Below are 72,089 nucleotides of genomic sequence, written 5' to 3' on the forward strand. Positions count from 1 at the left end.
TATGGTTATGAGCAAAATCTATACTGTAGCCATATTGTAAAAGGACCTTTGGAGTCACTGTGGGAGCAATAAGTGGTTCAGCCAATCCAATGAGGTCAGGCTTATACTTCTGAATTATTTCTTCTAAGTAATTATTCGGGGAGGTTCTTCTCATGCCGCGAACGTTCTAGAAGAGAGCATTCATTTCTTCTGTGTTGAAGGTTTCCTTGCCCTTGTGGATGGAGAAGTGTGCTCCTGCAACATCCATTGTGGCTTATTGTTTTTCTTGGCTATCGTCTGCCATGGTTCATCACCATCATTCGATATGTCCTCCTCATTAGCCAAGTCTGCCCAATTAACTACTCTTGAGAGATAGTTGGTTTCGTTCACTACATTGATTCGATTGGCCGCACCTAAAGTGGAGAATGAGGACTCTGCTCTTGTTGTCGATAAGGAATAGGAGTCAGGAACTCTACTATTTGTGGCCTGAGCTCCAACAATCTCTTCATTTGTAGGGATGAAGCTAGACACAATGTTGTAAGAGGGCATATATGCCACTGAAGAAGGCCCATGTGCCACTGGTGAAGTGAAATTCTCGCCAACTGTAGCATTCAAGACCTATAAACCCACAGCCTCTTCATTAAAGGATCTGAAGTTAGGCACTATGTTAGGTGTAAGCTCATTTGAAACTAGAGAGATCGGAATCCCCGCTACTGGATAGATTAACGGTGTCGTTGCGTCTGTAACCATATCCACATTAATTGTATCAGTCGGATTTTTGGAATTCACTATTCGTGCAAGGGACTGATCCAAGGAAGCCTCAGGCTCAGTCGTTGCTGTACCAGCTACCTCGTATGGAGCTTGATGATTTAGATCGTGTTCCACTACTGAATTCACATGCATTACATCGGTCTTATTAGTCACCGAACTCACCACTGGATTCACAACTGTGTGCGCACCTACTGGAAAAGAAGTTGGGCTTGTGTTCTGTTCTGATCCTAGCTTTTGTGCCTGATCCACTTTCTTCCCTTTGGTATTCTCTTGTGATTTCTCTGCAATATTGTGATCATTGTCCTCATGGTCTGCCACATGATGTTCCTAATCCTCAATAGTGTGAATCTCATCCACTTCTATCCCTCCAAACCTATTCTGAATCTACACTTCTTTGGGCTTTTCAGTGTTTTTCGCCCTCCATATGGACTCCCCTTGTTTACTGGACTCCCCTGTGTTCCTTTTTCTTCCATGTCTTCTATATCTTTTTTCACCCATAGGTTCCAAGGGGGGAGTGGCATCCACTACAACCTCCTTGTCCTTGTTTCCCTTGTTTTTGTTAGGCTGCATATCATTTCTGAGCTTCTGGCATTCCCTTACTAAATGCCCCACAATTTTACAATGTGTGCACATTTTTAGAAGTTTTCCCACCTCCATTGTTTGCCGAAATTAATATTTTTTGTCCTGACATATATTTGATCAGGAATCGGTTTAGAGAGGTCCACATCCACTAAAATATTGGCATAGTATCCATACTCTCTGTTGAGAGTTTATTTTATCAATTTGCATAAGGTACCCCGCTCCCCAAACAATGGACATCAGTGCTCGATCAGGTTCCCAATATTCCTGGCCAAGACCAGGTAGTCTAATCCAAACCAAGCCATGAGATTGCCTTTGGCTGTCAGGATTGAAGTTTGTAGTCCATTGGCTAATTCTCATAGGCATTTTGTCAAAGTCTTATGATCCTTTTGCCCAAACTCTGTTGAGATCATCTGCATTTGGGAGGAAACCTTTACCAATCGGAGTGATGAGCCATTCACCTATTGGTTTCCAGAGTTGTGAGGCAATTGCTCTAACTCTATCTAGTGAAACTTTTTGTCAATCAATTCTTCCCACCAAACAGTGTTTGCAGTAAAGCAGACCATTTTCACAAACTTAGTCTGGAATAGTGATTGCTAGATATTCTCCCATTTTTTCTGAAATGGGAAGTTCCTGAAATTCCACTTGTTGCCAAAGTTGTTGTTTTGTTGCCTCCACATATGAAACTCTCACAGTGCCTGTTTGTGGAGCTTCAGCACAATTCTCGTTGAGAATGGATTGCTTGTTTTGTGGCTGTGTCTTGTTCATAGTTTTTTTTGGATTCTCGAACTCATAAAGGTCCATAATTGGAAACCCTTTCAGAACTCACATTGTGATTCAATGTGGGATTTTACCTGAAAAGATATGGAACCTGAGAATTGAGATGACAGAGAAGCAATGCCTAATGATCCAAGCTTTTTAGAACTCACACTGTAATCAGTGGAGGATTTTACTCAAAAATAGAGGAAGAAACTTCAACTTTCCAGAACTCACACTGTTTAACAATAGAGGATTTTACCTGAAAAGGAAGGAAGTATGAAGATTAAGATGATAAGTTTATTTCACCAAGCTTGTTTTTTAACTAAAAGCGGCAAAATGAGGGAGTAATGTATCATTTAAACAACTTATGTTATTTCACACCCAATCGCCCAGCATATGGTCCCCATGGTCATTTGAAGGCCTTCTCCTAATGCCTCCCATTTGGTCCTACATTTTTCTGATGCTCTCGATATAAAACGGTTTAGAGCTTCCACTATTCCTGATAGCTTTTGTATCTGTTTCTTTCTCTTTGGTTGGGCATGTCCAAGAGTGCTCGAATCTGATATGGGTTAGCTTCGATCCCTCATTAGGAGACCTAATGCCCTAGGAATTTTCCAGATGATGCTCCAAAGAGGCATTTCTCAGGGTTCAATTTCATTTGAGTTCGGCGTAGTCGGGAGAACGCCTGATCCAGGTGATCTAGATGATCTACTGCTTTCTTACTTTTGATAACCATGTCATCTATGTAGACTTCCATGGTGTCACCTAACATGTCCTGGAACATCTCTGTGACTAACCGTTGGTAGATTGCTCCAGCATTTTTCAGCCCGAACGGGAGGACGTTGTAACAGTAAATGCCTTGTTCTGTCAGTAAATGCCTTGTTCTGTTATGAATGAGGTTTTTTCTTGGTCTTCCTCTACCAATGGGATTTGGTTGTAGCCATTGTAGGCATCCATGAACGAGAGGAGTTTGTGGCCACAGGTCTGGTTGACAAGTCGGTCAATTCTTGGCAAGGGGAAACTATCTTTAGGAGTTTCTTGATTTAGATTGGTGAAGTCTACATAGAGGCAAACTCTGTTGTTCTTTTTTGGAACTGCTACAATGTTAACAATCCAGTCAAGGTATTCCACCTTCTTAATGAAGCCAACTATTTTTAGATTCTCGATCTCATCATTAACTGCTTTTTGGAACTTAAGAGATAGTTTTCTAGGTCGTTGGCAAACTGGTTGTGCATTTGGGTTGACATTTAATTTGTGACATACAATACTAGGATCAATTCCAGGGACATCGATGTATAACCAAGCAAAAATATCTTTATTCAAGGATAAAAAACTTACAAGTTGTGCATTGAGAGTTGGATCAAGGTTAGCTCCTACATAAACAAACTTAAGGTCTTCCTCAGTTCCTAAGTTGACCTTCTCCTTGAGTTTGGGCTGAGTAACCATACTAGTGTGTTAAGCAACCTCTGGGGTCTTGGTCTCTTATGATGTTTCCTTGTCCTGAGTCGGTTGGGAAACCTCTGGGGTCATAGTTTTTGAGGTGATTCCCTTGACTGAGCCCCCAGCATTCTCCTTTGCGAGGTCGTTACATGGGCCTTAGCGAAGGTTTTGATTTTAGCAATGAAGTTTTTTTCCAGCTTAGTTTTGGCAATCTCGCCCTTGTTTTTGAGTGAAGCCCCAGTGGGTTTGTCTACTGAGAAGATGTTATTACAGTTGTGAGCATCGAGTTGGTTGCTTCGAAGCTCCATCATGCCTTTGGGGCCAAGGAAGCGTAATACCTGATAGAGCGTCGATGACACTACTTGCATCTTGTGGATCCAACGTTGCCCCAAGATGGTAATGTAGGATGAGTTGACATCCAGGACGCTAAAACGCATGTTGATGCTGACTTTCTCTTCCCGCGACTCGACTGAGACAAGAAGAATGATGTCCCCAATCGGGTCAGCTCGAGATCTATTGAAGCCATAGAGGGGGGCTATTGGATCTATCATAACCGACTTAGGCAGGTTCATCTCCCTGAGGGTTTGGTAGAACAAGATGTCACACGAGCTGCCTGGATCTATCAGGACGTGTTTGACTGTCCAGTCACTAATTTTGACATGGACAACCAGGGCTTCGTTATGCGGGAGGCATACCATGTTGAGGTCGGCCTCAGTGAAGGTTATGTCTTCTGAGCTGCGGCTATTTATATGTGGGATGGGGGTTTCTTGTGAGGATAATTAGTAAACCTCTTGGAAAGCACCAACTAGTTTCCTTTTCTCCCTGGAGGACGTGAAAGAGTAGGCCCGGAAGGTGATCATGTTGATGGTTCGATTGTTGTCTCTATTGGAAAAGTGTTAGCGGCATTCATGTTGAGATCGCTCTATAGAACGGCCGTGAGCCTGAGAGCGACCTTGATGGTTGTCGATACGAGTTGGGCATCAACTCCGCTCTCTGTGAGCCATCAATTTATGGCGAAGGTCGCCATCAGCGATATTAGTGTCGTAGTGTTTGAGATGCCCAGCTTCAACGAGGTCCTGGAGATAATGCTTCAACCCCCAGCAATCGTTGGTCTTATAACACTTCGTTTTATGAAAAGCGCATTATGGTTTGCCTGGGGTGTCGTTTGGTGGATTCACCTCAGGTTTGAAGTAGGAAGCTTTCCTAATCTTTTCCAATATGTAACAGGGAGATCGAGTGAGCACAACGAACTCTCGCTTGGTGTGCATTCTGGTGCCAGACTTCTGTCCTTGCTGTCTGGGTCGCTTATTGGAAGATGGGGCAGCATCTATGATTGTCGTGACCTCTTTCTTTTTGCCTTCATGCTCCAGCCCTTCCTGCAGCTTGATGTAGTTGTCCACGCGGGTGTACAAATTTTCCAATTTTTTAGGACGCTCTTTCATTAGCGACCTGGATAACCAGGTGTGCTTCTGGATAGCGTTGATAAATGACAAGGTGGAGAAGGATTCTTTGAGGCCGCTTTCTATGGACAGTAACTCTGTCTTTAATCGTCCTAAGAAGGAGTGGATTGATTCGTCACTCTTCTGAGACAGTTGGAAGAGTGAATCGAGGTCGGCCATTTTGCATCGATTGTGAACGTACTGTCCAGCGAATTGGTTAGTAAGCTTTTCGAAACTTTCTATCGAATTTGGTTCTAGTGTATAGAACCAATTCAGTGCACCATCTTTTAGATTGGCGGGGAACAGGTAACATTACAGATGGTCCCACTCCTAAGTGCTATAAAGTGCGAGACTTTAGATGTAGTGAACTACGTGCTGACCGAGACACATGCTACCATCGTATAACGCTAACCTTAGCTGGATGAAGTCTTTAGGAGAGGGTTTACTGAGTACCTCAGTTGTGAACGGGGAAGCTCGGTACGTCTTTAACATCTTTTGGACGATTTGAGTGGTGTGGCATTTAATAGTAGTCTGATCAATTAGTTGGGGAGAGTTCGTTGATTTGCTGGTTCACTTCGTTGATACCGTCCTCAGCAGTGATACCGTTCAGGCTCTGGACTACAACCTGGTTTTTCAGCGTCAGGTTCTCCTATAGCAAGAGGTTGATACTGTTATTCATTGACCCCAGCTGACTGACCAGGTTCTTTGCTTGCTTCTGTAGGCTTTCCATGTTTCGTGGGCTTGTGGTGTTTAGATTTGAAAATTTGTTGTTTTCTCAAGAAATCGAGCCACAGATGGCGCCAATGTAAAGGTTCGATTTGGTGTGTGCTTTACAAGTCTTGAGTGTGGATGGGAATGTGGATTTGACTGAGTTCGCGATAGATGCGAGTTGCCTATGTATCAAGTTCTTGGGTGCAACTTGAATCAAGTCAAACGTAGTTCCTCTTCTCTTTATATAGGCAAGTTGCCCGCACTTCCTCCTATCCCACGTCAGGTCAAGTTCTGGACTTGAGGTTATTTAATGAGCCATGATGACGAGTAGTGGTAGAGTAATGGAGTGCGCATCTGGCGCTCCGGTCTTGATGGTGACAGCTGTTGGGATATTTGGCATTTACAAAGCCAATGAACATTTATTATTTATACATGATGATTAAATACACAAATCTTATTATTATGCACATGGGTGAACTATTATCATAAGATAAAACCATAAGTTCCATAGGTAATAGAATTAGAACAATCAAGCATATAAAGGGTCATGTACGGGAGATTTGATTGTATGTATTTACCTAGAATGTTCATAGTTAGGGGTGAAGTCGGACACTTCACTTATACGACTGTAATATACATAACTGATATATGATAGGATGATAATATCTCTATCATTTGAGTATGACTCTAAGTTTGTATATTGGTGTAGTCACATGACTGACACTAAGGGGATCAAAGTGAGAACACATTATAAATTCGCTATTAAGGTTAGTGTGCAAATCTCAATCTACCAATTAATCTCTAAACTTGAGGAATTGTGAGAATTCACTGTGTCTCAAATTTATTATTTTGAGACGTTAAAAAGTAATGTCTATTCATAGACTTGACTTGACGTTTTGGGTAATGAATGTAAGATGTCTTGAATCACGAATTCTAATAAAGGATCCACCACTCTACGGAGTTATGTATTAGGTAATTGTGTCATAACTAATTGAGCTCAAGCCCGGCCGGTATAAGAAATAGTTTCTTAATGCTCAATTAATGTTAAATGTCATATTGGATTATTTAGACATGGGTATGACCGTGAAAAACATATTCCCAATAGTCTAATTGTGAATACAAGTGAGGTGGAGGGACTTAGATATAAATAATGGTAGGAAATGACTTTCTTGAAAGTTCCAGGGGCCTTAGTGTAAATATGGATTTGTTAATGGGCACTTTCCATATTAAAGAGATATATATTAAAAATGTTTTAGTATATCAAGATACAAGTACTTGTATGACAAGGACTTGTCCTCTTTGAGATAAGACTTGGAATCCTAAATGGATCCCATTACACACACTTACGTATTCTTAAATTTTCTCTATATATAAGTATGCGAACCATGCTACACATCGGTGTTGTTTTAAGTCTTTAAACCTGTTGCTCGCTCTAACATCTCTCGGGTAGTATGATTTTATGAATTCTAGTTCTAATCTAAAAAACAATATAAAAGCATTAGGAGGGGTTGAATATAATTAAGTATCGTAAAAGAGGTTTTTTAAATTATTTTAAATAATATGAAGCTAATTCTAATTTCAGTAAAATGAAAGAGTTTTTTTATAAATTATTTAAAAAAGAGGGAGCTGATTAGAATAATTAAGAGAGGTGGTTCTAAAATCTTAAAATAGAGAGATTAAAAATACACTGTTCGGTTGAGAAATGTGCCTCCTACAGACCCGGCTATCATATAGTGTAGAGAAGAGAATGACTTTTTGGTAAAAGAGATCATTAGTCTTTCCAAGAAAAGTACAACTAAAAAAAAGATAAAAACAAAAATATTTTGTGGTGTGTTGTGTGGTGAATACTACTGGAAGGCTGAAGACTAAGTTCATTGGATTCAGCTTTGGAAAGCTTTTATTTATTGTCAATCTCCAATTCCGACTAAGAAGGTATTTTTCTTTTAATTCTCTTTTGATCAATAATAGATTAGCATGTTAAAGATGTAGGATTAAAGTATTCTCAACAACAACTGTGGTATACGTTACTATTTGTTATGATCTAAGCAACTGTAGATTTTCTGGAGATCGTTGTATTAGTGGTTCGAGTTACTATGAAGCGATTTGGAGGTGCGGGGCGCACTGAAGCGACCTAAAGGAGTATGTGGTGGAGATCAGTTGGTAGCTCCGCTTGTGCTGGACACGTGTGTAATCTGGTGGAGATCAGTGGGTAGCTCTGCTTATTCATTGATGGTTAGTGTAATCTGGTACGGGTCGGGCATATGTCTTGGACCATTGAAAACATGGCCGAGGAGGCTTGTAATAATTTGCTGGAGCCCGTTAGGGTTGGTGCTAATGAAGTCCAGCTTGAAGTGGAACGACTGTCAACTGGCAAAGGAAGACGGGATGCTTGTACGAACCGGATACTTTACTGATTTTTCACAGGGAAAAATAATTGGGACGTATTTGAAATTGTACCAACGAAAACAAGATTCTTTCTTTCTTTAAGGTTGAGGAAGTGTTCAAATAGAAAAGAATATTCAGTGCGATGGGTTCTGAACCTATCGTTACGCGCTCCGCAACACAAAATGCCAAAACACTTTCCAGTTTTTTTTGGTAGATAAACACTTTCCAGTTTGCAAACAACAGATATATATTTCGTATGACCGAAGAATTCTTGATTGCAGAGTTCTGATCTAGATGTAAGATTCATGCATGGTTGATACAGGTCAGAATGTTGCGTGTAGATGAGGTGTAAGCACTAACGATCCATGATAGGACTTGTGTGCTTCAGTGGAAAAGCTCCAAGCACTTGAACAAGCCAGGCCACTTCTTTCAATTTATAAGATTAATGACTACATCTAGACAGGTTTTACATTTCGTTTGATATTTCTCCAAATGAAGATTTTCTGAGAGCATCTTCAGTAATAACATAATCGTGCTATTATATAAAATTAAAAAAAAACAAGCTTAGCATCCAACCAAATCTTTTCATCCTGTATGTGGTACTTAATCTTTGCATGGGATTTTCAATTCCATAGCCAGTTTGGAAATTCCTTTTATCCTTTGGTTTGTGCTGGGACTTAGGATGGACTCTAAACTTCAATTCAGGTACAATTTGTTAGAAAAGAAAAAAGATTTACAAAATTAACTAAATGTATAGTTATTGATGGTTAGGTCATACAAGGCAATAAATAGGTATAGGGATATTGCAGCATTATACCAGTGTTTGGATGTATTTAAGGGCACTAGCAAATACTATTTAGAATTAGCTGGCAAATAAAATTTTTCCACTAGAAATGGGAAAATAGAAAACACATTTCCCCAAAGTTGAATTAGTCACCCCGTATTTTCCCACTATGTTACAGAAAATAGAAACAACTCTCCTTCTCGATCTCTCTTCTCTCTTTCTCACTGCCGCCTCTCATCAACTCGCTCTCTTCTCAGGTATTCTCCCTCATCTCTCATCTCTCATCTTTTATCTCTCTTCTCTCTTTCTCTCAATCTCTCTTTCTCTCTTATCTCTCTTCTCTTTTTCTCTCAATCTCTCTTTCTCTCTCAAACTCTAGGTCTCTCTTTCTCTCAATCTCTCTGTCTCACATTTTTTCACTATTTTTTTTTGTTTATATCTTTCTCAGATTTAATATTCGTTCTCCAGCTCTCGCCGCGCGCTGTCAGGTAAGTTTTGGTTTTAATTTTGTTTTTTGGGTTTTAATTTAATTTGCTTTCATTTTGGTTTTGATTTTAAAGCCCCCACTAATATTTGAGAGATTGAGAACTAATACAAAGTGATAGAATCTCGAATGGGTTGTTGTTAAGGCCTTTTTTATTATAGTGGTTCACGACTGTTAAACCAATGATTAGTGGTACTTTGATGCATAGTACAAAATATCAGGATATGGGTATTTATCGATCTCTGATTTATAGATATGTATCGTGGATATCTCTCTCTCTTTGAAGATATTTGACATTGTTTCACATGTAAATATCGTAGATATATCTAAAATATCGACAAATATCGTAAATATTGTGGATATTTCTTAATATATCATGATACATTATTTATATTTATTTGAAATATAATAATAAATATTAAATAAAGTTGTTATATATACAAAATATCACCAAATATCTCCAAATATTACAAATATCGAAAATATCATTGAAATATTGCCGATATTTACAGTCGTATATATCTCTAAATATATCGAGATATTTATATATCTTTCTCTTAAATCTAGATAGATATCGATAAATATCGCAATATATCAGAATATTTTATATTATGCTTTGATGTGGGACAGAGCCATGTTAAATACCCTCAATCATTCTATAATCATTTTAGTACTGTTTTAACAGACACTCTAAAAAAAATACAATACAAGACTCAAAGAATGGAATGTTATAATTACAAGCATTATAATACATCTTTCAAGAAAGGATGGCCTACAAAAATTAAATATCACAAACTCAGGTGATAGGGCGTAGCCCCCCCAAATTGAGGTAGCCTATGTCTCTATCCCTTCTGAAATCATGTGTATGAGTATCGCAACAACTCACACCCTGTGGAAGTTGACAAAAGTTATATATGTACAAGTTAACTGCTACTTTGCTTTGCTGGTTGTTGATATCGATCGACCTAACATTCGTCCTCCTCCACTGCTTTTTTCCATATTTTTTTGAATCTTGATAGTTCAATATAAGACTGCTTCCTCACCTGAATATATATTAAAAATCAGATTGACAGATAAGGAACTATATCAAGAGTTCAAAACTCTCCTGTATAATAATACAAAGATGCATATTAACTTGACCATGACACAAACCCTCATAAACCTAGACAAAAATGCATTTTCACATTAGTACGGTTGGACTTGGTGGTGGGTGTGCACTAAGCACCATTGTCATCAAGTTCGGCGTTTTTTTGAAAAAAACGCGTTTAAAACCCGAGATATTGGCAAGGCGTCTGGTTCTAGTTTAAAATCCAGGTTTAAAAAAAAAACCCCCGTTTTAAACGTTTTAAACGCGTTTTAAACTTAAAAAACATTTAAACCCCGAGATTTTGAAAATCTCCCGTTAAAAACTTTTTTTTTTTTTTTTTTTTTTTTTTTTTAATCTAAAAGAAAACACGAAGAAGAAAAAGGGGTTTTGAAGTTTACCTTTTTGAAGAGTGGGCGTTAGATTGACTTATTGAGACAGTTTTATTTTGTTTTGGACTATTAATAATTAATTATAAATTTTAAAGTTATTAACTTATTTTAGAACTTGATTATGTCATTATGGTTGGTAATTAGTAGTATCTTATTTAGAGTTGTGTTTTGGTATTGAATCTAAAACTTCTAGTATTTAGATGAGTAATGATAATTTGATACTTTCATGTATTTGAATTTTTTTTCATTTGTATTATTTTTTATTTTATTTTATGTGTCAATTCTTTTTTTCCACTCTTATAAAAAAATCAAATTCTTTATCTATTATATTCTTTATCATCGGTTTTTACCGTTTCTTTTACGTATTGTACGTATTATACGTTTTAAACCCGTTTTACCGTTTTAAATCCGTTTTTTATGCCCCACGTTTTTTTACGCTTTTTTCCGTTTTTTTCCCGAGACGTTCCGTTTAAAACACGAACTAAGTTTTTTTCAAATACACCATTTTAAACTCGTACCGTATTTTGTGACAATGTTAAGCACTGCTTTAAAGTGTGTAGTACGCTTAAGAAAAGTACTTTCGATCTTAATAAACGTGATCCTTGAAATACATAGTCAATTTCCAACGCTATAAAGTTTACACACACTTCAAAGTACTTCCCCACCTGCTGTGGTGACTCACTTTTATGTCTCATTGCTCGTGAAAAACAATAATTACGTAGTCTAAGGTGTGCAGTAGCTAATACACGCGGTGATGATTTCGTCCCAATATCAACAAATTAAAAGTCTGTAAATGCACATTCTATATAGCGTAAATTATGGTTGATGAGTCACTTTGATAGATTGATACAAAACCTAGAAGAGTATGTAAGGACTGCTTGCTAAGTCTGTGGAGTGTTGAAGGAAAATAGACCATATATTTTGGTGGTGGTTACTCTGTTTAGGTGTTTATTGTTGTCACTAAGTACAACAGAGTATGATAGGTGTTGTTGTGGTGTGTGCTGATTTAGTGTGTGTGTTGTCTGAATCCATATTTGGCATTCAAATGTAATTAAATAGACGATCATAATTTATACAGAGAATTTTATGGTGTATCGAGTATCAATTATCTTTGTTTTATTAATTATCTTGCTGCACTTTCTTAACTAGGAATTGTTTTATGTATATTAACTCGACTTGTATGTTTATTAATTAGATATGGGATGCAAATGGACAAATGCGATGGACAGTGTTCTTATCGATACATTTCATAGTGAGCTACTTCTAGGTCATAAGAATGAGAATGGATTTCTTCTAATATCAAAAGAGCGTGCAAGGGAAACACTCCAAAACATATTTACATTTGGTATCGACTTGATTATTAGTCATGTAACTCTACGAATGAAGACTTTACGATGGGTAGCACGTAATATTGCTAATGTAATTATGCAAGAGGGGTTTAAATAGAGTTCTGAAGAACAGAAGAACATAGCTAACAATGATATTTGGGATCAAACAATATCACGGAATCCGAGTATGGGAAAGTACAAAAATAGAATTTTTCCAAGACACAATGACATTTTATATGTGTTTGGATAACAATAGTTGTTATGGCTCATTGCACTTCCACTTTATTTTATGGTTGTTTGAGAAGACATCCTATGGATACTATTAAAGTTAAGTTGTATTGTATTGTATTTTAATTTTATTTTATTTGTATTTTATTTAATTTTTTGTTATACTTCATTGAGTTTGAAAACAAAAAAAAATATCTCCAAAAAATTCAAATATCATTTGCCATTGGAGAAAAATAATATAAACAAATACTGACAAAAATGACAAATCTTATATTTTCCCATTATAAATTTTTACAAACAAACACTGGCAAATTAAAATTTTCCCACTATAGATTTGTATGGCAAATTTATAGTGAGAAAACACTGGCAAATCTTATATTTTCCCACTATAAGTTTGCTAGTTAACAAACACACGTGGTTGAGCATGAATTGTGTTCTAAATATCAAGCCCATCTACCCTGTTTTATATTGCTCTCTTCTCTATTCTGTTTTACTCTTCTCTGTTTTGTTTTACTCTTCTCTTTCATTTCATATTGCTATTGGGCTGTAGATGCAAAGAAAGCCACATATAGGGCAGGGAATCGGGTTGGATTTGACCCGAATCTAACCCGACCCAAACCTGAATAGTTTGGGTTTGGGTCGGTTTTTATATCCGTTTATTTATTTGGGTCTAGTTTGGGTTCGGGTCTGTCAGATTTGGGTTCGGGTTCGGGTTAGAATATAATTTTTGGGCTTTTTAAAAATTTTTACTGTTATCTGATCGGGTTAGTCGGATTCGGTCGGGTTCGAATATTAAATTTCGAATATAATCGGATTCGGATTCGGATTCAGATATTATAAAACTATTCGGATTCGGATATAGCCATATCCGACCCGATCCCTGCCGTAGCCACATATATACAGATATACTGATCAACATATATTGGATGAAATTTACTCATAAAACTTGGTTACCCTCTTAATAACCATTTTGTTCTTAACATCAACAACTAATGGGATTCTTAAGCTTTCAAGTACGTGCCTCTATATGATGACACAAGTTTTCCTATCCATTTTGGTCTTGGTTTTTACTTGGAAAGATTTCTATTTGTTACTGTCCATGCATTCAAATTGTGATAAAACCAACTGGTAAATGTGAATAATAACAAAATGAAAGATCATGCGGAGACGGGAGATCTTTATAACAACTTTTTCGTATTAAATGCATACAACAAAACTGTAAAATTCAATATTACAAAAATGATTTGTAACCAACTTATCCTTAAGGAAAACCATTTTACACATTTAACATTATCATTGAACAGCCTACACTATAAAATATTTCTTTACATCTCCTAGATTCTTTTATTTGTATAAACGGTTAACGAAATCGTTTTGAGTTTAGAAAGGGAATGAAACTAAATATCTCCCGTTTGTAAGGAATTCACAAGGAAAATATAACATGGGACCCAAATAGCATTTAGCATGTCACAGTGAATGTCGTGTTTTAGCTTCTTAGGCAAAGCTCAGAGTGCGGCTTCTTAGTTCTTCTTAGTTCTTACATGCTTCTGTGTTGTCATCTATTATCTATATACTAAAGCAGAGACCTCTAATTGAGGATTTTTTCTCTCCTATGTGGCACTCTAAAATGAGAGTTAGTTTTTTGCTCTCTCCTATGTGACACTATAATATGAAAGATAATCTTTTCTAATAGTGTATAATCCCACATACATAAAACATCTTTGGAGTTTGGAGAGTTTGAGTATATTTCTAATTCTTATATTTGGAGAGTTTGAGTGTATTTACAATTTTTATATAATTGATAAAATAAAAAAAATTACTAAAAAGTAGGTGATTTGTAAAAGGTAATTTCCTATTACGAATCAAACACTTTTAGTGCTCCAATTCTTATATATTTAATCAAATAAAAAAATTGATAAAAAATATGTGATTTGTAGAAACTAATTCCCTATTACAAATCATACAATTTTAGTGTCTATGATAAAGCAATGACTTATTTCAAATATATCATTAACATAGCCTCAAAACATAGTTAAAAACAATTATACAAAAAATAACATCACAAAAAATATATAATAAAAAAAAAAAAAAAAAAAAAAAAAAAAAAAAAACAACGACAAAGCAATAATGACAAATATTTTAAAAAATATATAATACTGAATGAAACTAACGTCAAAAAATAATTAATGGGGAACCGAAAACTGGATGTAAATGCATCGAACTAACCTCAAATAATATTTAACGGGAAATTAGAAATTGGATGCAAATGCAAGCATTAAAATAATCTTAAAAAGTAATTAATAGAAAATTGGAATATGGATACAACTGCATTAAACTAACCTCAAATAATAATTAAAGGAAAATCAAAACTTGGATGCAAATATATCAAACTAACATAAAAAAAAAAAATTGTCGAAAAATCGGAAACTTGATGCAAATACATTGAGCTAACCCTCAAAGATTAAATTAACGGAAAAATTAGAAACTGGATGCAACTGCATTGAACTAACCTCAAAGAAAAATTAATTATAAATTGGAAATATGATACAAATGCATGGAACTAATCTTAAAAAATAATTAATGGGAACTCGGAAACCGGATGCAACTGCACTGAACTAATCTCAAAAAATAAACTTGATACAAATGCATTGAACTAACCTCAAAACATAGTTGAGTTATATGTTGTGGGAATGTTTCAATAAATATAGTTTTGCATTTAAAATGGTGTTTATCTTATCTCTTTCCGTATGATTGAGAACTCCTTGCTATTCAAGTAGCTTCAATATATATGAATTTTACCTTATTAGGCAATCTCACAAAACTTCAATCAAACTTATTTTATTAATTATAAACAACAAAATGAAGTTGAAAGGTTTATCAAAAGTGTGTTCTTTTTTTTTAATGGAGAGTGATGTTTTCACGTTATAAGAAATTTGGTTGAGTGATCAATATAATATTAATATATAATAGTTATGTATATTTGCAAATATTTTTTCAGAATAATTAATATAACAACACCCGTTCGTAGATAATCTTTGAAGATTCCACATAGTGAGTCATGCATAATTTAAAGAATAATTAATGGGAAATCGGGAACTGGATAATCTTCGATGATCTCACATAGTAAATCAAGCATAATTTACTTTTTATGTCATGTTTGTGCACTATAGATAGATCAGTAGAAGTTGGTATTACACACCATATTGGATAATTAAAATGAAATCGGAATCTAGATTCAAATACATAACTCAGCTCAAAGAGTAATTAACGGAAAATCGGAAACTTTATACAAATGCAATAAACTAAACTCAAAAAGTAATTAACTAAAAATCGGAAACTGGATGCAATTGTATTAAACTAACGTCAGATAACTAACGGGAAATCGGAAACGGTATACAAATACATCAAACAAACCTCATATAATAATTAATGAGAAATCGAAAGCTGGATGCAAATGCATTGAACTAAACTCAAAAAATAATTAACATGATATCAAAAACCGAATGCAATTGCATTTAACTAACCTCATAGAATAATTGGTGGGAAATCGGAAACTAAATGCAAATGTATTGAAATAATCTCAAAGAATAATTAACGGGAAATCAGAAACCAAATATAATTGCATTAAACTAACCTCAAAGCATAAATAATCAGAAACTAGATGCAGATGTATTAAACTAACCTTAAAGAGCTATTAATGGGAAATCGGAAAATGGACCCAAATGCAATGAACTAATTAATCTCAAAGACTAATTAACGAAACATTGAAAAATGGATGAAACTGCATTGAACTAACCTAAATGAATAATTAACGGAAAATTATAAATTTGATGTAACTACATTGAACTAACCTCAAAAAATAATTAATTGGAAATCGAAAACTTGATGCAAATGCATTGAACTAACCTCAAAGAACAATTAACATAAAATCGGAAATTGGATGAAATTGCATTGAACTAACCTCAAAAAATAATTAACGGAAAACCAAAAACTGAGTGCAACTGCATTAAACTAAAATCAGAGATTAACTAATGAGAAATCAGAAATTGGATGCAAATGCATTGAAATAACCTCAAAAAATAGTTAACTGGAAATCGGAAGTCGGATGTAACTGCATCGCACTGACCTCAAAGCATAAATACGAGTAATTAGGAACCCAAAATGAAAGTGAGTTTATAAAAACAGATTCTTACATGTATGTAAACTGTATGGAAATTGTAAACTATCGAACTAACCTAGAAAAATAATTGACAGGAAATCAAAAACTGGATGCAGATGTATTGAACTAACCTTAAAGAGTAATTAACATGAGATTAGAACCTGGATGCAAATGCAATGAACTAATCTCAAATACTAATTAACGAAATATTGAAAACTGGATGCAACTGTACTGAATTAACTTTAATGAATAACTAACGGAAAATCATAAAGTGGATGCAATTGCACTGAACTAACGTCAAATAATAATTAATGGGAAATCGGAAACTTGATGTAACTGCATTGAATTAAGCTCAAAGAATAATTAATGAGAAATTGAAAACTGGATGCAACGTATTACATTAAACTAACCTCAAAGAATAATTAATGGAAAATAAAAAACTTGATGCAAATGCATTGAACTAATAACCCTAAAACATATTTATATTATATGTAGGAGAAATAAATGTCTCGACAAATATAGTTTTGCATTTTAAGTAGTGTTTATCTTAATTCTTTTATTGTGATTGGGAATGTCTTGCTATTCAAGTAGTTTCAATATTATCTTCGCCACAATGGATATTCTCACAAAACTTTTATTGTTAAACCTAACAATAAAAAGAAATCGATGAATTTTATCAAGGTTTGATGCTTCCTTTTTATAGAAAGTGGTGCAAGAAATTTAAATGAGTAATTAATATAATTTTCATATCTCATAACTATGTATAGTTGCTAATATTTTTTAGAATAATTTAATATAACGACACCCGTTCGTAGGACACGTTCATGTGATAAATCTTTTCAAGTGGGAGTAGTGTATTCTTTGAGGATATGGAAACAATCAATCTGTTTTAGAGATTTGTACACATTAGTACGTAAGCCAAGCGGTGATGATTTACCGCTAAATCACCATAAATCTAATAAAACTATTATACAAGCTAGATCGAGTTTAAGATAATTCCATCTGAAAATTACGGATTAATATCCTAAACCACAAAGTGAAGATACTATCTCAATTTGATCCCTTAGTTTCCAAGTACTTATACACCATAATCGCTGCTCATTTACGTATTTCGGCTTATTTTCAATAAAAATATATCCTGATTCAAAAATTTGCCGCTAACTCACCATAAATCTAAGAAAGTTATTATACAAGTTAGATCGAGTTTAAGATAATTCTATTTGAAAATTACAGATTAATATCCTAAACTACAAAGTGAAGAGGCTATCTCAATTCAATCCCTTAGTTTCCAAGTACTTATGCACCAAATCGCTGCTCATTAACGTATTTCGATTTATTTTTAATAAAAATCTATTCTGATTCGAAAATTTGCCACTAAATTACCATAAATCTAAGAAAACAATTATACAAGCTAGATCAAGTTTGAGATAATTATATTTGAAAATTATGGATTAATATCCTAAACCACAAAGTGAAGAGACTATCTCAATTTGATCCCTTAGTTCCCAAGTACTTATGCACCATAATCGCTGCTCATTAACGTATTTTGGTTTATTTTCAATAAAAATATATTCTGATTCGAAAATTTGTATGTGACATTTTGTAAAGCCTTTTAAGCACATAAAATATTTAATAGATCCCGGGCGTATGCCCGGGTCCAAAATCTAGTGCTTATTCTGTTACTGCACCTATCATGTTAAGAACAAAATAACCACTAATATTTTATTAATAAATTCGAGTAGGCAGGTTTTCCAACTAGCTAGCATCGGTTTCCTATGGAAATGGCCAAAACTGAATCGTAGCATAGTCGATTATGCAAATGGCTGTCCAACTACTAATCCCGCGCAATATCAGTGTTTTTTTCCCCCAAATTAAATTTGCACTGTAGTCTGATGTATAGATTGTATTAATGCCTATACCCTTCCATTAGACCAGCCTGAAGTCCCTATTTGTATCCCTGACAATAATGCTACTCAATGAGTCTTGATCTGGCTTTACTATAACTAGTCAGCTCGGACCCCATTTGCAATCGGTTTTCTGAATATACAGGTGACATCCTCAAGGCTTGAACATCCGTATTAACTATCCAGAACTCGACGTCCTTCATGGAACTTTCAATCATTCTATTTACAGCATTGGAACCTCCACCCCCAAGCCCAACCACTTTAATTTTGGCTCCGTTATATAGCTGTTGAACTGGATGGGTCTTTTTAAGTTGTCGTGACAATGCCGAAGCTCTCCTTTCTCGGACCGATATCTTGTCATTCACCTCGCTTCCTCTAAGCATCGAGACTTCGGGATGTAGATTCAAGAAAGAGTCTTTACTACTGTGATATTGTTTAACATTGTGCAAACCACCAGCCATGCATCTAATTAAACTGTCCACTGTGTCGAAAAACTCCATTCCTCTCATCAAACATCTTCACTGAACTAACACCACCCATACGATTATCCATTGAAAGTCTCCCTCCAAGAACAGTTAACACTCCAATCGAATCGTGTATGTGTAGTAGCCATGACAACAAAATGGGGAAACTCAAAAACACAAGCGATCATAATACTAATAGTAGATATGAAGATCAGATTACATCCACTAGGAAATTCGTTAGACCACATAAGAGTATGACTTTGTTACTTGTGAGTATTAAATATATGTCAATAAGTTTGTAATGAAATGATATACCACATAATGAACTGTTTGGATAGAGAATTCATGCTTTAAAGCTGATCTTAGGAGGAGACGAATTTTTTTTTGGTAAATGCTACCAGCGCAGACCACTACCTCCAAACGATAGAGCCATGACAACTTTCAAAAATTTGAGGGGAGATTTGAGGGTTCATGTTAACTCTAAATGAACATTTTCACAACATAACCCATTTAAAGTAACAACATACAACCCACTAAAATCAGGAAATCAGACCAAGCACTCCAAAATTTAAATTTTATTGCAAATGAAAAAAAACTCACCATTCTGATCAATGCCCTTGATGATACACGTGATATTAGAACACCACTCGTTCGCGCTCTCACTCCTTTTCCTGCTTTCAATTCTTTTCCCACGAGGTATTCTCCTACTTGCTTTGCTTTCTTCAAAACTGGAAGAAATCAAGAGAAAAAGAAGGCAACAAAGAGTTTATCTTTTTTTTATCAATAGAGGACGAAGAGAGAGAAGAGAAGCCATAAGTAAATACCTGATTAGAAGAGAAGAAAAAGAGAAGGAGAAGAGAGACGGTTGATTTCTTGAATTTAATTTCGGTATAAAAGGTAATTATTTGGCAATTAATGAAGGATAAGTCGCGAACAATTGAATAGGGGCGTATAGTTGATTTCCGACCTGAATTTATACATACATCCTTAAATTATTATATAATCTTAAGAGTATAGATGATAATAAATTTTGAAATGACTAAGTAGTCTTTCTTAAAAGCATTGAATAATTGATTTTAATATTTTATCCAAGAGTATTTCATGATAGAAAAAAGATTGGTCCAATTTAAATGTCCATGTTAATTAGGATATACTGTAATAACTGAGATGTCCACTAAACAAAGAAGAAATAATTACAATATTAATTGGATTGTGCAGGTTCTTGGTCTGAGAGTGATAGCCTTAAAATTTCAGTTTCGTTGGTCCTAGCTGTTGAACACAGTCTGGATAAATGTGGCGATGTACGACACATTCTTTCATTATAACTTAGAGTGTTAATCAGTTATTTTTGTCAAAGGTGATTCCATTCCACGAGTGTTTCAAATGAGGACTCTAGGACTTCGCCACCTTCAAGGCATGTTAATTACCCCGCCAGATAATCGAGAGGCTCTTGGCAAAAGAGCAGAACCATAACATGTGTTACAGCCACTCCTCATCAGATTTCTATATACTTCTCATTACCATTGAGATTAATTAAGGCATGCTGCATTGCTATTTAGGTAATTCCCTGATTCCCAGCGGCTTTGGATGTTCACGTACTGCACCATGAATAATGTTGCACTAGTGCACCATGGCAGTGTGAATTATTGTCACTTATTGGACGTCCAGTGCAACATTCAATATTTTGGTGTCAGAATAACACAATCAAATCATTTAACAGCTTGTTGACTTCCCTGAACAGAAAAAGGTACAAAAAGATGTTGAAACTTGAAAGTTTCTTTTTGCCTTAGGCTAAGTCTAATGGTGCCGCAAAACACTAAATATCACGTAAATTGTGATCCAATAGTACGTGAAATCGCTAACCCGCTAACGCTATCGGTATAAATTTCGCTATGTATACAGTCAATTTTAACGATATAGCGTATGCTCTGCACGCCAAAACGAGTGGTGGCCAACAGAACAAAGAGCCACACGCCAGTGTGAATGGCGGTTACAAAAGTTTGTTTTTTCTCTCTCCAAGCCACACGCCATTGTGAATGGCGGTTAAAAAAAAAAATTCTCTCTCCAAGCCACACGCCATTGTGAATGGCGGTTACAAAAAAAAAAATCTCTTTCCAGAAAAAAAAATTCTCTACACGCTAGTGTAAATGGCGGTTACAAAAATTGTTTTTTCTCTCTCCAAGCCACACGCCAGTGTGAATGGCGGTTACAAATTTTTTTTTTCTCTCTCCAGCAGTTACAAAAAAAAAAAAAATCTCTCCTACACGCCAGTGTGAGTGGCGGCTACAAAAGAAAAACCATTGGATGGAACAACGCTATCCCACTAACCGCATATACTGTGCTATTGTGGTTTAGTGTTTTAGAGGTTCAAACCATTGGACTCAGCCTTAGACAACTGAAAGAAAATAAAGGAAAAGCAAAGTGTTCCACTCCCATAGCTGTCGCATCTTTTCCACCTGTATCATATCTTCTTGTGAAAAACCAAAGATAGGAACCGCACATCCATGATTCCATGTACGTCCCTGGTTCACAAAAATTGACACCTGACCTCCTTTTCGATATGTGAAAGCTAGGTATTATAAAGTTAACAAAAATTGAAAGAAAAATAAGTGATTTTTCGGTCTGTTCTAGGGGTGACTTCGGATGGGATCGGATTAATCTCTTTCGGAATTTTTCCAAATTTTTTTCGGAACCTAATATGCTAGCCAAATCCGATCCAATTTTTTTTTGGATTCAAAATATATTTCTAATTTTGGAACTTTCAGAATAACTCGAAAATTTCGAAATACTTGGTAAATTTTCAAAGATCTCTTTACTTTCAATTATTTTTGGAATATCATACGCCAATGTTCATTGTAGGGAGAGAAAACCATGTCCACAACACCAATGTACCAACAACAATACGCACTTGTTTACTGAGAAAATCTATTTTCATTCAAACAAGTGATCCAAGAAAAAACGAGAAAAAGAACCTGCAGCCACCAATAACAAACATTGCATTCTGTTGAGGTCTGGGTATTTGTAATGTTTCAATCTTTTTTCGTGTGTGGAAATTGAAGCGTGAAGTGTCTGCATAAATAATGGATTATGGTCTTGGACTCTAAGTAGCTTTACATAATATTCTATCTATTAGAATTTGGCTTTTGGATTGGTCTGGAAGTCATTGTATGACTCAATGACATTTTTTTTCATATCATTGTTGTTATGGCAGACGGTGTAATGACAGTAGAGTGGTCCAATTCAAGTGGGGAAGTAGCGGCTAGGTTATATTTTTGTTTTGTTTTTGGAAGTAAAAAACTAGAAAATGAATGAATGGTCGAGATCTAATCAAGTGGATAGTGAGAGAAGTATATATTTTCGGAATAAATTGGCAATAATATCGGAATTTTTGGAATTTTCGGATCGGATCGGATTTTAGAATTATATCCAAATCCGATCCAATTTTTTTCGGAATTTTCGGAAATCGAAAAATCGGAAAATCGGCCCATGAAAACTACACCCAGAGCCAGACCAATTTCAGGTCGGATTTCGAAAAAATCGGAAATTCGGCAAAAAGAGACACCCTTAGTCTGTTCACATTATATATGAACTTATTATATATATATGCCATACCAATCTGTCCCAGAGATTAAACACGTATGAAAAGAAAACCAATCAACGTACAAGTGACATTTGAAGCATTAAAAAATCAATATAATCAGGGTCGTACCATCCCTAGTGTGAGGGAGTAATATACACTTTCATTCTATTAAATGTTACCTACTTGTCAAGCACACCAAGACGATCACACTCATCTACATGTCCAGGTCGCTAATGACCAGTTCATACATATTAAGCAACCTCATTAGCACCCCGAACGTCTTTCTCCCAGAGCGCCCGCATCCAGAACGTCAAGCTTCTAGAACACTAACTCTAGCCAGCACCCCAACGGCTAGTAACGTATGCTTCAGCTGGCATCATCAAGACCAGAGCTTCAACTACACTTGTCATTACTCCACTGCAGGACACCTTCATGGTTCATTAAATGTCATCAAGTCCAGAACTTGACCTGACGCGAGAGAGGAGGAGGCGCGGTCACTTTTGCCTATATAAAGAAGAGGAGGAACTACGTCTGACTTGATTTAAGTCTCCCCCCAGCTGAGAGAACTTGATACGTAGGTAGTTCATCCAAACGAACTCGGTCAATTCAATCCTACAAATACCTTTCTCTCCGAAAATTGCCTACATCTATAAGGTTAACCAAATGTAACATTTACATTGGCGTCGTCTATGGGGAGATTTCTTGAGTTCACAACCCTTCAAACACAAAAACGGTCAAACAAATCTCAAGCCCACGAAGCATGGAAAGCCTCCAGGATCAACTAAAGAGTATGGCCACCCAGATGGAAGCCATGAACGGTAGCATCACCTTGCTCCAGCAGGAGAACACAACACTAAAAACCCAGGTCGAATCCCTGAACCCAAATGGAATCACCACTGAGGATGGAATTGACGAGGTCAACCAACAAATCAACAGCCTCTCCTAGCGGATCGAACAAAGCAACGGGAAAAAAGACACCACTCAGGTCGTTCAGAAGATGTTGAAGACGTATCAAGCGTCCCCCTTCACAACTGAGGTACTCAATAAACCCTCCCCCTAAGATTTCATTCAGCCTCTGTTCACAATGTACGATGGCAACACGTGCCCTGAGTTAGCACGTAACTTCCTACATTCAGAGCCTTGCACTCTACAGTGCGTAGGAGTTCGACCACCTGCAGTGCCGTTTGTTTCCAGCAAACTTAAAAGATGGAGCTCTCGATTGGTGGTTCTACTCGCTGGGACCGAACTTAATTGACAGCTTCGAAAAATTAATCGACCCGGTTAAGCCACCAAGACGTCCCACAATAGGCGAAGGCGGCCGACCTCAATTCACTTTTCCAATTGTCTTAGAAAAGTGACGAACCAATTTGCACCTTCCTGGGACGTTTCAAGACAGAGCTACTGTCTATGGAGAGCGACCTCAAAGAGTCGTTCGCCACAGTGGCCTTCACCAACGCGATCAGGAAGAACACTGATCTTTCCAAGTCACTCATGAATGAACCCCCTGAAACACTGGCCGAACTGTACACACGTGTAGAGAAGTATATCAAGCTTGCAGAAGGCCTCGAAAAAGAAAGACTGAAGGCAGCATGTGAGGTCATTGCTATCTTAGAAAGTGCCCCATCTTCTAAGAAGCAACCCAGGCAACAAGGTCAACAGACCAGCACCCGAACCCACACCAAAAGAGAGTTCGCGGTGCTTACAAGATCTCCGAGCTACATACTGGGGAAAATAAAAATAGCAGCTTATTACCGACCTGAGGTAAAATGACCGAAGACGGGGAAAGCGAAAGGAAAAGCCGCATCGGGCAAAATGTCATGAGACTAACGAATGTCGCGGGCTCAAGCACTACCTCATCGTTGAGGGAGGCCATAAAGATAACAATAGAACGAGATCAACATGATCACCTTCCGTGGACGATCTCGTCATAATCGTCACCAGCACTCATCCATAACAAAGAACGAGATCAAAAAGGAGACTCCCACGCCCATAAGGGAAAAAAGGAGACGGTTAGGCGCCTTATAAGAAATCTACTAGTTCTCCTCACAAGCGGCTCCTGCCCCACACACCACTGGCCGTAGCTCAGGAGATATCACTTTCACTGAAGCCGACCTCAACAAAGTGTGCCTCCTGCATAACGACACTCTGGTTGTCCATGTCAAAATCAACGACTGGACAATAAAGCGCGTTCTGATCGACCCAGGCAGCTCATGCGATATTTTGTTCTACTAAACTGTCATGGAGATGAACCTGCCCAAGTCGGTTATGATTGATCCAATAGCCCCCCTTTATGGCTTCAATGGATCTCGAGCTGACCCAATTGGTGACATTATCCTACCTGTCTCAGTTGGGTCATGTGAATACAAAATCAGCATCAACACGTGCTTCAACGTTCTGGATGTCAACTCGTCCTATACTGCTATTTTAGGATGTCGTTGGATCCACAAGATGCAAGCAGTTCCATCAACACTTTATCAGGTGTTACGTTTCCCTGGCCCCAGAGGCATGATGGAGCTTAGAAGCAACTAGATCGATGCTCACAATTGCAATCAAATCCTCTCAGTTAACAAGCCCACTGGGGATTCACTAAAAAATAAGGGAGAGATTGCCAAAACCAAGCTGGCAGAGGACTTCATCTCTGAGGTCAAGACCTTGATCAAGACCCCCCGAAGCGAACTCGCAAAGGAAAACACTGGGGCCTCGGTCAAAAACGTCCCTCTAGAAGTCTAAACCCCAGAGGTCGCCCCACCCCTTCAGCTCAAGGAGACACCGCAAGAGACCAAGACCCCAGAGGTTGCTTAGCCCACTAAGGAGGCTGCTCAGACCGAGCTGAAGGAAAAGGTCAACCTAGGAACTGTGGATGACCCCAAGTTTGTTTATGTAGGAGCTAACCTTGATCCTACTCTCAAGGCATAACTTGTAAGCTTTTTATCATTAAATAAAGATATTTTTGCTTGGTCATACATCGATGTGCCTGGAATTGATCCCAATATTGCATGCCACAAGTTAAATGTTAACCCAAATGCTATGCTAAACCAGTTCGCCAACAACCTCGAAAGCTATCCTTTAAGTTCCAAAAAGCAATTAATGGAGAGGTCGAAAATCTCAAAAAAGTTGGCTTCATTAGGAAGGTCGATTACACTGAATGGGTAGTAGCAGTCCCAAAAAAAATGGCACAATTCGCCTTTGCGTGGTATTTACCAACCTAAATCAGGAAACTCCTAAGGATAGCTTTCTCTTACCAAGAATCGGCCGACTTGTGGACCAGACCTGTGGCCACGAGCTCTTGTCATTCATGGATGCCTATAGTGGCTACAACCAAATCCCACTAGCAGAAGAAGACCAAGAGAAAACTTCATTCGTAACAAAGCAGGGGATTTACTATTACAACTTAACGTCCTCCCATTCGGCCTCAAGAACGCTGGAGCGACCTACCAGCGAATCGTCACCGATATGTTCCAAGACAAGTTAGGTGACACCATGGAAGTATACATAGATGACATGGTCATCAAAAGCAAGAAAGCTGGAGATCACTTAGATCACCTCACAAAAGCATTCTCCAGACTTCGGCAAACTCAGATGAAGCTTAACCCTTAGAAATGCCTCTTTGGAGCGTCCCCTGGGAAATTTCTGGGGTATCAGGTCTCACAACGTGAGATAGAAGCAACCCCTGATCAGATTCAAGGGTTCTTGGACATGCCCGATCCAAAAACAAAGAAGCAGATACAAAAACTGTCAAGAATAGTGGCAGCTCTAAACTGATTCATATCGAGAGCATCAGACAAATGTCGACCTTTCCTACAAATTCTCAAGAAAGGTGAACAGTTCTCATGGAAGTAGCAATGCCACCAAGTGTTCTCCACTCTCAAGGACTACTTGTCAACACCACCTGTATTGGCCAAACCAATTGATGGTGAAACGCTGGGGCTATACTTAGTTGTGTCTGACTTCGCTATTAGTTCAGTTCTCTTCAAAGAGGAACAGAATGCAGAGAAACCGATCTACTTCACAAGCAAGACATTTTTGCTAGCTGAGAAGAACTACTCCCACATTGAAAAGGCAGTGCTGGCATTACTTTATTCAGCAAGAAAATTCATGCCCTACTTCCAAGCACATCAAATCAAAGTGCTCACCGACCTGCCACTAAAGAAGATCCTTCTTAAATTTAACAAGACAACTCGCATGGTCGTATGGGTAAAAGAACTCAGTGAACACCACATTGAATTCACCCTAAGAACCTCTCAAAAGGGTCAAGTCATTGCTGATTTCTTAGCAGATTTCCCAATTGACGACCTGAATTGGGAACCAGAGGACAACACCCCACCCTCTAAGCAACACGACCCATCGGTATGGTCACTCTATGTAGATAGAGCTAGCAATCCAGGTGGCAGCGGAGTCAGAGTAGTCCTAGCATCATCAGATGGTTCTATGGTGGAAAAATTAGTTCACATCAATTTCGCGATCTCCAACAATGAAGCTGAGTATGATGCCCTGATCATGGGACTTCACATGGCATTAGAGCTCAATGTTTAGGAGCTCAAGGTCTTTAGCGACTCACAGCTGCTCGTTCGCCAGGTCGCCAACGAGTATACCACTAATGAATGTAACTTTTCTAAGTACCTTCAAGTTGTAAATAAATTATTGTGTTCTTTCCAGAAAGTCATAATACACTATTTCCTATGGGAAGAGAATCGCCACGCTGATAGCTTGGTGTACCTTGCGACCCAAACACCGAATTGTGACCCTAAGAAACTACTTATCGAAGTCATTGATAGATCTGCTTACCAAAATGAGCATGTCCTAGAAATCAGCAACCTATACCCATTCTCTGACACTCAGATGAGTCAAACATGGATGCATCCTATCATAGATTATATCCAGCTAGGCAAAGTACCAACAGATCGCATAAAAGCCAGACAGGTTCAATACTAGTTAGGTCACTACTGCCTAGTAAACGACAAACTTTTCAGAAAATCTACAGGAGGACCCAGAACAGGGTCAGATGATTTTTGCAGAAATCCACGAGGAAGAATGCGGAAACCACATAGGAGGTCACTCTCTGGCTCACAAAGCGATCTCATAAGCATACTTCTGGCCAAGAATGTAAATCGATGCCAAGAAGTATGTACTCAAATGCATTAAGTGCCAAACATTTGGCCACAACATCATCCAACAAGCTCGAGAACTCATCAACATTGCTAGTCCATGGCCATTTCACATATGGGGTTTGGACATCATGAGTCCATTCATTCCATAGAAAAGCACAAGCTTCCGGTTTGTCCTAGCTCCGATAGATTACTTCACCAAATGGGTGGAAGCGATCCCCTTGGTTCATGTCAAGGAATCTAATGTCAAAAACTTCATTTTGACCAACATCATTACCAGATTTGGCCTCCCCCACACACTGGTAATGGATAATGGCTCTCAGTTCAAGGGAAAAATAGTTAAGGAATTCTTGGCTAAATGGAAGATCGTTCACGCATTCTCCATTCCCCAGTATGCTCAAAGCAATGGTCAAGCAGAAGCTAGTAACAAAGCAATCCTAGATAACTTAAAGAAGAAGATTGAAAAGAACAAGAGTCAATGGCCAACGCAGCTAGAAAACATCCTATGGGCTCATAGAATGACAACTCGTTCTAGTACAAGCGAGTCACTATTCTCACTATGTTACGGTACCGAGGCCGTCATTCCTACAAAGCTAACAGTTATAACGACTCGATCTGAGATCGTCGAATCTGGTCAGAACGATTCCATTCTTGCTCAAGAAGTCGACTTACTTGAAGAGCGACGTGACCTAGCAGCTATTCAAGTGGCATCCTACCACCAAACTTTGAGGAAGACATACAGCAAGCGAGTTAACCTTCGAAGTTTCCAACCTGGTGACCTAGTCTTGAATAAGACTAAGGATGACTCGAAACTAGCACCAACATGGGATAGCCCTTACATAGTGGAACGAGTTGTTGGCAATGGAGCATATTGGATCAAAACCCAAGATGGACAAGATTTACCACGTCTTTGGAATACTTTCTTGTTAAAGAAATTTTATCAATAAAAAATTTCATTTCCATGAGTTCTTACTCTTAACATTATACACATAGTTTTTATTTTGCATCAATGCACTACAATCTCTCAATGTTATTAAATAGACGCACAACTCACTCTCTAAGAGCAAAACGCTAACTTGAACTAAAACGCTCTCAAAAGCTCAAACGTTCTCCATGCTAAAACGCTCACTCGAGCTCAGGGCTACATAGCACCACCACTTCTCACTAGTTTGGGACCTATACTTCTAGGACCGACTCAGTACAGAACACTCTCTAAGAGCCAAACGATTATTTGAACTTAAACATTTTTCGGAGCTTAAACGTTCAACACAATAAAACGCTCACTCGAGCTCAGGGCTACATAGCTCACATGCTACTTAGCCTTAACATTTCTCACTAGTTGGATACCTACACTTCTAGAGTCAACTCAGTGTAGAACGCTCTCTAAGAGCAACACATTCAAACAAACTTAAATGCTCTCCATAGCTCAAACGTTCTCTATGATCAAACGTTCAATCGAGCTCAAGGCTACATAGCTCACACAATTCACACTAGTTGGAGACCTATGCTTCTAAGGTCAACTCAGTGTAAAACGTTCTCTAAGAACACCACGCTTACTTAAGCTAAACACTCACTCGAGCTCAAGGGCTTCATAGCTCCAACACTTCTCACTCGTTGTAGACCTACAACTCTAGGATCAACTTAGTTCAGAAAATTCCCTGGCACACTCGAAACGCTCTCCTGAGCAGTACGCTCAATCGAGCTCAAATGCTTTATGGCATTCTAAGTCTTCCTAGACAACAGGATATACATCTATAGGTCTAATTTATACTTAGATGTCAAGATAACATGCACCAAGCATTCAGATAAAAGAAAGCTAATACTTCAAAGCAAACATGCATTTCATAAGTGCAAAATACGAACTGCCTGAGCATACTCAGGAAACCAGTTCTTTACAACTACCGACCTGCCACTTATGTGGAAACCATCTTGTCCAAATACCAAAATTACAGCAAAAAGTAAAGGCGAATTGCCTAGGTCGACCTAGGTTAACAGCTCTTAATGTATGTGGGCCAAGCCATTGCTAACATAAAAGACGAACTGCCCAGGCAAGCCCAAGAAACCAACTCTATTATATCAAGACAACCAAAAACAAAACAAAGACGAACAGACTTTCAAGAGAACACTTACTTAAAGCTGACAAGATTCAAGAAACATTCGACAAATTCTCAGTGGCTAGGGGCTCCAGTGCGACCTCCAAAGCAGCTGCATCTAAGGCTAGATTTGAGACAGAGTCATTCACAAGAGCAATACCTTCAGATACAGGAAGAATGGTACTAGCATCTCCAGGTGCGTCTGTCACTATTGCACCTTGAGCCCCAAGTTCTGGTTCCTCCTGTAAAGCAAGATATTTACGCTCCCATTTCGTTGTAATCTTTTTCGATTCGCCTCTCAAAAAGAGTCTCATAGGCGTCATTTCGCCTTTGGCTGCGATTGTTGCTTTACTCAGACGCATTACCCAGTGTACAATGCCACCTCATCATTCGCTTCCTCCAGCGCCCCTGCCAAGACCATTTTCTCTAAAGCGACCTGATCGTACTGCTTCTTCAATTATTCAAAACTAGCTTGGAGAGATACTTGAATGGTACGAACGTTCTCCAGTTCTTCTTTCATCTTCTCTCGTTCACTCTTTTCAGCATCAGCGATCATGGCCAGCTCTTTTAGTTTCTGGTATCCAGATAGTACCTACAAAACAACAGTACACTCACACATCAATACATCATTCTACCTACACACCGCAAAAAGCCAAATCACACAAACACTTACCAAACAATACCCAAGGTTCATTGCCCTCACATTCGCGGCAAGGTCTCCCATGGCGTCCAGGTTCTGCTGATCTCCATCGAGAGCAATGCTATCTAGTAAGCAGCTCACTATAGGAGCCGATTGGAAGCTACAGTCAGAGCTCAACTCGTACTGAGTCTCACCAATTTTAGGATTGACATAGGAGACTCCCTTCTCAAGGGCATAACCCTTTCCCTTGCCAGAACCAGTCTTGGCACCTCCCTTACTCGGAGCTTTTTCTTTGCCTCTACCAGCAGGGGGAAGAACAACAACAGCAAAATTGTTTTTCTCCTTTTCGAGGGAGTTCAGATCCACACCTCTCAAATACACCCTCTGGAACGACCTCCCCTGGGAACTCGAACCACCCTCAATTCGCCCAGTCGGTTTATCAAAAAAGCAATGACTCGAATCCCCCCTCATTATGCCCTCCAGCACCAGCTTTTCTCTTTAACAAGCTTCCAGATTCACGAACTGGAACACTAAGCTCCTCTACATCCACCAGAACTGGCACACACCTCCTAGGAGTAGGATCAGAACCAGCGTGGTGACCCTTCCCACCAGAACGATTGGTCACACCACCATCACCCCAGAGGTCCCACCACCACCTACAGGCCTCATCGGCCCACTCCGGCTCATGTTCCTAGCATCCATAGTTATAACGCCACTATCTTCCCTCTCCATGAAAAACTCGCTAGACGACGCACTATCGACCTGACCCTCTTTCCTTTTGACTCCTCTACTTTAGCCTTATCCTACGACTTCCCCTTTCCACAAAGAAAGCCGCTACCTCAAGCAGTTTCTTTTGCTTCTTAGCTCGAATAAACTTAGCGAACCTTTCGATCACTCCCCGGTTAGTACAACTTGTAATAACGATCTTTGCAAAATAACCAGTTCCAACAAACAAATATTGCTCAATATACAACAAAAGACACAAAAACATATCAGCAAAATTGCAAACCCTAGTATGAACTGCAAACCCACTAGCACAATAATTTACAATTAACAACAACGACCTTCTTTCCCAAAGCTTGTTGCTCACACCATCCAGAACGCTCGACTTCCCCGTTAGCGTCTGCAAACTGAAATTATTGGCACGAGATCGCTTCACAGTGAAGTGCTAAAAAATATCAACAACTTCAATATGGTACTCCCCGATATCGTTCAACATATCGAAAACTTTAACCAACCGCCAGGTATTGCCAACGAACTAGCATGACGCTTTCTTACAAAAGTTCAAAAAACTGCAAGTAAGTTTCGAGAACGGTATCCTCATACCAGCTCGTAATTGCACCTCACAGAAAACTACCCCAAAACTTAGCGGTATGTAACTGTTGCTAAACATGTCTGCATCCTCCCCAAGTTCGTGTATCTCCAGGTCGCTTACATGTATATCATAAGATTCCCTTAACTCTATAAAAGCTTTAGCAGCACGCTTATCTAATACCCTAGGCGGTAAACCACTAGAGGATGATGAAAACCTATTACTAGAACTGCTCGCCATAGCGACCACAGAGTCAGAACCAACATCTTCAATTTCCTCACTCAATAAAATCTCTCAAATCTCATCAGATCGAGTATCATCTGAATCAGACATACTTCCTCTTCTAATACAAGTTCACGACAACAAGTAACTACAACTAAACCTAACAAACCCAACCGAAAACAAGAATCAAAAGAAAGAAAAGCGCAAAGGAAAATGGTAGAAACTAACCTTAGCCTCTTGAACTCAAAGGATGCAATGAGAAACTCCTCAGATCTCCAGGCGTATATTGCAAGCCACTGGTCCATTTCCCAAAGAAACACAATCATGTATTCAACCTTAACGTGCCACGTCGTTCCACAAAACGAGGCGGTTAGCTTGCGACCCTTCAAATCAACCGTCCCACGTGCCAACTTAAATCTCTCACTAGATCGCTATCCAGTACTTAACGACCTGCTGAGAGGGGGCTGTGTGAGGGAGTAATATACACTTCCATTGAATATTAGCCACGTGTCCAGCACACCAGGAGGATCACACTCATCCACACGTCTAGGTCGCTGATAACCAGTTCATACAGATTAAGCAACCTCCTCAGCACCCCGAATGTCCTTCTCCCAGAGCACCCGTGTCCAGAACGTCAAGCTTCTAGAACGCTAACTCTAGCCAGCACCCCAACGGCTAGTAACGTATGTTGCAGCTGGCATTATCAAGACCAGAGCTTCAGCTACGCTTGCCATTACTCCACTGCAAGATGCCTTCATGGTTCATTAAATGTCATCAAGTCCAGAACTTGACCTGACGCGAGAGAGGAGGAAGCGCGGTCACCTTTGCCTATATAAAGAAGAGGAGGAACTACGTCTGATCTGATTCAAGTCTCCCCCAGCAGAAAGAACTTGATACGTAGGTAGTTCGTCCAAACAAACTCGGTCAATTCAATCCCACAAACACCTTTCTCTTCGAAAATTGACTACATATGTAAGGTTAACCAAATATAACCTTTACACCTAGATAAACATGATTTATCAAACTACATACAATACTCTAACACAACACTAATCATCAATAGATTTGGTTAAATGACTCATCCAGATATGTAGTAGTTTATGTGTGAAAGGCTACAAGTTCCTAATGAGTCGGAATCCATCACTGAGACGTAGGGAAAATAATGGGGTTAGCTTAATGTACGTTGAAGACGTTGAAGGAGAGAGAATCTTATTGGACTACAGCAAAATCCCACTAGCTCTCAGTGACGATCAAGTTTACTAGCGTGTGCCCGTTCATGTGTGTTTAGGAACATGCTATGGGACCCATAGCTTGAAAAACTAGGCAAAGACTCTCAGCCGCTAAAGCACTAAATAAAGTTCGTTTTGGCACTCTGGGTCCCCTTCCCCTCATAATCTCTATATATACACACCTTTCTTTCCCTTACATTGCATGGTTGTGTGAGTGAAAAATAAACTTACGTCTTATATTCCCATGGCTTCACATACCATTATTGTTGGCATTGTTTTCTTTGTGTTAGTTGGCATAACCATGTGTTCAGCCACTAGACCACTCCTCACTCTTGAAGTAGGTGCTGGCATTAAGGGAGGCTATGGAGTTGGAGGTGAAAATAGTGTTACCGGACTAGGGGAGCATGGAGCTGCTGGATATGGTAGTGGAGGTGGAGAAGGAGCCGGTGGTGGCTATGGCGCTGGTGGAGCAGGTGGTGGGGGTGGGGGTGGCGGTGGTGGTGGTGGAGGAGGTGGAGGTGCTGGTTATGGGGCTGGAGGAGCCCATGGTAGTGGATACGGTAGTGGCAGCGGTGCTGGTCATGGTGCTGGAGGTGGGGCTGCTGGTGGTGGCGGTGGAGGTAGTGGTGGTGGCGGCGGCGGTGGCTATGGTGCTGGAGGGGAACATGGAGCTGGCTATGGAGGTGGAAGTGGCGAAGGTGGTGGTGCTGGATATGGAGCTGGAGGAGAACATGCAGGTGGATATGGTGGGGGTGGGGGTAGTGGGGGAGGAGGAGGAGGAGGTCATGCTTGAGTCCTGGCCAAAATGTCTGGCGTGATAGCAATTTAAATCATGGGCTCATGGCTATGCCCCATAAGGGAGTCATAGGAAATGGAGAACAACATCTTACAATTGCGATTGAAATAAACTTGTTTCTCAGTAAGAGAAAGAAAATATATCTGTTGTGATCTATAGTTCTATATTTACTTCTATATATGTTATGTTTGTTATGTTTGTTATGATATATGAATATGCAGAGCCATAAAGAAAGCTGCATTCAACAAGCTGTACGTTCTCACTGTATTGTGTACTATCAAGAATATTTGCATGAATATAAAAAGTGTTGTGATGGCTTCGAATAATGAGTACTCTCGAATAATTGTGATTAATATTAAGGTACCGGATTTAGAGGTGTCAATAGGTACCGTTTCACAGTTCCTTGTTTCTCAAGAGCCCATTAGAACCGGGTATCTGTAGTTGTCTACTACAGAAAGGGAATACCATTTTATTCCTCTCGCAATTAGTGCTCGTAAAACTTTTTGATGTTTATCATTTTCTTTGAACCGTAAGACCAAGTTAATATTATCTCTACTCAGATTTTTCCCATTTGGGTGGTGATACACGGGAGTTCGCAAGCTAGGGAAGTTCACCATGAGATCGAGAGTGAGCATCATAAGAAACAATACACATGCCACTCACCCTAGGCACAGACGCATAGTAAAGCACTCGAGCTTGATATAAGGCATTATTTATATTTATTTAAAATATAAGTAAATATTAAATAAAATTGTCAAAATACAAATTTTGGATTTTAACAAATTAGTCTGAACTATATCTCTTAACCCTGATATTTTATATATTTTTTAAAAATGGATAGATTCAGAATCGGGATATTTTGTACTATGGTTTTCAAAACCGACCACAATATTCCCAGAATTTAACAAGTTAATCATCAACTATGCTAAACCTAAATATACTGTCAGAAGCAAAACACTGTTTTAGCAAGCGCAAGGTTTCCAGCTCTTCCAACAGTTCCCAAGCATGTGCTTACGTTTTCAGGTCTAGCAAAATACCAATACTGCACAAATAGACAGTACGTTCATGCAGAATGGTTTTCTTTTTTTTAAAAAAAAAATATATATATATATCTCTGTTATGGAATCATTAGTTGAACAACGGTGCTGAAGCAGAGAACAAGGGTTTTATGTCGTCTCTAGTTTTCAAGGAGGGTTTGAGAAGCTTACAGGTCACAATTGGGCCTCTACACCTTGCAATTTCGCCCGGCCTGACAGATCTTTTACCCCATCCTATATGGATGGGTTTTACCATGTTGGTTCACTAAATTGTCTTCCCACAGCACTTGCACAGTTACACCGGACAGGAAGCTTGGCTTGATAGAATTTCGAGCTTCATACATCCCCTGTGCAAGTTTCTAAGGACTGGATGAAGGAAAAGATTCTTTTTCACACAATAGATTCACACAATAGATTCGTATAACATGATCGATCATGTAATCCTGAAAATCACTTGTTCTCTGCGAGCAAGACTCCAGTTTTGTTTACCAATAACAAGATCTCAATCTTGACGATACCTGAATGGAGCATACAAAATAATTTTAAAGAAAGGCCTATGGTGTTGCTTACACACATGAAAATTATACACAATTCACCTGCTTTGTTGTCAAGCAAAACAAAATGAAGTGCGGGGGAAACAAAAGTACTGGACTCAAGTCTGCACAGACAGTCAGAAAGATTGATCAAGTGATTTAAACCAAAGAAGGGAACCATTCAGTACTAATGAGATAAGAGATTTTCAGTAAACACTTTGCATCCCCATCAAATGAGATCGAGATTGTACTTGCTTCCTATTTGGGAGACCTTCGCAGTGGCTGGACCACCTAGCCCTTAACCCAGCCATAATATAAATCTATCCTCACCAGCAAACTTTTACTAAAATTTGCACAATACTAAGCAACCCCTTCAGTATTGAGTCCATACTTTTATCAAGTCTCTAATACCTCGTCAACTACCAATACAACAAGAGTTCGTGCCAAACATGAGATAATGATAAAAACACCGATCAAGTGAAACTACAAAATCTAAGATCATATGAAGCTACATTCCGCCACTATAATAGTATCTTAGATTTCATAAAGTACGGGAACACTTCTAATCCAGTAATCCACCACTGAAAAGAGTGATTCGAAAACATGAAAAAGAACGACACCTTCGACCAAAAAGCTTGGATTTGCTCACTGGCCAGAGTCATTCTATGAAAATCAATACGCATTGACTCCACTGTTCTCACCTGTTTAGTAACAAAATTGAATAAACCACTGGAGATTTCCATTGGGTTGCTACTCAGGTCTTGGCCATGTCATCGGCGACTGTTCTTTTCCTCAATACCTGACCGGGAGAATCTCTGTCTAAGGACTTGGAGGACCTCCTCCAGCGTCACATCTTTATTTTTCAGTAAAACCATGCAATGAAACAACACATCCGCGGCCTCTGCAGCAGCACGGGATTTATTCTTGTTCTCCTCCAATGTCCGACATAACTCGTCTGCTTCTTCTCTACACAAGTGGGTTTCAAAATAGAATATACAACCATAAGAATCTTATGTTTGTGCCAATAGGAAATAAATAACATCTCAATATAAATCCAAGTTTGAGCTTGCTGTTAGGGTTTTATAATCTGGAAACAGAACAGTTTTTTTGGTGGCAAGTACAATATGAACCACCTACAAGTACCATTGGAGTAGGTTTAGATGGAACAGCATCTTCCCTGCTTTAGTAATTAGTACTTCACATCTCAACCCCAAAAAAGAAGAGATGAAACTAGATATTAGAGTTTTTAAATTATTCTCTCTCCAAGTAAAATAAGATTGAATATCTAATTAAAGCACCAAAGAAACTACAGAAAACATCAGATACAAGGGTTTTAGCAAAGCAAATCAGATGAAAGTTGAACAAGAAAACATTCCAGATCATTATAAAGACAGAAGTGCCGTCAGCCAGCCATATATGCTAGCACGTGAAAAGAACAGATTTTGACTTGAGGAGGGATTTTCCATCCAGTCGTGTGTGCAATATAATGTTACAGCCCAGCATGAAGCTGGCAGAGTGTAAAATGAAGCTAGAAAACAGTTGCCCCTGAGAATAATGCAAAACTAAACATATGTGTATATAAAACATTTGAGATACCGAATTTTGGAGCACAACAACTTCTGGTCTAGCAATAGCCGCTTTGTCCATGATGGTTTCCCATTTTCTATGGCTCCTAATTCTGTTTGCCGCTGAGAGATTGTGGACTCTAACGAGTATAAAGTTGTTAATGCCAACGTATTTTCTTTTACCTACATTTATTAATCATAAACCACATGAATTAAACTCTCCTCAAGAGATTCAGGTTATTACACCTCAAATTGGCTAAAAGAAAGGTATATAAAATAAGAAAATAAGGTATCAACATTTCTTAACCTCGGAGCCTTTAAGATAATCATTGACCGAAACATAGTAGCAAGTCTCCGATCCAGTGTGGCAAGTAGGACCATCAGGCTTGCCAAGATATATTATCTGAAAACATTATTATCATATTAACAGATGGTAAATCTGACAGTCTCAGGTAAGCACAAGTCACAATGATCAAGTCCAAAGAAGCTTACAGAATCACGGTCACAGTCAAGAAAGATGTCAATGACATAAATAAAGTTTTTTGACGTCTCCCCCTTTGTCCACAATGATGATCGCGAACGGCTATAAAATGTTGCTTTATGAGATGAAATGGTGGCAGCAAGTGCCTCTCTGTTTGCAAACCCTTGCATTAAGATGGCTCCAGTGTCCACATTCTGAGCAATCGCCACTGCCAAACCTTTGTTGTCCCATTTGATGCTATCCAACAATAATTCCACCTAAAATTATCCCCGGCAAGAAACAATAGACCATCTCATATACAAATATCCAAACTGAAAGGAAAAGGATAAAAAGAAAAGTCAATGAGTCCACAACTCTAAACTATACAAGGGGATCTACTCCAATAAAATAAGAATACATATAGATATGGAAACTGCATGTAACTCACCAAATCATGATATAAAGGCTAATGGTAACAATTGACACCATGTATTCAAAATAAAAATGATATTTGTCCATCAACAATCCTTCTCTACCTTTCTTTGCCACACAAGTAAAATGAACCTACAATTTAATTGATGTTTCATGATTGTATAGTAGAGATCACAGTTTCTTGTGCACATGAAAAAGAAAACTAAGTCACGGTTTTCTTTAGTTAGGCCATACTTTTCCTCTACGAAAAACTAAATACATGTAGCGTCTTTGATGTCTCACCAAATCACAAAAATAAGATTAGTGTACAACAACAAACGCGAAAAGATAAGTACAACTTACAGATGAAATCACCCGTCAGTTTTCCTTCTCTTTATTTCTTTGCCAGACATGTAAAGGTCCCTATTATTCTGTAGACAAGTCTACAATAAACACCTGGACTATGTCCGGTTCCTTGAACAATTGTAAGGGATACTTACATTTACACACATTCACATAACTGATTTAATACAAATATATATCGGGGGTACCTTTTTATCGGAATCTGAAGCTTTGATAACAAGGCTTCGTTGAGACACCTTTTTTCGGTGAAAGGTAATACTAGTAGAAGAAGGTGGAAATGAACAAGTCTTGGAAGCTGGAGAGAGAAACTTTAAGGAATTACTGCTACCAATTGATGATGAACCAATGAAAAGTGAAATTGACATTATTTCCTGGTGAGTAACCCAAATTAAATTAAACGAATGATGATAATGCGAAAATCCAATAATGAGGAAACCCATATAACAAACTATCTAAGACAAAAGGACATTTAGTAGTGTGATTTTCAAGTTAGAGAAACATACAGTGGCAGCTCTCTATGACTGTATGTACTTGTTGCCAAATCAGTAGGGACTTAATATTAGTTTTGAAATAACTAGTATACTGGTGTGCAGTTGGGCACGATTGCACATGCAGTTTCTACCAATATCTGTTTTGATGAATTGGTGGCTAAGAAGATGAATAGTTGGTGGCTAAGAAGATGAATAGAGCAGGTTCTATCAAAAAGAAGGAAAGGGAAAAAAAATAGGGTAATTTTGACTTAACCCCCCACAGATGGGTAGCGGTTTGACTAAACCCCCATTTTTAAAATCATTTGAGTTTGCCCCCCATTCCGTCAATTTTGTGTGTAAGACGTTGGTATTTTAGCTATTGACCATTTTACCCTTATGAAATAGATGTTGCATTGCCCCCCACATTAACACGTTAAACCTAGCTTTGCGAAAACCCCCCAAACGTTGCCATTATTTAATTCTTGCACTCTCTCTCTCTCGTATTTTACCTATTGACCATTTTGTCCTTTCTGACAAATTAAGGGTTTTTTTTTTTTTTTTTTTTTTTTTTTTTTTTTCGTTAAAACAAATTAAGAGGTTTACTATTAGTTAGTGTAAACCCCCCAAACGTCAATATGCTATTTGCATAAACCCCCCAATTTTTTAGTTAACCGTAAACGAAGAAGAATAATGTAAAGAAGAAGATGAAATATGATAATAGAACCTGAGATCGTTGATTTGTGTTGCTAACCTCGCAAGTATAGTACCCCACTAAATGCTCCTGCCATGCTATCCAAAATCAGTACTAGATTATGATTTATTTAATGTTGAATGACAATTTGATAATTTCAGTGTTGGGCTTCCTATTTAATTAGATCTACTTCGGCAAACTTATCAAATTAAACAACAAGACACAACATTGTATGGATGCTGATCGAATGGTAATGACGGGCAACCATTCCGCCCATGATGACGGGATGGGCTTTTGGAAATTCATGTTGGCGAGCTCAGTTGTAGACATGGTTGAACACATGGCAATGTTCCCAGTTGACACTCTCAAAATCCATATGCAAATGTTCGGCACCACTTCCACCGCCTCATCATCTGCCCACCGCCACAATACTGGTAAAGTTTTTACCTCAATTATGCGAAAAGAAGGTCCATTAGGCTTTTATTGTGGCATAAGTGCTATTGGTCTAGGTGCCGATTTAGCTCACGCCGTTTTATTTCACGGTTTACGAAGTATCTAAAGAAAAACTAGGCAGAAATAAGCTAAGACACCACCCGTTAGCCCACATCACAGCATCAGGCGTGCTCGCGATGACTGCAAGTGATGTAGTATTGACTCCATTGGATGTGGTGAAACAAAGATGTTGCAATTAAAGAAGAGTCCTTATAGTGGAGTTAAGGATTGTGTGACAAAGATGTTGAAGGAATAGGGGTTTAGAGCTTTTTATGCTTCGTATAGAATTACGGTTGTGATGAATGCGCCTTTTACGGCTGTGCACTTTGCTACTTACGAAGCGATGAAGAAGGTTTTGAGTGAGATATCGTTAGAGAATGCGAAAGTGAAGAACAAATCTTGGTTCATCTAACGGTGGAGTGGTCGGTGCTTTGGCTAGTGCGTTACCACTCCATTGGATGTTGTCAAAACCAAATTGCAATGTCGGGGTGTGTGTGGTGGTGGCGACAAATTTAGCAATACTTCAATCAAATGGTGCTCAAACAGATAGTTGCAAAAGAAGGGCCCCAAGCTCATGCTTGAGGATTGAAGGCAAGAGTGTTATTTCATGCTCCTGCAGAATCGCCATATCTTTTGGTCCCACGATGAAGCCATGAAAATATTTCTTCATCATGTTCACGAGAGCTCAGTATCCTTCCAATTGTGAGAACTTTGGAAACTGAACAAATATGTCCCAATCGTGAGATTTCTTCTTCTTGTTTACTGTTAACTAAAAAATTGGGGGGTTTATGCAAATATCATATTGACGTTTGGGGGGTTTACACTAACTAATAGTAAACCTCTTAATTTGTTTTAATTAAAGGAAGGGAAAAAAAAAAAACCTTATTTTGTCAGAAAGGGCAAAATGGTCAATAGGTAAAATACGAGAGAGAGAGAGAGAGTGCAAGAATTAAATAATGGCAACGTTTGGGGGGTTTTCGCAAAGCTAGGTTTAACGTGTTAATGTGGGGGGCAATGCAACATCTATTTCATAAGGGTAAAATGGTCAATAGCTAAAATACTAACGTCTATTACACACAAAATTGACGGAGTGGGGGGCAAACTCAAATGATTTTAAAAATGGGAGGTTTAGTCAAACCGCTACCCATCTGTGGGGGGTTAAGTCAAAATTACCCAAAAAAATATAACTATTGCTTTGAGAGTTTATTATTACAGTAAACAAAGCTAAGTAAATAAGATTGAGCTTAAAGATTTTCATGCGCGTCCATTCAAATTAAAAATCGCAGCAGAAGTAACCAATAAAACAAAGTGGGAATGAAGGAGAACAATAACTTACCATGGATTATTCGAGTTCCTTTGCACAATGAGAAGCTGGAGAGAGATCTCGTTTGGGCCAAAACCGTTGGCTGCGAGGCTCACTGGACAAATAGGGAAATCAAAAAATACATTTTTTTTTTCGGTATGTCCAGCTATCAGATTTTATTTTAGTTTATTTTAGCCTGTGTTATCAGACCCGGACCTGCGAGTTGACTCGGTAACCGGGTTGAGTTAGAGGTTAGATCGTTCATGCAATCAACCCAGCACGAACCTATTTAAACCGTCCGGTTTTTAGTCAAACCGGATAGACTCGGCCGGTTTTGACGAACTTATAAACTCACATAACAACTTATACCAAGTTACCAACAAGCCAAACTTTATTGTTTGTGTTGAGAATATGATTTATTATTTACTAATATTAATTTATTAGTACTTAATACACTCAAATAGATTTCTTTTCAAAGCTAAAAAATAGGGGGGTTGGTTCGAACCTAAGTTCTCAAAAATAACGAGGCCTAATCCCCACCACACTACATTACCACACTACATTGAGTTTTCAATAAAAAATAATAATAATAATAAAAAAAAAAAAATAGATATACATTATAATTGTTGTGCAGTAACCCACTGGTTGGACTAATGACCCAATACATTTACCAGGTCAGTACTCGGACCGGATCTAATAACACTGATTTTAGCCTTATTTTAATTAGACCAATTTCGAGTTTAGTCACTAGCAAACTTCTCCATGTTTAGTCACTAGCAAATTTTGAGTTTAGTCACTAGCAAATTTTTGGTATGACGAAAAATTGTGGTGGGCACAGAGAGCCAATACCAACTGGATTAAGTTTTTGGTAAGGTTGCAATTAAACTTATTACAAAATGGCCTCATCTATTCTTAGTCGGAAACCTTCTAATGTTCTCAAGAACTTAGGATCTCTTGTTGTTGCTTTGTCACGTGAGCGTCCCTTGTCAAACAATATTGCTTTGAAAGTTGTTATTGATGATAAGAAACCTCTCCATGTTGTTTCTGGTCGCATCTAGCCTACAAACTTCTCAGTTGGGAGCTAAAGTCATTGATCAATGCAGACTTCAGTCTAGTGCTGCTGACAGTGGCAGAGCCAGGGGCCCGGGGTACCTGCCTCACCCTGGAATTTGAATAAAAAGGTACTATGTAGTCTTGGTTCTCTTTGTGGGCCGTTTGGCAACTATTTTAAGTATAATGAGTTTTGCTTTTAAAACGAATTCTTACTTAAATGATTTTGACATAAGCCATTATCAAATAAATGATACCAAACAACCAAACTCAAATGAGTTTTTGATTTACTTACTAAAACTAAAATGGAAATAGAAAATTGCCAAAAAAAAAAAAAAAAGAGAGAATGAAATAAGGCAAGAGAAAAGCTCTACAATTTTTGTTTCTCATTATGTAAGCTAGTTTTTTTTGTTTATGTTTTAATAGATTATCTCATTTTAAGAATGAGATAATGGTTTCCAAATATTTTTACCAAACACATTTTTTTATATCCAAAATCGATTATGAGAATCATAATCAACTATTGACCCTAAAATGGATTCTCATAATGGTTTCCAAACGGCTCCTTGGTAAAACTGAAATGTCCCCTTTCTTTAAGGGCTTAAGCATACCCATTTATATGAATTGCCAAATTTGCCTATAAATTAAAGAGTAAAATAGAGTAATGGTCTCTAAGGGTCTAAATGGAATTTCATACATTGTTAGGTGTTTTTTTACTTTACCAGGTGTAGAAGCTTTAACCTTGCTGACTTTACCAGTTAGAAACTCCCCTTCATTGTTCCTGCCAATTACACAGCTGTGTAAGCAAACAACTATGTAAGTATAAGGGTATCATTTCTGAAATCTAGCATCAAAATTAATCTTACACCATCCAGGAGGTGGTGAGATTCAACATCTTCAGTAGAGGGCTGAGAGTCCTCTAATGTTATAACAACAACATAAGTTTCCACCTCTGTAGAAAAGGCTACATTCTAGTCTCTGCATATATTGTAAGCATGCATCAAATTAAAACAACTTGTTGACTAGTTAGGCATAATATTATTGAACCTTTTGTTATTCTTGGCCAACCAAATAGCATCTAGAATGGCACCAAAAAGAGAGGATTGGCATGTATTATCTTTGTCAGGTGGTTTTTTGAGGCTAAATCAAAATTGGAGCCACTCATAATTATATGGTATTTGTTCCTGCCACGCCCTACAAATGTGGCCCAATAAAAGCCCAATTCAATACAAGCCCACACTCAGTGCCCATGCTTAGAGCCTAAGCTCAAAGCCTACCTACCTACACATAAAATATATATCAATTACGCACATATCAAACAACTTCCACAACTTCATCCACATTCAAGATCGTTCGAATAATTCACAACACTACGATCTTGTGACAGTTCTCCAGTTGTTATCCAAGTTGATCCCATGATTGGATTACTGGAGACAAGGAAGTAACTGATCATGATTCTATAAAACCCAACACTCGTCATTCTCAAGAACTACGCCATCGAGATTTGATCCCAAACAAAATATTTAGGTACGTAGGCAACTTCAAAACCGAAGTCCAGTCTCATCTTTCTCCAAGACGATCTCCTTTTCAATCTCCAAAAAGAACACTTTCAACCCCTCAACTAGTGTGTTTTGGCAAATCTTGCCGAAACATATTTGGCGTCGTCTGTGCTCCTACCCTCAACCACAAAAAAGTTACGTCAATGGCTTCACGAAAAACAAACAACAGTGAAAATTTTCCTCTTGCTGCTTAAGTTCAACACTCAATTTCTACGAATGAGAATTCACTTTCCAAGTTCGATGGTTCTCAGCCATCTGCGACTGAGAGGGTATGCATTCATATTGCAAATCCAACAACTCAGGTCGATCGTTGTCTTCGACAATTCGGAACAATAACAAAAATCTAAAGAAATAGATGTGTCGACTTCTTGATTAACGACCCAAACATCTAAAATTCCAAAAATTGTTTGGGATCATCTAAATTCTGATGCATCTCTGTCAAAGACTACAAGCACAAACTCCCACACTAAGAGAAACTGTGAGTCGCTTACGAAAGGCTTCACGCAAACAACATGTGCAACGCAAAAAGCCAACACTTTCTAGTGTAATTGTGAGCAAATCCACAAACTCCTCTGCCGACCTTGATACCGACCACCCTGTGAGGAATCACCAACTCACGAAAGATCTCATGAAGAAAACAGGTTTAGGCGATTCAAACCATACTAAGGGAGATCGGCCAAACATCCATATAAGTCGGCAAGGTAGACTAGTTGACCCACGGAGAACTAATGAAGTTCTTACCTCAAGCTCTAGGATGGGTAGGCAAGCCACTACAAGTCCTTGCCGTAATAGTAGTATGCACCGATCTCGACAACAACACTATTCACCAAGCAGTTCTAGTTCACATCCTAATCGCTCAAGTCGTAGTCCCAATCCAAGAGCTCATCGTCGACCAAAATATGTTGACAATAGTAGTTGGGGAGATGTAGACTCACTTGCAACATGTCAAGAAAAGGGTTGTGATAGTCCATCACTCTATCCGTATTCTCCCGATGTTCACCATAGGAGACGAAGGAACCGGTCTCCACTGTTGGCTCGGTCACCTTCACCTGCATGTATGGCTCGAAGAGAACTCACTCCACCTCCTCTGAAAAACTCTTGGGCAAAATGTCCACAGTTCGGCCATGACCATCGTCGAGAGAATATTCTATTTTCTGAACGACATCACCATGAGATGATACTAAAGGCTGTTAATGATAAGGAGTCATGAGAAAACAAAATTTGAAATCTCGCTATAAAGAGTGGTACGTTTTGATTCTCCTTTCTCTCTCCGAATCCAAACAATCGTTCATCACAAGGACTTCAAGCAGCCGAAATTCGAGAAGTATGATGAGATTGATGGAGATCCTTTGATGCATCTTGCTAATTATAAAAACAAGATGATCTTATGGACTTTGGACGATGCTATTTAATGTAGATCTTACTGGCGGAAGCTTCAGTTTAATTGAATCTACACTTTAATTGAAACACAATTAAAAGACGACCTAAAAATCATTCTTTTATTGAATCTCTCAATCACAAATCACACACATAAACACAACTACTGAAATCCTAACTACAAGCCCGTTATTTAAAGTAAACCTAGAAAGCATAAACCAATAGGAACACGACATGTCTCCAATTAACTAATGGACTCGAATGGGCTTGGACTCAACTAAGGGGCTCATGCCCATAATATGACAGCAATATACTAATGTTCTACATCACTATTATTTGCAAGTTATTATAGTCCACACTCATTGGAATTGAGTTGATGAGATGGTTTAACATGCTTCCAGAAAGATTCATCCATAATTTTACAGATCTTGCTTACAAGTTTGCCGAGCATTTTTATCACAACTGGAAAGAACCGAAGAATATTGATTCTCTCTTCAGTATTAAACAACAAAAAGACGAAAAAACTCAGTAAGTTTGTTGCGAGATTTTGGAAAGCAGCTGTTGAGATTCCTGATGCATCTGATATTCTTGTCATTTATGCTTTCAAGGAAGATATTAATTATGATAGGGATGACATTTACAACTCTATAGTAAAAGACATCCTAACAACTCGTTATGAATTTTTTGCTCGAACTCAACAGTTTATTCGAGTTGAAGAGGACGCATAGGCACGAGATAGAGATCGAATAAGCAAGCCGCAGGAACAGAGTCAAAAACTGAAGTATCAACAGACTACCGATCAAAAGTCCGAGGGTGATGGTAGGCCACAACAAGGCCAAAAGAAACTTCTTGAGTTAATAAAGTTTACCCCCCTCAATGAGAAGTATATGTTATTATCTATGAGAAGATTAAGGGAAAGAATATCTTATCTCCACCTTTTCCTCTCTTCGAATATTCTAAGGCTACATATGAAAAATCATTGTGGTGCAAGTTCCACGATGATTCCGGTCATGAAATTGAACAATGCCGATCTCTAAGGGGTAGAATCCAAGGTTTGATCGAGAAGGGTATGCTCCAAGATTACGTGCTAGGTCAAGCAAAACAAGCTTTAGTCATGACCGCACAAAATGTAATCAAAGTTTGTCATGCCAGAGTTGATTCAATGTCTAACACCCAGTGCAAGAATTTCAATCACTCTACGATCACCAATCTCAGTCACCACTATGTTTATAGTGGATATGATTTTCTCCATGGTATGGGTACTGAGACGTATGAGGAAGGACCTCTCTGTCAGACTGACAATGATCTGATAGGAGTGCACTATCCTCATTATGATGTTGTTGTGATACAAGGTTTTGTTGGAATTCATCATGTGTAGAAAATCATGATTGATACAGGTAGTTCGGTAAATGTGATCTACAAGAGATGTTACAAAAGACTCAATCTCCCCGAGAAAATGATAGTTCCCAATCCAAATCCTATCACTGGCTTTGATGAGATAACAACAAAATCAATTGGTAGATGCTCTCTTCTGGTGACATTAATGAACAAGGAAGTTACAATTGATTTTCTTCTCATGGATTGTAACTCTTCCTACAATGTCATTATGGGAAGAGATTGGATTCACTTAATGGGAGTTGTCGTTTCTACTTTCTATTAGGCTATCAAGTTCTGGTGTGAAGGTAAGGTCGAAGTGATCAGATAGCAGCTCTGAAGTGTTATGAGTCTATGCTCGAAGATTATAAAGATTCAGAGGTCAAATGCAACACCATCCTAAATGTCGATGGGGTTAAATAACAATTACAACATTCCATTGGTCGGGTAAACACTATGGAGCAGCGTTTGGGTGGGCCCTCGACAATCGACAAGTTCCTAAAGTACAGATCGGCAACAAGGAAGAAGAAACCACTTTTATTTCTGCAGAAATTTCTAAGAAGGAATAGGATGAACTCATTGAGCTTTTGAAGAAAAATTGCACAGTGTTTGCGTGGACGGTCAAACAAATACATGGGATTGATCCTTCACTTGCATGTCACAGGCTAGATATCGACCTAACACAAAAGTCAGTGTGTCAAAAGCCTCGCCGAATGGCTCCCGATCGAAAGCTCAAAGTGAAATAAGAGATCGACAAACTTCTAAGTGTTAATTTTATTAGGCATGTACTATATCTTAAATGGATATCCAATGTAGTAGTAGTCCCTAAGAAAAATGGGAAACTTAATTAGAACCTGTGTTGATTTTACTGATGCCAATAAAAAATGTCATGTTCACCCGTACCCCTTGCCTCATATTTCTGAAATGGTTGATGCCACTTTAGGGTTTAATCAAATTTCTTTTATGGATGTCTCAATGGGATTTTATCAAATTGCATTAGCCGAAAATGAACAAGAATTTACAACTTTCATAACATACCAATGCTTATTTTGCTATAGGGTAATGTCTTTTGGTCTAAAAAATGCACTGGCAACATATCAGAAATTCATAAATACATCATTTTCAAACTTCTTAGGCAAGTTTATAGAAGCTTATATTGACGGTATGATCATCAAGTCGCATGAAGAGTCTTCACACTTTCATCACTTGCAAAAATTCTTTGATCGGCTTGTACATATTTGAATGCGTCTAAATCCATCAAAATGCGCATTTGGGTTAGCATCGGGTAAATTTCTTGGATATCTTATGACCAAACGAGGCATTAAAGCTAATCCGCACCAAATCTGTCCAATTATCGAAATGCCCTCTTCGAAAAGCAAGAAACAAATCCAGTAACTAATAAGGAGGATAGCTGCTTTGGGTAGATTTATCTCAAAGTATTCAGATCGGCTCCACTCTTTTTTCAAGCCATTAAGGGATCTCCACAATGAACGAATGAGTGTGAAGTAGCATTTCAGAAAATAAAAGAATACCTAGTACAATCACCAATTCTTACTAGTCCGACCACCGGACAAACAATTGGCATTTATTTGGCAATATCATAAATAGCTGTGAGTGTCGTCTTATTCATTGAAAATGAACAACCAATTTTCTTAATAAGTAAGACCCTTACAACTCTAGAAGAAAGGTATTCAAAGATCGAGAAAATAGCTCTCTCACTTATCCATACTGTATGAAGATTAAAGCCTTATTTCCAAAGGTGTATCATCAATGTTTACACTGAATATCCCTTGAGGAAAGTTCTTCGAAATGTTGATTTGAACCGATTAGCATATTGGAAAACATATTTGAGTGCTTACGAAATTATCAACGAAGCCCGATCATTCGAGAAAGAGCACGCATTGGCATCACTTACGGTAGATTTCCCTATTAATGACATACCGACCATGGAAAAGCAGTTTGAGGAAGTTCCTCTTAATCCACAACAAAGATCAGCTGATCCTTCCACAAGTGCCAACCCTTCTTTAGGGATTCTACACACAGACGGTTCCAAGAACAAATCAGGTTTAGGCCTTAGTTGTGTTTTGATCTAACCCGATGGTGAGAAAATTGAAAAATCTATTCGTCTTGGATTTTGCGCATCAAACAATGAAGTTGAATATGAAGCGGTTCTTTATGCAATGCGGGCAACACTTGACCTAGGGGCCACAAAGATCGAGATATTCATTGACTCAAAGCTTGTTACGAATCAATTTGGCAGATCTTTTGTTGCTCGAAATGATAGGATGGATGCATATGTCCAAACAATGCATGAGCTATCTATTCATTTCAAATCCACTGCAATTCACCAGTGCTATTGCAATGATAATCGTCATGCCGATGCCTTGGCATATCTCTCAGCCGCAATTGATGTTAACAATAAATGAAAAATCTATATTGATTTCCAACCTTTTCCCAAGCATAACTATTATAGAAGAACATGTTCAAAACTTATATATTGCTCATCGATGCTATTTCCAGACGACATTTCAAAATTTCGAATTCGAGCAAGTAAATGCCGTAACAACAAGGAAAAGAAAGAGAGAAGAGCTAGCTCAATCAGCCAGCACAAGTTCAGAATCTAACTCAGATGAAGCAGCTAGCTCAAAAAGATTTAGCCGACCATCAAGTTTTGGCTGATCATCATGTTGAGAGTGATTCTCCACTCACACATGAAGCCGACCAAAGCAATGTTGATATGGAAGATGAGTCCCATGAAGCAAATAATTCTCCAAAAGGACCATATTTGGATCTCCAATCTATCGACGATGATTCTTCACCAGATGATTGGAGACCTATTTATTTAGAATATCTGCAACATGGAACTCTACCTAAGGATTTTTAACTTTCCTACAAAATTAAGAGAGATGCCTAGAAATTTGTCATAACTCTAAATTCTAAAGGCAAGATCCTACTTTATAGGAAGGCAAACAATTTCAGCCCTCTTTTTAGATGTCTTTCTAAAGATCAAGGTCATCTAGTTCTCGAAGAGATACACTCTGGACTTTATGGAAACCATTCTGGGGGACGTATTCTTGCACATAAAGCCATGACTCAAGGATACTGGTGGCCTAGTATGCAAAGACACTCAGCAGAACTTGCCCAAACATGTGTACCATGTAAAAAACATGCAAATATAGGTAAACTTCCAACAATGGAACTCCACCCAATTCTAAGCCCCTGGCCTTTTGTGAAATGGGGCTTGGATATTGTGGAACCCCTACCAAAGGCTCCTGGAAGTGTACGATTCTTATTGGTTACGATTGATTATTTCACTAAATGGGTAGAAGCTCAATCACTTATCAACATCTCTATAATAGATGTACGACGTTTCTTATATATGGAAAGACATTGTTTGTCGCTTTGGAATTCCAGCTAATATCGTCTTTGACAACGATAAACAATTTGATGCAGAAGAAATTCACAAATTTTGCGCCTCCCTAAAAATTCAGCATAATTTCTCCATACAATATTATCTATAAGCAAATGGACAAACAGAAGCAACCAATAAGACAATTCTCTCAACTTTGAAGAAGAAGCTTCAAGAAACAAAATGAAATTAGGTTAAAGAGTTGCCAGCAGTGCTTTGGGCTTATCGCACCATGAAGTTGTACTAATGTGGAAGTAAGGTTTTCAAAAGATTTGAAGTTCAGGTTCACAATAAATTGTTTAGAATATGGATTGATGGGAGTTGTGAAGGAGAAATGATAGTATTCTTAACTAGAACTCATTACTTGTTTTGAATGACTCAAACTTTATATTGATTAATGAATGAAAAACTTTGATTGAAGATTGAAACATAAACTTGAAAAGAAACAACTTTGATTGAAGATTGAAACATAAACTTGAAAAGAAAAAGATTGAATTGAAGATCAAAAAGTAAAAAAAAAAAATTGAATGTAAATGACTTGAAAATAAATCCTACTCTACTCCTACATACATGACACTAGAATAAGTTTAGGTGCATTCTCTCTTCCTACTTTTAGGTTATTATACCCTTACTTTTAAAAAAAAACTGATTTGCCCTCACCTTCTACAATCAAGACACCTCACCGTGTTGCTTTATGCTTTTTTCTTTTGTATTTTCATATTTTATTGATGAATCTAGGTTTTGAACAAGTCCTCTTTTCTATCAAGGTCATCCATCTCTAGTCTTCTGAGTTAAGGACGTGATTTTCAGTTCTCTAGTTTTGAGTCATTGACCTTTGACTTTTGACTTTTGACTTTGACTTTTTTAGCACTTTTTCATAGCAGCTTTGAGTCTTCACAATAAGCGTTAATAAGACTCCTTTTGGCGCTAAGATGCAGCTTTTATGATAAGTGGTCTGAAATGTTCTGTAACCTAAAAAAGATAATAAAAGCTATGAGTTGTCTTTTCATTATGCGTAAGTGATAAATGATATAAATGAATAGTCTACCTACGAAATGAACGATGAACTCAAAATGTAAGTAAACTAAAACTATTTATGCGTGTCTATATTTATCAAAGTTTCTACTCTCAATTCTATCGAGATAGAGTGGAGTAACAAATTCGTTCCACTCCTAGTGCTCTAGCATGGAATGTTTTCTAATCTAATTAGTCAGTCTTAAGTCTAATGAGAGCTTTACGAAGGGTGTTATACTACGATACAATATGAAATTGATTATGTTGAATTTAACTACGAATGCTATGGAAATACGATTGTTTTTTTGAATCTAGATAAAGGATTAGAGGGGAATTGAATCCACCTCGAATCCAACTTAATAACCTAGTATAGATTCTTGTATCTCGATTCTTACGTTCTTACAGCAAGAATTCGAGTTCTAATCCCTAGTGTTCATGGCATTTCTACCGAATACTAACTAGCATGTGAGGTCGTCCACCCATTCTCATGGCGAATCATGACCTTCTAGATTGCAATAGATTTTACAATGCTTCTACACTATACCACTAAGTTTTCATCAAAGCTTCATTAACCCCTCTAATGGAGGTTTTAGCCTTGAGTCATCAAACCATCATTTCCCATTGAATTATAACTACACATCATATTAAAATTCTAACTTAACTAAATTAACTAACAATGTTTCAATCTACTTAAACTACGAAATGATAATCAACAAGAATTAAAACTAGATCTATAAATTGAGATGACAAAAATCAAAATTGACAAAATAACTATTTTATTTATCTAATCAATCAAGAACAATGATTCAAAGACTTAATCTAAAACAAGAATCGAAAATGGAACTAAAACTTAATTAAAATACTGGAAACTAGATCTAGAATTATCTATATTGTTTTAGGTCTAACTAGCTACCATTAACAAAGAGCTAAGCTTTGGTTTTTATACTTTCAGATCCAAAAATCGTGCATGGGCTTGGAGCCATGTTTTGGGCCAGAGAATCAGGCCCAAAACCCAATTCTTTCAGTCCAAAAAGGCCTCTTCAGTTGCAGTTGGCTTCAATAGACTTTTCGTCCACTTCTCCTCCTCTGATTGGGTCAAGGCTTGGACCATTGGAAAGTTCTTTCCGAGCCGGTCGTTTTGACATAAGGTAGGCCCCATTCCGAGGTCTGAGTCCAAAGATACGGCTTTCGGAAGTTCTGCTGACTTGTGTGCTGTTTCTGCCCGTGTCGACTTTTTAGCTTTTGACCGGGCTTTAGGAAGGCTTTGTCTTCTTGAATCTTTGCCTTTAATCACGGAACTCCTTAGTAACCGACCTTTGCTCCTTTATCTCGCTAAAGTGGCACATTTCTGCACATAATGGACTTTGAAACCTGAAATACATAAAAACACGTAATCAGTGTTAACTCTTAATTATTACTCACATAATTGGTGAAAAGTATGATCATTCAGGGGTTAAAACTACAGTTTTGGGCTCTTATCAAACCACCCCAAACAGAATTTTGCTTGTCCTCAAGCAAAGATGAGAAATTAGAATAAGTGACCAAAATGGAGTTTTATCTACTCGTTTATTTGAGTGCGATTGCATTGACATATGCAACGACAAGGCTAAAACCACTAGGAATTCCCCTAGTGGGCCGAGTTATAGCCTCGCGTGAGAGTTTTTCGATGAAGGTACTCACAAACTTCATCTATACTACAACGACTAAGAAATAAAACTATTGTTTTCCTCATTCATGTCCCAACTATCTATACATCTCACTAGCAAATGAATAAGAATAACCATGTCAAAAACCTAAGCTAATATATGCATAATAATCAATCATTTATGATACAAATATAAATACTATGAGTAATACCATGAAATGCCTAGCGAGGTTAAGTTTCTGAAAACTTCGAATAAGCGTCCTTAAGAAGGTCCTCACATAATTGTCAAGACGAAAACCACTCTGATTTTTCCGCTCAAGTTTCGCTACTCCAGTGTGCAGTGGGCACACTTTACCTTACAATCTCAATGACAACAAGGAAGCCGGAGTCGATCAAACACATCTGTCACTTACTATCACACTAACCTATTCCTAATTGAGCTAGATATCTTTATTAGGTGTTGCGGGGATTAGGAGATGGTTTAAGAAGGAAGGAAATGGATATTCAAAAGGACAAGTCTGAGATAGTAGAGTCTTCATATTATGTAACTTAGAGAAAACCTTATTATTTACTTTTGCTTCTATACTTTGTTTCCATCCTTAGCCATATTTTTTTTTCTTTTTCTTTGGCTTTTGACTCATTTTATTCTATTTTTTTTGGAGTTTTTATTTTATTTCTATTTCTATTTTTCTTTTCTTTGGATGAGAACTTCTTTTCTTTATTTTCTGAAGCAATTAACTAACTTTTGTTTACACCGTTTTTTTTTTCCTCATTCTATTCTCAGACTTATTCTAGATTGGGTAGGTTGATTTTTTTTATTTTGTTTTGTTTTTTGTAACAGGGTAAAGGATTTGTGGGTTATGAAAGGCTAAAGAAAGGCTCGAGGCGACTAGCGGAAAATAATTCATAGGTTTGAATTTTTGGCTATATCGATCCAAAGAGGGCCTAAATTCTCGCTTAGGATATGACATAGTGATCAAGCAAGTGGACGTGTGATTTCTCTATCCGCATTTTACTTCTCCCTTGTGTCATTTGTCAAATGTTTCGCTCATATAAGGCTTTAGGCTATATTCTCACAGATTTTGTAGAATAAGTACTCTAGCCTAGATTTCAAAAACTTACTGCTAACAATCATAGATACTCATGTAATATATTTATAGATAGATGCAAATATTATTACCTACATATTAACCTAAGTTTCTAACAATTATTCTAATGCAAAAGCTACGTGAGACTTCTAGATTGTTAAGAGCATAGAGAAAGAAAACAATACCAATATTCCTAAGTGTATAGCATAAACTTATTTATTTATATTTTGAAATTTTTTGAAACTTTAACTAGAAAACAATGCATATTATACATATCTATATCCTAACAGATGCCTTAATTACACGTGTTTCTATGCCTCCCCCCCCCCAAACAAGAAGCATGCTTTGTCCTCAAAGTATTGTAAATAAAGAGGGTAGGAAAAATACCATTGAAACGTGTGAAATTCAGGAACATCTGCAAAACAAAGTTAGAACGTACTAATATAGGAAATAAAAACTGACACAACTCTATAAGAGTTCTACCCATTATGGGGTTAACAGAATTAAATATGCTTGGGACATAAGCAGACAATAACAAAACTAAAAACTTACCTTATCTCCCGCTTAAACGTCCTCCTCCTCATTAAAGAGATGAGGTTCCTTCGCATCTTGCCAGTCCATTATAACTTACCAAGCTTGCCGCCATTTATCATCTACTAATACTAACCTGTTAAGTGTTATTATGTCTGATGGGATGTACGGGGCGACCAATTGAGGTCTGACCGCCATCCCGCCAAGTCATTATTCGCGAATGAGCGAACCACCCCATTGGTGGGTCTCATGACTTCAACCCTTTTCCAATCTGTGAATTGTGCACGAATACTGAGGTAAACAACTACGCGATGATGCGACTTACCACCAACAGGCATAAGAAGATACTTACGCCTCATGGTTTTGGGCTCTCTTAAGACTAGCGACTAAAACTCGGGGAATGTCATATCGGCGACGCCCCTCCGCCTAAAGCGAGGAAAATGTCACCAGCTAGATCTTGTTTGCAGAAATGAAGCGCCATTCCCCAAAATATTCATCGGGATGAATAACATGGTGGTGCCTACGTTTAGGGAAAGGCTACCAAGGGCAATGCTATATCGCCCTTGGTCCATTACTCGAAATACCCCTCCCCCATAATACTCATGAAAATATGTATAATCATAAAGATAGGCATTATCGGTCATATATGCCCATGTGTGAACAGGATCAGGTATTGGTAATCCTAAAACTAAAGCGACCACATTTTTATCGAATTGATGTGTCGTGTCTTCGACTACGATGGAGAATTCTTGTTCTCCATCCTGATTACAATAGAATTTAACATGGTCGTAGAAATAAGCAGTAAGCTGTGGTGAATATGAATCATCATCACTTACCAGTAGATGACGCCATCCTAACTGCAGGATCCTGTGTCGGAACCAATGTCCATAGGTCTCGGTGCCCAACACATCTTCAAAAGACTGTTCAGGTATGACTATAGGAGATGTCATCTTAACTACTCTTTGAACAGTTCAAAAATCCCGGGTGACTCTCGACGAAAATTGGAATTTCTGCGTTAGCGAAGGAAGGCGGTGGCGTGCGCTTACATAGAAGCCGGTCGCTCGTGGGTTTGTAGAATTTACAGTGTTTTGGGCAACGGTCGCTCAAGGAGGGGCGGGTCAAGCTTCGACTAAAATTTGGGAAAGTATGCAGCGCTCGGCGTCTTTGAAAACAGAAATTTGGAAGAAAAAGAAGGAAAAGCTTGGAGTGAAAGGTGCGGGATGATGGTGGGGTGTAGTGTTGTTTGTTAGTGTTGAATGAAGGGAGTTTAAATAGGTTTTGAGCTTCCAAAACGAATTGGCAAGTTCCCAAATTGTGTTAAGGCAATTTCCGGAAATAGAAAAATTCCAAACCCGAAAACGGAAACAAACCATTTTCGTGATTTTCTAAAAATCCTGGTATCTTTCATAATGGATTTAGAATAGTAACTTCTAAACTCTCCTACATTTTATGCTACCACCACACAAATCATAGATATACCGATATCGGCCAAATTATCAACCTTTCCTTCAAGACTACTTTACCGCGGATGATCATATAATGAATTATGCTCGGTATAAATATTACCACCCCCAAACAAGTCGGGAAGGTGGGATTAATGATAAAAACAAGCAGTACTCGAAATTAACCAATTATATTAAATATAAAATTTAAATCCAAACATCATAAAACAAACACATTAATATTTACATTTAACTACTTAATTAAAATTCAACTAATAAAACAATCAAAACCATGAAATAACAGCGAACACAACTGAGGTGAACACCTAGTTGTGTGATGAAGATGGACCCTGAGATGGAGATTGGCCCTGGGCTGGAGAATGGTTTGAACCATCTGTCCTTCGGCGACGACGCTCATGCCTGTCGGACTCGGCTGAAACAGAGTCCTCCACGGGTGGCATGCGTCGTAGCATATCTCTATTCGGAACAAGTCTTTGTGGCTTCCATCTCAGTCCCGAAGTATCGCATCTTGGGCTTGTTGATCTTTGGTGGATAGTCTCCATGTTAGGCGGGATATCGTCACGAACTCCTTCGAGCATTTCAAGTCTCGTCGAAGGTTCGTTTGCTTCTTTCAAATTACAACTGTCTATCTTGGATATCTTCACAAATACCATAAATGCAACGCAAGGCGCAGTTTGCAATACTTGCATCGTTCTAAATTAGAACTACATTTATCTAATGCATCGTCATCCGGACATGTCATATCCTCCCTTTCATCCTCCGACTCATCCATTTTTTCTTCGCATAACGGCCAAGTCTCTTGGATGCAATCCAGATAGATACTTGCATTAGAATGCAATTTGATCTTAATAGGAGCAGATCTTGCGGCGGCTCTAAAGGAGAGCATGATCTTAGTGATCAATACGGGAAGAGGCGCCAAGCTCTTCCCCACTCCTCGAATCACATTAAACATTAAATCAAGGATGCAGAAATTATACTTATTTGTTTGCAAAATCCAGAGAACGTGCAGACATTACAGGCCGATATCACTGACTTTGTCTTTCCCGAGGACGTTCCTACCAATCCACTGAGCTACAGCCAGTTGATTGGTTCTCAGGGTTGACTGGCGGACGCAATGAGATGTCGGATTGTATTCACCTTCCACGACAGTATCCTTCATCAAAGCAGGAACTCTAGTATACTGGGATTCCTGAATTGTCGTTACCAGGTTGCTTTCAAGCGTAATTCCTAACAGTTCAGCCAACAATTGTCTCGTTACTTCCTTCCTCGTTCCTGCTACCTTTATGAAAATCCTATCCCCCTCCAATTCTCGCTTCTTATAAAACTGTTCTACCAAATCATGGTGATAGAACTCCTCAGTCGAGTACCACAGTCCGTTCCAATGCCTCCTAATCATCTCCGTGTCGTAAAATGGCGCGAAGCTGTCGGAAGCAAAATCGTGCTCCGACAAAATTCTTCGTCGTAGTGCCATTGAAGTTTCTGAGACAACTAATGGTTTTGTAGACTGTGGGGGAGGCGAGTTTGAAGAAAAACAACTAAAACAACGATGGTGGCGGTGGTTACTTGAATTGGTTGAGGTTGTTCGGAGTTAGGTTGGTGGTGGTAATGGTTTAAAGAAGATTATAGTTGGATTTGATTATCTTGGTGTGGGTGTAGTTAGGTTTTCTTTTCTCTCTCTATTTTTTTTTTTTATTTTATTTTTTATTTTGGTGTTCAAGGTTTGATTTAACTTTGTAACCGGCGGGATTGAAAGGGAAAGAAAGAAACCGGTTTTTTTTTTTTTTTTTTTTTTTGGGAAGGAAGGAGACGCACAGACGTGCATGCGGTTTGGGCCCAAGCCCAGTTTGAATTCCGAAATTTTCCGATTTTCCGCGCAATTTCAAACTCAATTTGCCGCTTCGTTACTGGCCCGATTTTGGCGAATGAGTTATGGAAATGATCAGTAGAAAATTTCCAATCCAATGATCCATAAAACACTCAATTCCAACCATGGGTGACGTATAAAAGGGTGGAAAAATGCCTCGAAGTGTGTGTGTGACGTAAGTTATGCGAACGACGGAATTCTAAGTTTAGATTACGTCAACCCAATTGAACTACAAGTAATGGGCCTAAGCAACACAAATGGAAAGTTCGAGCAATCCAGATGGAGAGACCGATTGCCCACCCCCAAACAAATTTGTAAACACAAAATTTGTTCTAACGCGGGTCGTTTAAAGTCAGATTCCCTAGACTTGTTGGATTGCTATTTCTATGATTAAGAATTTTTTATTATTTTTTATTTTATTTATTTATTTATTTATTAGTTTATTATAAGAAAAATGAAAAACAATAAATACATAATTCACCCCTTAGAGGAACATGACTCAAAAACCGAGAAAACATGCAAAAGTGGAAAACGTGAATTATGTTAACCGTGGACTTAGGATCCGGTACTTACAGCCACACACTCCATAGGGAGGGTCCGGTTACTTGAATGGTGCACTTACCACTATATGGAAGTGAAAGGAAGTACACCAATGACAAAGGTCAATCCTCATAGACAGGGTCCTGTAAAAGGACCTCCTCTACATCAGGGGACAGAAGTTCGTGAAAATGTTTTAACCGTTGACCATTAACTTGAAACGTACTGTTGTCATTTGGATTTACCAAGGTGATTGCCCGTGGGGTGACTTCAAGAACGAGAAAAGGGCCGGACCAACGGGTTTTAGTTTTCCGGGAAAATATGTAGACGGGAGTTGTAAAGCAAGACCTTTTGACCGACTACAAACTCTTTTGCGCAAGATTTGCTTATCATGAACACGCGTTTCATGTTAGCTTTATAATCCTTAGCGAGATCGTAAGAATCGCCACGGATTTCTTCAAGCTCATTCAATTGCAACTTGCGTTTGACACTTGCCTCATCAATATTGAAGTTAAGGCTTTTATAGCCCACGAGCACGCGGTGCTCTAATTCAACGGGCAAATGACATGGTTTCCCAAATACAAGTCTAAAGGGAGACATACCTATAGGAGTTTTGAAAGCAGTTCTATCGCCCATAAGGCATCCGATAGACGCCCGACCCGATCTTTCCTATCGGGGTTTACGTTGTTTCTAAAATCTTTTTGATTTCCCTATTAGAAACTTCTACTTGTCCGCTAGTTTGTGGATGATAACGGAGTTGCTACTTTGTGTGTAACTCCATAATTTTTCACTAGGGATGCAACAACTCATTTGCAAAAAATGTGTTCCACCATCACTAATGATGGCTTTAGGAATGCCAAACCGACAGAAAATATATTCTTTAATAAAAAATACAACGGTCTTATGGTCATTGCTACGGCAAGCTAGGGCCTCTATCCATTTAGACACGTAGTCCACGGCAACTAGAATATAAATGAAACCGTGGGAAACAGGGAAAGGACCCATGAAATCAATGCCCCAAATGTCAAAAATTTCTACTATCAAGATTGGATTTAATGGCATCATATTACGCCGTGATTAAGCCCCAAGTTATTGGCAAACGAATACACATCTTGCAATGCACTTGGGCATCCTTAAAAGGGTAGGCCAATAAAACCACATTGAAGCACTTTAGCGGCTATTTTCATCCCATTAAAATGGCCACCACACTCTTTGTCATGGCGAGCGATAGAACTTCATTGTATTCCCTTTGGGGAATACAACGACTAATAATCTGATCCGCACAATACTTAAAAAGGTATGGCTCATCCCAAGAAGAGTATAACTTAACTCGCCAAGAACTTCTTACGTTCATTTCTTGACCAATTATAAGGCATAACATCAGCCACTAAATAATTTACAATGTCAAAGATACCATGGTCTTTGAAAAAATCGCATACGATGCTCATCGGGGAAAAGAGTCCGGTATGGACTCGAGAATCACTCGATCGCCGTTTGTGAGTCTAGATAAGTGGTCGGCAACTACGTTTTCGACCCCTCTTTTGTCATTTATTTCTAATGTGAACTCTTGTAGGAGAAGGATCCATCGGATTAATCTCTGCTTAGCATCATTCTTTGCAAGAAGGTACTTAAGGGCTGCATGGTCCGTGTAAACTAAAGTTTTATAACCAACCAAATAAGGACGAAACTTATCTAAAGCATAAATGACAGCTAAGAATTCTTTTTCTGTAGTTGAATAATTCCGTTGAGCATCGTTTAAGGTTTTACTAGCATAATAAATAACAGTGGACTTATTATCTAGTTTTTGTCCCAAAACTGCACCAACTGCATAATCACTAGCATCACACATGAGTTCGAAAGGTTTAGACCAATCGGGAGGCTGTATAATTGGTGCATAGGTTAGGGCGGCTTTTAAAGTTTCAAAAGCCTGCTTACAGTTAAAATTAAAATCAAAGATTGCATCCTTCAAAAGCAGATTAGTTAACGGCCTAGCTATTTTCGAGAAGTCTTTAATAAACCGCCTATAAAAACCTGCATGGCCTAGAAAGGCTCTAATATCACGGACAGTCCGTGGTTTAGGTAGAGTCGCTATCTTATCTAGTTTGGCCTTATCTACTTCGATGCCATCACTAGATACAATGTGACCTAGTACTATGCCCTTTTTCACCATGAAATGACACTTTTCCCAGTTTAAAACGAGGCTCTTTTCTTCACACCATGTCAAAACCTTAGACAGGTTAGACAAACAGTCTGTGAAGGAGTCTCCATAGATAGAAAAATCATCCATGAAAACTTTCATAAAGCGCTCTACCATGTCACTAAATATATGAAGCATACACCATTTGGAAGGTTCCAGGAGCATTACAAAGGCCAAAAGGCATTCGTTTATAGGCATACGTTCCAAAGGGACATGTGAAGGTAGTCCTTTCTTGGTCATCAATATCAATAATAATCTGAAAATAGCCTGAGTAGCCATCCAGAAAACAATTAAAAGCATGACCAGCTAGGCGTTCGAGCATTTGATCTATAAAAGGTAAGGGAAAATGATCCTTTCGTGTCATAGCATTTAAATGTCTGTAATCAATACAGATCCTCCATTTCATAGGGCCTTGTGTGATAACATAGTCACCCTTCCCGTTACGTACCATGGTAACTCCCGATTTCTTAGGAACTACATGAATGGGGCTTACCCATTCGCTATCAGAGATTGGGTATATGATACCCGCATCAAGTAATCGTAAGACTTCTTCCCTAACCACCTCTTTCATGGCTGGGTTCAAGCGACGCTGAGGTTCGCGAGAAGTCTTCGCATTATCCTCCAAATGGATATGATGAGTGCAAATATTAGGGTCAATTCCCTTAATGTCGGCTAGGGACCAACCAATCGCAGATCGATGTTCCCTAATCACCCGGATTAAACATGTCTCTTCATTCTTAGATAACAGAGAAGATATAATTACCGAATGACTACCATCCGGATCAAGTTGAATATATTTTAACTCTGTGGGAAGGGGTTTAAGCACTAGGGTGGAAGGAAAATCAATAGACGTTTCGTCGGGGTCCTTATTTTGCATAGTGAATACTTGCTTAGGTAGCAAGTCTTCATACTCAATATGTGGAGCAACCAAAGTGTCTACAATTGGTGTGGACTCAAGGATGGTGTTGACTTCCTCTAAGTAGGAGTCATTTACAAAATCTGAAGTTCCAAAAGAAAGGAATTTGTACATATTGTTTTCAGGAAATGTGTTGTTAAAATAATCTTGAGCTAAGCTCTCGATCATGCTAACCTCCCCATCTATGAAGGCGAATCGGTAATTGTTTCATCATTTTAAAAACATTTACCTCAACCGTAAGATGGCCAAAAGATAAGGACATCTTACCATCGCGCAATTTATAAGTCGCGTTGGCAGTTGCTAAGAAGGGCCCTAAGATGATCGGCAGACAGAGTCGTTGGCTTACTTCGTATCGAGGATAACAAAATCGCCAGGATAGTAAAAAATCACGAACCTTAACAAGCACGTTTTCCACTACACCCTTAGGATACTTAATTGATTTGTCCGCTAATTGCAATGTTATTTTTGTAGGTTGCATTTCTGTAGACCTATTTGTTTATACAAGTAATACGGGAGTAAGTTAACACTCTCGCCCGTGTCTAATAAAGCGGTCGCCGTGTAGGAATCTCCTAAGGTGCATTTTACTGATGGGGCGACCGGGGGTCCTTGTACTTAACGATTCCATTGGCCCCGGATAAAGTTGGGAACCGCTCAGTTTAAAAGCGTCTTTAGGTATGTTGGTCTTATGCCTAGTAGTGCACAACTCTTTAAGAAACTTAGCGTGGTTAGGGAGCTTTTTAATAGCTTCGAGAAAAGGAAGGTTTATCGTTAGATTCTTGAAAACGTTCCTAATCTCCTCAAAGTTTGTATCCCTGGTTAGCATGGCTAACTTCTGAGGGAATGGTGGTTTTGCTCTATATTTAGCGTATGGCTCGACTTGATGTGTTACCTTAGCTTTCTGTTTCTTAGTTTGTTGTTTAACTGGTACCTCTACAGTGGTAGGGTCTTCAGTTTCTACTTCGGTATCTAGTTCAATATCCGGTGTAGGGAGTACTGATGGGGTAACTATAGGCATAGTTACTTTGTTTTCAACCACTCTTCCAGAACGAAGAGTGGTGATGGCATTCAGGTCACCTACTATTGTCGTTTCCGTAGTAGTATTTCTGTTTACCTCAAAGGCTGTGTTTGTTGTTTTAGGGTTGGGTATGGCTTGTCCCGAAAACGCTTTTGGTTGGCTTTCTCTTGGGCTAACCGTTGTATGCCCCGATTTATGGATTGTAAGATCTGTTGGTTTGATTGAGTCATTGATTGGAAAAGTTGTTGGGTAACTTGTATAAAGCGCCTATACGATCCGGATGTGATTGTGTAGTAGTCGCAGTGGTGCGACCGAACTATCTCACGTTGATTATTTATGGGTAGGTTGTGATAGTTACTATTGTTAACCGAACGATACCTCTATTGGTATTATAACTATTATAATTACCCGACCTTGTGCTAAACCTTGTCGTGGTTTGGCGCTTTGGTTGTTATAATTATTATAATTTCCCTAACTTAGTCCCTGGCCTTGCCTAGGTGGAGCTTGATTATAGTTGTTTGCTTGCCTAACATTTTGGTTATTAGACCCTGGAGGTGAAACTTGTTGATTGTTTCGCCAACTAAAGTTGGGATGTTGTCTCCATGGGGCATTAGGAATATGATAGTTATTAATGGAGTAAACATTATCTTGCTCTAATTGTTGTTGTTCATAGGCGAGAGGACAATAGGAGTCAGGGTGCTCAGGACTCAAAAAGACATTACATGGGTTGGAGTTAACATTCATGACGGGGGTAGGCTTTTGTTGCACAGAAATAGCCTCAACCTTTTTAGTTAGAGATTCGATTAAACTTTTTAGTTCTAGATCGGGTTTCATCTCAAACATACCAGCGGCCTTAACTGTTGAAGAAGAACTAACCGCTTGCGGGGATATCGTCACTACCCCCAATTGTTATTACGTTTAGTTTGATCTTCTAAAATTTGTAAGCCTCCCGAGGCTCCTTTACTTAGGAAACTACCCCATTCATTATGTCAAGGACTTCTTTATGGTGATGTTGAAGTCCTTTGAAAAAGGCACAAACTAACGTGTCTTTTGCTAGGTTATGGTGTGGACACTCAATAAGCGATCGGTGAAGCGATTCCAAGCCTCGAAAAAACGATTCATGAGGATTTTGTCGGAAAAATAAATCTTGGAAAGCATCTCATCCGTCTTTAGGGGTGGGTAAAATGTTCCATAAACGGTGAACAAGTTTAGCCCACGAGTCCACGAGTTAAAGCGCTTGGGCAGTTAACCAAGACGCCTTTATCGACTAAGGTGAAGGGAAATACCCTCAGTTTAATTTGTTCCATACCAACCGTAGGATGATGGAATGTTGTAAGGACTTGTTCAATCCTACGCATGTGTTGATAAGGTTTTTCATGGTCTAAACCATGGAAAACGGGTAACAAATTAAATATGTTTGGGGGAATTCGAAAATCCCCCACTGGGTCTGCTAGAACGATGCAAGATTTAGGGCTATCGCTCAAGGCTTTGTAAAATTCGGAGAGAGGAGTCTCTCTTTCTTTAGCCATTGTGTCAGATGTGGTTGGTGGGATAGTAGTTAGAGGTGTAGTGATTGGTATACTCGATAGATTTGTTTGTTGACGTTGACGGTTAATTACGTTCGGTGTTTTTCTCCGACCAGACCTTAATCTCATGCAAGTCTAAGTCTAAACACGAGAACAATCCAAACAATCTTGATATATTAGTATGAACCTCTAACTGGAGATGCGAGGTATGGAAGAAAGGAATACCTGATAGCATCCTTGCTTCGCTTATGAATAGAGTCTTGTTTGGCGTGTTTGGGTGTAAATAACAAGTTAGAACACGAAAAACTTAAAAATCGAAGTCAAAACAAACTGTAGAAACGGAAGGAAAATTTTACTTAGAGCAGGCTTTTCGCATAGAAGGCGGTCGATCGCTCCGTGTTCGATAACTTAGCGCTGGTCGACTCGGTTCGGAGGGTGGTCGCCGTCGATATGAGGGCTGGTCGCTTCGTGTTCAACTATAGACTAGTGCGCTGCGCTCCTTATAGACTTGTGGTCGCTTCAAGTGTAATTTTGTCGCGGAATTTTTCAACGCTAAAATGGATAACCATAGTATGAATCAAACAAGGGTGGGTGGGTTTAATGGGACTTAAAAATGACTAATTCTACTATGAAAACAATGCTAAAGTGCAACTAAGATGGCAGCGGGGCCATTTGATAAAGTTAAAAATGAATAGTCTACCTACGAAATGAACGATGAACTCAAAACGTAAGTAAACTAAAACTATCTACGTGTCTATATTTTTTCAAAGTTTCTACTCTCAATTCTATCGAGATAGAGTGGAGTAACAAATTCGTTCCACTCCTAGTGCTCTAGCATGGAATGTTTTCTAATCTAATTAGTCGGTCTTAAGTCTAATGAGAGCTTTACGAAGGGTGTTATACTACGATACAATATGAAATTGATTATGTTGAATTTAACTACGAATGCTATGGAAATATGATTGTTTTTTGAATCTAGATAAAGGATTATAGGGGAATTGAATCCACCTCGAATCCAACTTAATAACCTAGTATAGATTCTTGTATCTCGATTCTTACGTTCTTACGGCAAGAATTCGAGTTCTAATCCCTAGTGTTCATGGCATTTCTACCGAATACTAACTAGCATGTGAGGTCGTCCACCCATTCTCATGGCGAATCACGACCAAAAATCGTGCATGGGCTTGGAGCCATGTTTTGGGCCAGAGAATCAGGCCCAAAACCCAATTCTTTCAGTCCAAAAAGGCCTCTTCAGCTGCAGTTGGCTTCAATAGACTTTTCGTCCACTTCTACTCCTCTGATTGGGTCAAGGCTTAGACCATTGGAAATCTCTTTCCGAGCCGGTCGTTTTGACATAAGGTAGGCCCCATTCCGAGATCTGAGTCCAAAGATACGGTCTTCGGAAGTTCTACTGACTTGTGTACTGTTTCTGCCCGTGTCGACTTTTCAGCTTTTGACCGGGCTTTAGGAAGGCTTTGTCTTCTTGAATCTTGGCCTTTAATCACGGAACTCTTTAGTAACCGACCTTTGCTCCTTTATCTCGCTAAAGTGGCACATTTCTGCACATAATGGACTTTGAAACCTGAAATGCATAAAAACACGTAATCAGTGTTAACTCTTAATTATTACTCACATAATTGGTCTAAAAGTATGACTGTTACAGGGTTAAAACTACAGTTTTGGGCTCTTATCAGTAAGAAGGGTTGTAATGCAGTAATGTATAGGGTATTAAAACGCACATTTGGGAGCTGATCACCACCCCCAAATAGCATTTTGCTTGTCCTCAAGTAAAGATGAGAGTAAAAACTAAAATCACAAATGAGTGATTTATTATTTATTATACTAATCTCGTTTTGCATAGTGCAATTGCATTGACCATATGCAACAAGGCTTTAAACTAATAGGAATTCTCTAGTGGACGAGCTTAAGCCTCGTGAGAGTTTTTCAGAGAAGGTACTCACAAACCTCTTCTATCTAGTGCAAAAGGTCTTGTCTCCTTATTTATTTTCAGAAGTCTATACATCTCATCACTACTAAAAGAAGGGCTTTTTGTGTCACTTTTTAAGTGACACAAGAAGTCACTTGTGTCACTTTTGAAACTAATTCTGAAGTGACCTATATGCCCCCGACACATAAAGTTCTACCAAAAGTGACACAAAAGCCTTATTAAATGTGTCACTTTTTGTTAATAAAAGTGACACTTAAGAGTAGCTTCTTGTGTCACTTTTAAGAAAGAGTGTCACAGTGCTTGTCTCAAAAGTGACACTAGTTGTATCCGTTTAGGACCAGAGTGGGACATAATTTCATTAAAAGTGACACATTAAGTATACCAGTTGTGTCACTTTTGGACCAAAGTGAGACATAAGTACGTCAAAAGTGACACATTAAGTATACTAGTTGTGTCACTTTTAGACTAGAGTGAGACATAAGTACGTCAAAAGTGACACATTAAATGTACTAGTTGTGTCACTTTTGGACCAGAGTGAGACATAAGTACGTCAAAAGTGACACATTAAGTATACTAGTTGTGTCACTTTTGGACCAGAGTGAGACATAAGTATGTCAAAAGTGACACATTAAGTATACTAGTTGTGTCACTTTTGGACCAGAGTGAGACATAAGTACGTCAAAAGTGACACATTAAGTATACTAGTTGTGTCACTTTTGGACCAGAGTGAGACATAAGTACGTCAAAAGTGACACATTAAGTGTACTAGTTGTGTCACTTTTGGACCAGAGTGAGACACAAGTACGTCAAAAGTGACACAAAAGCCCCTTATTTCTTGTGTCACTTTTGGGAATCAACTCCATATAACTCGTATGAAAAAAAAACGACACATAAGAGTGGTTCACTTTTAATAGATATTATGTCACCTTTTCCAAAAGTGAGACAAATGAAAATAATTTTTTTAAAAAACATTTTCTCATTTTTGAATTCAATCGTATTCATTTCTCAACCTGCATCCTATACGTCATAACCAAAATCCCATTAACCTGCTTTATGACATAAATAATATCCACATACATTTATCAAAACATCACAACCAAAATCACTTTAACCTGCTTTATGATACGGAAATAACATCCACTCGAGAAGAAAGAAACAACATTCAAAACAATTAACTTCTATTGATTTCATCGATCAAATCAAGTATTTATCATCTAGTTTGACTCCCAACAAAAGAAGTCATTCCAATACCAAAAGAATCACAATTAAAAAAAAAACAAAACAAAACTACATAACGCCAATACTATCTTAGCAATATCTTAGCTTGTTGTGCTCACTTCCAACACCAAAAACCTAGCTGCGATCTATTCATCTATTAATCGATCCATGACACCTGCATCATATCATGAAGTCGTCATTCCACTATGACTAGTATATAAAATTAAAAAGCAAGTGAATCAAGAAGGGTATATTGTGCAAGTAAGAAAAAAAAACGATAAGAAAAGTATATATACATAAACAAAGGGAAAATATGGAAGCCCACTTACCCAAATTAACTACTCGATAAATTGTTGGATAAAGCCGATGAATTCAAGACGAAGTTCATCTATTTCAGTGGTGTAACTCTTCTTGCTAGAGAACTCCAATACAATACGTTTAAAAAATATATTATAAATATTATGAAAATGAATAATGTAGGCAATGCATTGCCTACCATATTTACACATACACCAATTTATAAGCTAGCTAAGACTATATGAAAAGTAATGCTACTTTACAGTCACCTTCTTTTTGAGTGGTAAACCAGGATCCTCTACTAAATCTCGCATAAAGCGCAATACATAATATCTGGATACACTTATACCTTGCCGAGTTGGAGCTAAACACTCACCAGTCACCACTTTGGCTTAAACTGTAACACCTCACCTACTGGCCCTAATCATAGGGTGCATTGTAATAAAAGAGGTTTGAGATATTTAGGTACTCGACAAAATTCCAAGATACTATATGAAATGTGGACTAAGGATCTGACACTTACAACCACTCAATCCAAAAAGAGGGTTCGGTTACCTTAATGATGCACTCCCATAATATAAGATTTGGAATAGAGCACAATGAGTCTTTTATAGTCAAATACTCAAGACTTTAGCTAAAATAGGTATTAACATGCAGTTTACCATACATCAACAACCTAAAGAGTTGTAGGTCTGTCCATAAATAATTATCACAGAAAGCACCACCAAACAAAATCAAGCACCAAGACTTCCTACGATGTGGCTTAGTGGAATGAGAGTGAATACTGATGAATCTAGAACCTAATCGAGCATGCAACTTCTTCTTCCTCCTCCAACGAAGGGGTTTCCAAGTGGATGATCGTAAGAAAATGGATGGTTGTTGTTGAAGTAGAAATAGTGGTGTGGGTTGTATTGTTCATCTTAGATTTTTTTGTTTGGAGGAATGATTTGATGGTTGGATAAATCTCTCTCTAAACTCTTCTAAACTTTCTTTCTAATGGTGGAAAACACTAGTTGAATGGATGGGGTTAAGACATGAAAATGAAAACAAGGATTAAAACATGGAATGAAAGGCAATGAACTAATGAGACTTTGTAGAGAACAAGTTATACTCATTGATTGAATATAGCTTGCTTGGGTTGATTGGATTAACACAATGAAGAAAGTAACTTGAAGAACATGAAGGACATGAAGTAAAGAAAGCAAATAATGACTTAGATTGAAATGCTTGTAGTGAAAGAAAACTTGATTGAACTTTGAAATAAAGAAGTTTGAAATCAAACTTGGATTAAATAATCTTGAAGAACAACAATGGAAATTGAAATAAAGCAATTAAATAAAATAAAAAGACTTTTAATGAAATGACTTAAATTTAAATTTAGGTTACACTACTCCTAACAAACCAAATGGTTTAGACCTTAAAACATTGGATAACTAATTCTCTACATCTCTTTGGTTTATATAGGACACCAATTACATCTATGCCCATCCTTCTAGAAACAACCTTGTGGGCTTTTGAATTTTTCGGGAGTTTGTATGTTGGGCAAAGTCTCTTTACTGGGAAGGTTTAGAAAATTATGAAGGATTTCAAAGGCAATTGGCTTAAGTGCGAGCTTGAGGTTTCTATGAAATGGTTTAGTGGTACAGTCTTCAGAATTTGGTGAATTTTTTATGAATGGAGGTTGGCTTTCGAGAGGCATTAACTGGGGGGAATGATGGTCGAGTGGTGGTTCTTCATATGATCTCAAGGACTCAGGGAACTCTTCATTTTTCCACAAATTTGTGGTTCATATCAGCGATATTAAGGATGTCACAAATTTGTTCCATCGATAAGTCTTTAACAGCCAAACTAAAATTAGATCCACTTGATAGGGTTATATACTAAAAGCATTACTTTTGTATTAACTCTAATTCTTTATATTTTGAATGAGAATCATATTGGCAAATGTTAAGCATATTATATATGTTATTAGTTATATGCATGTGTCTAATACTTTATGTTGTAGATGATATGGTGTGTGGTGACACACAGAAGATTATATCATCAGTACCTTATAAAGTATAAGTAAACGTTCACAACCTAAATGGAGTTGGACAAACCATTGGTACGGTTGTAGTATAATCTGGTATTAGTCTATCTTGACTACAGGATTACACTAGTACACTTTGTGTGTATTGAACAGGACCAAGTGAGGTTGTTTCTCTTTATACTGACTATATAAGAGAACAAATACCTCTGTTATTATGGATGCTTGTCCTCTTAATTCGGATATAATAACGGGCACTTACGTGCATTGTACATTGCTTTAAATCATCAATGAGTGAGATTCATTTGTGAATCAACAAACTCGATAGATTGGGTAATGACATTGTATGTAAGGTGTGCTGTTGATTATAGAAGGAATCCGTGACCCGCAAGAAGTCGGGTTGATGATGTCCCCTTGAGGAGCTTATAAGGATTGTCATGTAAACCCTGCAGATGGATTTAATCCGACATGACAATAAGGTTGAGTGGTATTACTCAAGGACATAAGAAGTTAATTAATGTAGTTGTCAGTAACTTGACTTAATCAATGGGCATTCGATATATTAAACACAGGGAGATAAACAAGCATATAATATGGAGCCCATAAATGTAACACGTAATTTAGGATTAGGGCTGTAGTGCAACAATGGCCTTTAGTGGAATAAGCCATTTGTTGATGGACTTGGGCCATGTGTTCTGGGCGAACATGGGAAGCCCAAGCCCGTCAGGAGGCCCAACCCTAATTTCTCCTCATGGTCCCTGTTGTAGCCTATAAATAGAAACCTTTTTCTCTGGCCGTTTTTTCTCAAGGTTTTGCTTAAGAAAAATAGATCTAAAATCGGTTCCAATTTTGTGAGTGAGAGAGGCCAAGAGAGAAAGAAGAGGGTGGTAGATCGTTGCCCACACAACGTCCATTCCATTGATAGGAATACAACAAAAGATCAAGAGGTTAATTCAGATTCATAGATCTTGGATTCTCAGAGTTATCTTAGCCGATCTAAAAGGTATGATTTCTATCCAAAACCGTGAGAACCCCTTATTCCGCTGCGCGTGGGTTTTCGCAGTTTGTAGATCATTTGTTGCAACCATAACAGTTCCTACACTACTTTCCACTATAGAATTTATATCCACTTCTCCAGGAACTTCATTCTCTTTGTCGTCTTTATCTAGAACTTTATAAATTTTCTCAATGTTATCGTCCAAGTTTGTCGAGTTACTTTCCAACACATGTTCTAGAGTCTCTTCTGTCAGAGTGTTCTCATGCATATAGTCATCATCATAGAATCTGGAATTCACATGATAGTCAAGTGGATGGTGATGGGGTTTTAATTAGTCATAAATATTAGGATGGGCTTTAACAATTGGTTTTGTTATAACAACATTTTGTTCCTCTTGTTGGTTGGGTTCTGGACTGGTGGGAAGAATATTAATCTCAGATATGGTATCGATTAAAATGGATTGGAGAGAATAGAAGGTCTTTACTATCTGTTGTATTTGAATTGTTTGCTCGGCCATTGCTTGGTAAAGTTGGTATATGATAAATGGTGGAGTGGAATCTGAATTTGAAATGGATGGTGATGTAAATGGTAATGGATTGTTAGTGAACCCATATTCTGACTGACCAGGTAGATATATGAATGATGGTTGACTATCTGTGATAGAACTCCATGAATTATTTGCATGATTAGAAAACTCTGTAGTGTATTGGGTACTATGGAAATTTGAAAATTAAGGTTCGTAATCATAAGAATATTCCATAGGAGGCTCGAACTCGGTATATGATGTGCATTGAGATGCCTAATGATACGGACTACCACAACAAGATGACAGTTGTGATGCATATTGATAAGCCTTGTATGCTCAAACAAGAATGGTGCACAATCTGCAGAAATTCATTTGTGACCTTGAAGTTTTTGAAAAATTTGCATGCAATGTCTGTAGATTAGAAACTATGCCCTGTCTGAATTTAACATTGGGCGTGAAACTGGGTTTTGGGAACTACACGCGTCAAGGGAGAAGATCACTACTTCACCAGATGGTGTACCACCAAGAATCTTACCCACAGTATTTCTGAGGGAGGAGAGTGAGGAAGGTGGTTGGTCCACTGGAATCTGGTAGTTCACTACTCTCTTTGTTCGTGCTAGATGTTTGTCCTAATGGATGTGACTAGACTGGCTCTGCTTGATTGATTTTATCTTTTTGTTTAATTCTATGTAACAAACATTTCACGCAACGTCCGTTCTAAAGTGGGGCTTAATCCCACTTTTTGTTCTTTTAGGGCTCGGGTTTAGCCTTAACATTAATGTACAGACAAGACTGAAATGTAAATCACACAATCATCCAAATATGCTTAGTAATACACAAGTATCCTCTTACACTTTGTAGTGAGGAGGTTTAGAAATTACCGGCCAAGGTGTGCGTACACGACCCTTGTGGTGAAGGCGACGTGGTGGGGTTGACGAAGTGTTTGGTGTCTTGCATGTCAACCCACCATTCGACCTTTTCCTTACAGTTACAAGTTTAATCTAGCTAAGACCCACAAGTCGGGTCGAAATGTTGGCAAAGCTAATAAGTTACAACTGGTTGCCTTCGTGGGCCTAAAACTATAAAAGCGGTAAACACAAAAATTTAACTACGTTTAGCTAAAAAAGTATTCACTAATTAAACAAAATACATAAAACTTTGGAAAGTGTTCGTCAAAGATTGGAACTTCAACCCCCAAGTTGGGTTGTAATGTGCGAGCGTGGTACTACTCTTTCGTGCCTCGCACATCCAACTGGTCCAAGTTGGTTGAATCCCCAACTCTTGGTAAGTAAACTTAAACCAAAAGACTAAACTTCCAAA

General features: G+C 38.2%; 1 protein-coding gene, 1 long non-coding RNA gene and 1 pseudogene across 3 annotated transcripts; 2 read left to right on the plus strand and 1 right to left on the minus strand.

Annotated features, from left to right (window-relative positions):
- Window positions 1-8,738: 8,738 nt before the first annotated feature.
- Window positions 8,739-12,415, plus strand: LOC147524540 (uncharacterized). Its single transcript, XR_015197001.1, has 3 exons — window positions 8,739-9,104; window positions 9,296-9,335; window positions 12,003-12,415. It is a non-coding gene; the product is annotated as an uncharacterized LOC147524540 (long non-coding RNA).
- A 22,412-nt stretch (window positions 12,416-34,827) lies between these two features.
- Window positions 34,828-38,942, minus strand: LOC147524541 (histidine biosynthesis bifunctional protein hisIE, chloroplastic-like). 2 transcript variants are annotated; one of them, XR_015219712.1, is made up of 8 exons: window positions 38,740-38,942; window positions 38,425-38,607; window positions 37,495-37,740; window positions 37,310-37,405; window positions 37,034-37,185; window positions 36,139-36,403; window positions 35,501-35,562; window positions 34,828-35,422 (listed from the first exon to the last, which is right to left on the minus strand). XR_015219712.1 is itself a non-coding variant. In XM_086603667.1 (6 exons), the coding sequence occupies exons 2-6, from the start codon at window positions 38,599-38,601 to the stop codon at window positions 36,208-36,210; spliced, it is 867 nt and encodes a 288-aa protein (XP_086459793.1). In that variant the 5' UTR covers window positions 38,602-38,607; window positions 38,740-38,942; the 3' UTR covers window positions 35,879-36,207. The 2 variants fall into 2 exon arrangements, 1 of the variants encoding a protein (XP_086459793.1); XM_086603667.1 differs by lacking the exons at window positions 34,828-35,422; window positions 35,501-35,562 and having other exon boundaries at window positions 35,879-36,403.
- A 708-nt stretch (window positions 38,943-39,650) lies between these two features.
- LOC147524542 (uncharacterized) lies at window positions 39,651-40,595 on the plus strand (annotated as a pseudogene).
- The last annotated feature ends 31,494 nt before the right edge of the window (window positions 40,596-72,089 follow it).

This window comes from Coptis chinensis, chromosome 1 (assembly GCF_015680905.1).
Source record: "Coptis chinensis isolate HL-2020 chromosome 1, ASM1568090v1, whole genome shotgun sequence".
Lineage (NCBI taxonomy): Eukaryota > Viridiplantae > Streptophyta > Magnoliopsida > Ranunculales > Ranunculaceae > Coptis > Coptis chinensis.

Bases quoted from the DNA above. Each gene is read 5' to 3' on its own strand.
- LOC147524541 (XM_086603667.1), bottom strand. From the start codon at position 38,601: ATGTCAATTTCACTTTTCATTGGTTCATCATCAATTGGTAGCAGTAAT. The intron at 37,186-37,309 runs GTTAAGAAATGT...TAATAAATGTAG, and splicing joins ATTATCTTAAAGGCTCCGAG to GTAAAAGAAAATACGTTGGC. The intron at 36,404-37,033 runs GTATCTCAAATG...CCACTTGTGTAG, and splicing joins TTGTTGTGCTCCAAAATTCG to AGAAGAAGCAGACGAGTTAT.